We start from the raw sequence: 72,089 nt of genomic DNA on the forward strand, positions 1-72,089 counted from the left end.
CAGCTTTGAATGTATTCTTAAAGATTTAATGCTTTTTTCTTGTTGACAAAGACATGAAGTTAAACCTTTGCACAGCCATCCCTCAGTATTTGGGGGGATTGGTTCCAAGACCTGCTCAAACACCCAAATCCCTTACATAAAATGGTGTAGCATTTGCACAAAGCCTACATACTCTATCCTCCCGTATGCTTTAAATCATCTCTAGATTATTTAACACCTAATATAATGCAAATGCTATGTAAATAGTTATACTGTATTATTTAGGAAGTAATGAGAAGGAAAAAAAACAGTTTGAATATGTTCAGTACAGATGCAAACATCACAGGCCTAACTGCATAGTACATGTCAGCAACAACATAACATTTTTTTCAAATATATATATTTTTAATCCTCACCTGAGGATATTTTTTCTGTTGATGGTTTAGGGAGAGTGGATGGGAAGGAGGGAGTGGGAGAGAAAGACAGACCGAGAAAAAAACTTTGATGTGAGAGAGACACACTGATTGGTTGCCTTGAGCACCAACTGGGATCCGGGGATTGAATCTGCAACCAAGGTGGGGGCCCTTGATCGGGAATTGAAACCTCCCACGGGAATCAAACCCAAGACCCTTCAGTCTCTGGGCCAGTGCTCTAACCACTGAGTGAACTGGCCAGGGCTTAAATATTTTTGATTCCACAGTTTGTTGAATCTACAGAAGCAGAAGTCAAGGATAAGACAGCCAACTTTATTCAGAGTTAAGTCTTAGAAGGATCATTTTGACAAATGTAGGAAATCCATTGAGTGAGAGAGGAATGGGATAGAGGGGCTTTTAGGTGTTTGTAACAATTCAAGTAAGAGATACAGAACATCATAACGAGGGCGAGAGATGAATTTGAATGATATGGCAAAGAAGGAATCACAACCTTGTAGGGACTAGAGGTTGGAGGGAAGTAAAAGAAGCTGAAGGTAGTGTCGGGTGCCATTCATTAACTGAGGATGTGAAACAGGAGGTGGACTTGGAGGGAACGTGATGAAAGTGATCCTATCAGAAGAACACAGTACCAGTTTATGATTACACTTGAATCAAATCCTATTTCCAAATATAACTGTTTATGTGAGGTGTTCCAATCCAAACCACCATAAAGTAGTTTGTTTTACAACCATGTTAGCACCCTATTCAAAAATCTCTGTGATCTGTCCAATTTAAACACCTTACTGGAGCACTTCTCCCAGGTGGGTTATGGTCTACCATCCACCTTCAAGTGTATATTCTACAGCTAAGGCCGAACTGTTGGTTAGGTACAGCATACACCTTAGTTAAATTTGTTAGTTCTATTCAAAGGATTACATGTCAAAATCACACCTTTTTGTTCCTAAGTTACACATCCTTAAAGAATCACCTGGACACTACACTATCTTGAAGCCTTTTAAAGAGCTAATTGTGCATTCCATTCCTTCTTTTTATATCCACATGTGACCCTATTATTCTGTTTTGCATCAAATGTTTGTGTAATTATCTTATCCCTCTTATTCAATTACAAATTCTATGAATAGAGAGAAAATCTACACCCCCTTGATTTCTTGCTCATAACAGGTATTCAGTAAACTTAATTAAAACCAGGTATCTGCTAACTTTCATATGTGATACTAAAAAGAAAAGTTCAAGACGAAAATATAAATAGTTGAATTGTTCACTGATAACGACCATAAAAATTATACTTGGTTTGAGGGGAACAATCTGAGATGCTAGATTAGAACAATGTTTCTCAAACTTCAATGGGAGTAAAAGTCATCTAGGGATCTTATTAAGCACTAATTCCTGGTCCCAGCCTGAGATTTAATTCAGTGAGTCTAGGGCCATGAATTTGTGTTTTTAATAAATTCCCAGGTGATGCTGATACTGCAGGACAGTGGATGACATACTGAGTAGCACTAATGCAAAGGTTAAGTCTGACATCATAATGTCTAGACCTAAATTCTAGCATCAGAATTTGCTAGCTTTATGATATGGAGGTACCGAATCTCTAAGCCTCAGAGTCCTCACCTATAGAATGGTAATAAATAAGGGACTCCCTGCCCCCCGCCCCCCCACACACACACACTTGGTACTGACATGAGAAATTGTATATACCATGTGCTTCTGGCAGTACCTGACACATGGTATGTGCTCAAATATTAGATGTTGGTGTGCAATAACACAAGTCAACAGATTCCTAAAGAATAGGGTCATTCAAATATAGCCTATAGGCCAAATCTGACCCACCGGCCATATTGGTAATGCTAATGAACTAAGTTTTAATTTTTTTTAATATATATTTTATTGATTTTTGACAGAGAGGAAGAGAGAGGGATAGAGAGTTAGAAACATCGATGAGAGAAAACATCGATCAGCTGCCTCTTGCACACCCCCCACTGGGGACGTGCCCGCAACCAAGGTACATGTCCTTGACTAGAATCGAACCTGGGACCTCTCAGTCTGCAGGCTGACGCTCTGTCCACTGAGCCAAACCGGTTTCGGCAGTTTTAATTTTTTTAATGATTGAAAAATGTTAAAAGAATATTTTGCAACATGGAAATTATATGAAATTTAAATTTCAGTGTCCATACTGTTATTGGAATACAGACACATTTGTTTACATATTGCCTATGGAAGCTTTTGTGCTACAATAGCAGAGTTGAATAGTCATACAATACTATTCAGTGGCTATAGTTTTAATGTGATTGTGTCAAGGTAATAAAGGATTCTAAGGAACTGATAATAAAAATTGGGGGAAAAAGACAAATTTGAGGTATAAGTGGTAAAATGGAATAACTACCACCAAAATGCCTCAAACCAGAAAATGTTATTAGATGTCCCAACCCACTTCTGTTTTTTAAAGAAGCAATATTTATTGTCCTTTTTCTGATTAGAAAAGCAATACATGATTAGGGTATTTGGAAAATACAATAGTATACAGCATATAAACCAATCATATTCTCAATAGTAGAGATAACCACATTTAAACATTTGTTTGTACAAAATTGGAATGTTATTGTATAAATTGCCTATATATTTTTAATGTATCATTTCTCTAATATCCTCATATTCTAAGAACATTGTGCTTAATGGGTAATATTGTTCCATTACTTGGAAATACCATAATTCAATTATTGCTCTCAAAAGATTGTATTTATAATGTTATAACAAATTTCTGAAAATCTGTTTTCCTGCTATGATAAAGTACTGTTTAAAAAAAACCTAAATTTTTTAAATTTGGGCTGCTGTAAAGGAAAGTAGAAGAGTAGAGATGAGGAGTAGGCCAGTCTTTCTTCGTTTTCTAGATTGCTGCACCACACCAATTTTGGGGATTTCTACCTTATGTAAACTTAAATGACTTATTATCTTTACTCACTGTATTTGCCACCCCCCCCCCCAATATAATCCATTCTTAAATCCATACCATTACAATCAGGTAATGTTTTGTTTCAAATTCCCCTTCTCTTAAGAAAACACACAAACGTCTTATCAAAAATATTTTATTTACAAAAAGAATTATACTATACATCCTATACTGGAAATACATTGAATAATTGCTAAAATAAATACAGGCAATTAATTCAATCTTCTATAAGAATGAGAGAATTTGACATTTGAATGTTATCAAAGCTTAACTTAGAACATAAATAGTTAAAAAGGCAAACTCAAGTTTTAGTCTCATGTATTGGCACGGTGTTTGTTTCCCACAAGCTCTCCAATCAGTGAGAGATGGAGTGGAAGAATGTTATGTACCTTGTTGCATTCCAAAGGTAGAATGTGCATCTTTTTCTTAGGATAGATGGAACATAGAAGTCTGCTTGAAAAAAGCAGAAAGGCAGGAAGTACATGGCCCAACACTTCTCCACATGACTGTTTCATCACAATACTTTCTATGTAACTATTCATAGGTTCAATTGTGTTTTTAACACAGGTCTACACAGCACCAGCTACAAAGCAAGATGGGTAGTGTCAAAAGTCAAACTGGATAACCGAGGCTCTGGAGAAGTGAATTCGCTAGACTACAGGCATCTGGTTTGTTAATTTTTCATGTGCCAATTTCTGATACATTTATTAAACCTTGATATCATTTCTAATATGTAAACATATTTATGTTGGTCAACAGAAAAGATGAAATTATCTGTAGAATAATTCAGAATAAAAGCCCCATCAAAAAGTAAAAGAGGCTGATAATTGGAACTTAAACCTGCCATTTTGAATCTGTACACTTTACATTTATTTTAATTTATCCAACTAAATCCTGGAAACCTCTGGCTAACATACAAAGTGAACTGGCAAGCTGGAAAAGACAGGTAAAATAATATGTAATATATAGACAGGATCTGGTGAATTCAAGCCACAGAACAAAATTAACTGCATTGTATTTGTCCAAATTATACAGGTAATTTTTTTCCACTTTCCCTAATACTCAGCCTGGGAAACCATTGCCAGAATCTTCGATTATTCATCTGTGATATGCATGTTATGTCCAGTGCTGGCTTCCCAGTGTTTTCTTTTGAGTATTCCCTTTTTTTTTTAATCTTATGAAAAAAAAAATTGCACTTTTCTACCCTTTTGGCCTTGATTTTCATTTATTTACTTTTTCTTTCACACATAAGTATGTATTTTTACTCCCAAAGTGTGACAGGTATTATTGGCCTTTTCCAAATGAAGTTTTAAAAAGTTAAAATATTGGAAGTTTAAATTCTTTTTCACAGAAATAAACTATTCGATTTGAAAAGGTAGAGAGAGAAACATTTTATTCTTTCTATCATGAACAGCATCCGTCAACCAAGCTTCACATTTTGGGTAGGTTTTATAAGTTTGAATTTTTTTCAGAACCTATTTTATTTTATTTTTTTATAAAGGAAGAACAGGTGTATTTTGGCAGAGAAGGAAAAATATAGAATATGCAAAATTTGTTTTAAAAATGGGCATACAAAATTTTAAAACACAGTACAATTATATAAAAATACAGCACAGCCAACGGCCTCAAAAATTTCCTTTGGCATCTCATTTGGCAGTTAAAGTGAAAACCCTTTCTAAAGAACAATTAGCGATCAACACAGTCCATAAGTTAGGTTGTATATGTTGTAAGAACTTTTCCTTGAGTTTCCAAAATCCTTTCTTCCATGATAACCCACATAAAGCATGGCTAGTGAGGTATATAGGGCAAAACACTGTTAGGCAGATGTACAGTAAGGGAAAAGTGCATAAACAAAGAATTCTTCCCATTTTCATAGAAGTAACAGGTTACATCTGAGTTTCTTCTTGTTGACGTATCATTTTACTTTGGCAGAATCAAAATAAACCCATAGAAATGTCTTTGTTCAAGTCCCAGCAGCAGTGATATGTCTCCTGTGGTGGCATTCTCTGATGCCACAATACTGTACGGTCTTTGCAGGAACTAACGTTTTGTTTGTCCTCATGCGTGACTGCAAATGTCAATCAATGTAAGATCATACATCGAGCACCATGTCATACTGTTGTCCCTTCTTCCGCCTGCCACACTTATTGATGAGAACCACATACAGAGTCAAAAGCATAACCCAATAGCATACATAGAGCAACGTTCCAACAATGAGAACTGTCTGCTTGGAGTCTGAGAATGGCTTTTTAGATTCCTTATAAATGGTGAAAATCACACCACCCAGGAGGATTGTAAACCAAACCGAGACTGGAATGAGTCCTATGAAATTAACAACAATGGTTTTCCTTCCAGATGTGCCCCACCCAGCTTTGTTTATCGTTGCAATTGCAAACATCTTGGCGGGAAGTAAACTTGACATGTACAACACTGAGTAGAGGGACATGAAGACCATGACGATATTTCCTCTAAGGCAGCTGGCAAAGGATGATTTGATGAGACCTACTAACTGAACAGTTAACAAGAAGAGGAGGATGTTCCAAATTTTACCCCGGTAGAAGAGCTGGATTACCGTGGCAATGAGAAAGAAAGGGAAGAATCCAGTGATAACCGCTTCGTAGGTCATCCACAAGTGATGTTTATGAAACCACATGGCATTGTACAGCCACTCTCGGAAGTATGACTTGCTCCAACGGGTCTGCTGGTTTAACCATCGGAGGTACTCTACAGGTGTTTCCGTAAGGCACTTGGACCGAGCTGTGTATTTTGTTGCATAGCCCAGACTCAGCACTCTGTTCGTTAGATGCCGGTCATCACCAAAACTGCATTGGCTGCCCATAAATTCCTGATTGTACCAGTCTTCCACAAATTCATGCAGCAACGAGTTTCTGTACATCCCCAGGGGTCCACTAATGCACTGGACACACCCAAAATAAGACTGACAGGCCCTTTCTATGTTAAAAGCCATCCAGTATCTCACACTGCTGAGGAAGGAGATCCAGGAATCATACTTGTTTAAAATCTGCAAAAACGAGAAAATAGCAAAAGGTAAGCCTTAGTTAAAAATACCAACATACTTTCAACAAAAACGAATTTAAATAAATAAAAATATATGTATAATTGCTCTTAAAATTTTAAAAAACAAAAACAAAATCTGTACCATCCTGCCCTGGTCAATGGTTTGAGTGTTGACCTGCGCACCAAAGGGTTGAGGGTTAAGGGCATGTACCTGGGTTACAGGTTTGATCTCCCACCCTGGTTGGGGGAGGTAACAAACCAATGTGTCTCTCTCACATCCATGTTTCTCTCCCCCCACTTCTCTATTTCCCTCCTTCCCTTCCACTCTCTCTAAAAATCAATGGAAAAATATCCTCCGGAGAGGATTAACACAAAACAAAAAATCCATACCATCCTGAGGTTACTTAATAGAGTAAGGTTTATTTTGGCTTTTTTTCTCTATTTTTTTAAAAAAATATGATTTTTAAAATTCAGAGAGAGGAAGGGAGAGGGAGAGAGAGATAAAAAAGCATCAATGATGGGAGAGAATCATTGATCAACTGCCTCTTGCACGCCCCCTCCTGGGGAGGGAGCCTGCAAACCAGGCATGTGCCCTGACCAGGAATGGAACTAACTAACCTTGACCTCCTGGTTCATGGAGCAACACTCAACCATTGAGCCACAGTGGCCGGGTTCCTTCCTCTTTTTGACATAATTATATTTTAATGACTCTGATTCTATATTACTAGATTAATTTGTTAAGTTGTGTGCATGCGTTGGGACTTTCTGATGATAAATATTTTCTCTTCACTCTCTGACCTCTTTTTGCTATGCTTTTTGTTCTTGTTCTATTATAATAGTGAGATTTTTCTTTTCTTTTTTTTTCCTTTGGCTTTAGTTCTCAGTCCCTAAATTCTTCTTCCAGACACTTTCCTGCCATCTAGGATGTGAAAGTTTTTAAGTTCTATTGCCTCCTGTTCTGGTTAATTTCCAACTCATCTAATCCTTGGCTATAAATTTTCCTTCTCTTCCTTACTATTTTGCAATGCCAGTGATAAAAGGGTTTGCTTTGGCCTCCCTCCAAAACTTGAATCCTGAAATAATGCTCTATGTAAAGGCTATTCAAAATTATCAGCTTTTCTTGGCAATATTTCTAAATTCTCCCCTGTCTCAATTTTGTTCTGTGTTCATCTCGATTTCACATGCTTCCTTTTTACCACCAGGCTACTTTTTGTCCATTGTATTGCATTTTCTTTGCCTCCACTATCACCACGAATATATGACATGGATTATACAGCAACATAATACCTAAACTTTAAAGTAAAATTTTAATGTGCTTTTCACATTTTGCTAAAATCTAATCGCACATTTGCAAAGAACTCATTTTAACCTTCACATACTTTTGCATATTCATTTTCCTATTCCAATACCTGTTTCACTAATTATTTCTCCATTGATAGCAAATAATGTAAGATACAGAATAATTAGTAAAAAATAATTAATTGGAAAACCCATTTATTAATCAATTGCTCCTTTATCTTTCTCACTAGTATAAATTTGAGTTGCTGTTTCTCTTTCTTTGTTTTCCAATTTCGATTTTTTGATCAATCACAAGTTGGTCAGCTTTTAAAGACATGGGTATATGATAGAGAATCCATCTCCTGCCACATTTTAGTTTACTGTCAACTAAATGAACTCTAACAACAGATTTTACCAAAACATTAAATTATGGCTCAAGACCATAATTTATCGGCCACTAAAGACATGGATTATATGCTAGGACTAATCAAAGAAATCCTAAATTTTTTCAATTAGCCAAAAGAGGCAGTAAACTGGGTTCAAGACACTTCCAATGTGTAATACCTGGCCCAGAGTTTGGTGTGGTAAATGCATATTCAATGAATCAATGAATCAGAGTTCTACCAAAGTGACTGACTCAGGTAAAAGCGAAGCCATACTACACACCTGGACATCTCCCCCAACACCTCCAACCATGGGGTCTTCTTCTAAAACTTTTACCATCTCCACAGATGAGGCTGGGTCTAGCATGGTGTCTGAATCACAAACCTGCAAAAAAGAAGGAAAATGAGTTAAAGAAAATAAAGAATTATAAGAGTGATTCACACAGCCAAAATTTTGCATATACTGTATACTATGTCTTCAGCCTTCTGGTCACAAATATCACAGGGATGACAGTTGGTTATATCATGGCCAATACAAAGAGCTTGTTTTCCATCAAGTTCAGTATTTAAGTTATTAACATAGCTGGATAGAACAGCTAAAGCGATGTGCTAGGTATCCTATAGGGCCATGGTCGGCAAACTGCGGCTCGCGAGCCACATGCAGCTCTTTGGCCCCTTGAGTGTGGACGGCCTGGGCGAGTCTATTTTGAAGAAGTGGCGTTAGAAGTTTAAGTTTAAAAAATTTGGCTCTCAAAAGAAATTTCAATCCTTGTACTGTTGATATTTGGCTCTGTTGACAAATGAGTTTGTGACCACTGCTAGGGTAACCAGCTTGTCCCAATTTGCCATGGATGTTCCCAATTTTGGTCATGAAAAGTCCTTATCCCAAGGACTTGCAAAATATCTTGGGTTGATTGCTTTAGATGTCCTTTTTCTTTTTCAAATGCCTTAAGTAGGGCTTTGAGGCAACTTGTCACTCAGGTTTGAATAATGATAGGATTACTCCCATGACAGTATTAAAAGAGAGGCACACTTAACAATTATTCCCATTAATATGATGAATAAAAGACAGAAAATTCTCCTGCAGCCGCGTGTATATTTCTGAAGCAAGATGTCCATGACTTGGGCTTCGCAGATGACATTGCATTAGAAAGGGAACTAGCAAGATATTCAGACCACCTTTTATATTCTAAAGTACTCAAGTATTCATCTAGCCCTTTATGTATAAAAGCAGATGTGAATTATCTTAAACTATTCTAGAAATGTTCTTACAAACAATTTTATATGGATTTTTAAAAAAGGGAATTCTGAAACCAAACCACTATGACTTCACTTCAAGAAGATTATTTGGATTAATCTATGCCTGTAGACCCCTGACAGAAATTTCCATGGGAGGCTGCTTGTGAGCATAAGCAGACCAAGTGGACAGAGTCATAAACAGTACTTTTTCTGCACTCTGGTTTCTGAACCAATTGGAAAATAAAAAAAGAATAAGGGAGGTGAGAAACCAAAATAGCACCTGTATACCCACATAAAGCTGACATAGAGAATAGGCCTTATGTCTGTGGGAGAGCAGTCTTCATAGTGATGTTCCCCAGTATAAGACAGTATTACCTATATAGCCAATAGCATTGAAGGGTGCCAGCCTCCTCCTGCAGATACAGTGCATGCTCCTTTTAAAGGTATGACAGATGCCTGCTCTTTGGCAATAGCCCAGTTCCAGGAAAAAGGAAGGAGAAGTTGGGCTAACCCTTCCTCCTTCCATACTCTATCAGATTAAGTCACTTCTCTCTTAGAGAGGAAGGAGTGAGACAGCTGGGAAAGGCTACTACCTTTTCTCACAGATGAATCATATCTGTGGATGGAGCTTCTTCCACAAGAAAAAGTGCTGCCGCCTCTCAACTCCTGAATGATGCTAATAAATGCTGTATTCTTTTCTGGGGAATGCAGTAGGGTCTTAGTAGACAGCAAGTGATCAGAATGGACATGTAATGAAATGAACCAGTTTCATACCCCCAACCAAACAATAAATGACATGATTGGCAGAGATGGGGGTATTATCTGTAATTCCCATTATGTTGCCATCAAGTCTGACTATACTGAATGGATTTAATCAAGATTAATTTATTCATATCACCAGTATATATCTTTACAGTTCTCCAAACTACTTCATAAAAAAAGTAGGGATTTGGTTGTTCAAACAACAAAATGTAGAAATCTCAACATTCAAAAAAAAATGTGTCAATTTTACTAATAGCTATTTTTTTCTGAAAATAAAATAAGTATTAAGGAAGAATCTTGGTGAATACACCAATTTAAAAGCATTATTGGAAGTTATGGGTAAAGGGAGTATATGAGGTTATCCAGTTCTAAAAAGTGAACTGATCACCTCAGTGGACTTGGCTAAGTATAGCAATTTTAGGGTTAACGTCTGAATTTTAGGGTTAACGTCTGAATTTTTAAATTTTACTTAACATTTAAAAGAACCCATTTTCTAATAAAAAACATCCATTCGTTATTACATTCTACTTTGGTCCAGGATGGTCTCATTTACTTTAGGTGTAGGGTGGGGAGAGATTTAGGAAACAGTTAAGCATTAATTTTTCATTGCAGAAATAGGATTTTACTAATACGTGGATTTGCATTCATTCAGCCCAAGCCTCAGAAACCTAAACAAACTCCTCCAAGGCAATGCTTTGCCTCTGCCATGCCTTGTCTATCATTGGTTTGTATTGGCTAGGAGGCGGGCAGGGAGGGTAGAGAAAGCGAAGGCAGAAGTCCACTCTGCCTTTAGAATCCAGCATCCTGAGAGTTTAGGGCCACACCCACCTCTATTGACTCAAGCTGGGAAAGGTAAAACCAGAAAGCTAAAATAAGACTTAAAACAACAGGAAGGGGGCAATCTAGAATTAATGTTCAAGTAACTCCGCCTGCTTGTGAGCATAAGCAGACCAAGGCAACTGCCTCTTTGAAATGACTAAACATGAACCTAACTTCTGAGGTTCTGCGTGTTTCAATTGGCCCTGCCCCTCCCAGTTTCCAAGAGCAAAGTGCCAGGAGCTCTCAGAGAGAGACTGTTTGCTTGGTGAGTTTAACTGCGTTGGAAAGGAAAGCTCTCAGAAATCTCTTGGAAAGGAGTTTGTTATAGTAGGTTAAAGAGCCTTAAGAAGTTCAATTTCTGGATGTTATTTGGTGATTGCATGCCAATAGAAAGCCACCAGCTATGAAGTTGGTAAAAGCATGTATGTTTATGGACCTACTATTATTATTTTTAGTGTGTCCCCTCACTAATTAATAAAAAGTATGTAATGTCATGAATGTTGGTTGCCTATTTAACTCTAGGCCAGAATCTGTCGGGGAGGATATCCGCCAGTTCACAGAGTTTAACCTCACCTGGAGAAACACTACTGGACACGATATGTACACCGGAAACTGTGAGAGCACAAATCACTACATCTTTCTGTCCACACTGAATGTGTCACTGTGATTTGTTTCCACCACATGATCACTAGTCATAAGATTTCCCACTAGGAGACATGAAAGTGGAGCAAAGTCACCAAATTTTGACTAAAATGAGTGGAAAATGTCAAGACAAAAAAGACATTATTGAGAGATTCTAGCCACCTCATTTTTAACCACAAAACATCAACTAAAGTGCATGAGACCCATCTTTCTTCTTCCTTCACTATCCTAGCCAAGAGGTAAACCTTCCTCTTTCCTATCTGAAACAGTTGAAAATACTTTTAAAAAGGAATATCTTGTAACACAGGGAAACTCAAATTTCTATGTCCATAAATTGAGTTGTGTTGGAACCCAGGCACACTCATTCTCTTTTATATTATCTATGGCTGCTCTCACACTAAAACAGCAGAGCTGAATAGTTGCAACAAAGACCACATGCCCACAAAGCTTAATATTTACTATCAGGCCTTTACAAGCAAAATTTGCCTTGGGACGAAAATAATTGGTTGCAGCAGAAGGGTTCTTTTTCCCAAAATAAAAAATAATAATAATAAAAAGTTGAGATTAAATACGTTCTAAGTCCTAATTTTAATTCTAGTAGATTTTTTAAAGGTTGCCTCCAACTCCATGTTAAAAATAACGGTAACTGTGTAAAAAAAATGTAAAACATAATTAGATTTTTTTCATTCGCCAAGATTTGCTTATTTTAAGAACAAATGCTCTCACTCAGAATCAAGAATCCTTAACCTAAGTCTGTGTCTGACTATCTCTATCACCTTGAACAAGCCATTTACCATCACTGAGATACCAGGTGAGACAGCCTATAAAAGTATTTTGTAAATTACAAAGGACTGTAGAGAAGTATGCCATTAGCATTTAAGTAATAATCTTTACATGCTTATACCTCCTAAGTAAATGCATATCTAAAGAATCATGATGCTCCTTACCACAAACAGATGGACCTATAGGGAAAATCTCTAACAGGAACATGGGAATTAATTACATATCGAGAATCTTTTGTGTCTAGAACTATATATAATGATCATCTATAAGTTATTAGACTCTAAGTCCATTGCAACTTGTCTCAGTGATCTGAAACTTAAAATCTACCTCACTGTAACTTAAATAAAAATTTCCTCTAGAAATATCACTTAGTCTACCAAATGCTTTTTAAATTCTAAGACCCAAGTCTAAAATGCCTAGTCCCTATGTATCACTTTTTAAAAAATATATTCTTAATGGATTTTTAGAGAGAGGGAGGAGAGAGAGAGAGAAACATCAAAGTGAAAGCAAAACATTGGTCAGCTGCCTCCTGCACGCCCCCTAGCAGAGATGTAGCCTGCAACTGGGGCATGTGCCCTGACCATGCCCTGACGGGAAATCAAACCAGCAACCTTTTGGTGCACAGAATGAATGAAGCCCAATCAACTGAGCCACACCTGTCAGGGAAGTTTCACTCTTTTAAAAACTGAGGCCCATAGCAAGTAAGCAACAGAGATGAGTCCAGAATTCACATTTCCCCATTTCTAGTTCAGTGTGCTATTAATCTTATCCTCTAAAATGAAGGATACAAGGAGACATATAACTCTCTCAACATCAGCCCTCAGAATATTTTGGTTGCTTAGACTTCCTAGTCAGAATAGGAACCAATCATATTGCATACAGTGGATGCTCATTACTCATGGTAGTTACTGTTCTACAGTTTCTGTGAACAATGAATTAGCAAATACGGAAAAATTGCTTCTAGCAGGAATATAGGGTTAGCTTCCTCCAAGCCTCTTGTCACAGCATTTTTTCTACTGATCATTATCTAACCTTGTTTTATTTATGTTTAAATACACTATATGAGTCATTAACATTGACTTCAAGGCCAACAGCCCTATTAAGTCTAAACAAAGCTCTTCTAACAAACATATTTTCTCCATAAAGCAATTAAAGCCTCTTGCTCTTATGCACACTAGAGAGCCCTTCAGGACTACACTTGGGGCCATTTAAAACAGCTACATCACCAAAGGAAAAAAAGCACAAAAATGTGAAAACTAAAATATTACCTAGATTGTAAGGAAGTTACTTGTTTACAGTATAAAAGCTAGAACAAGAAGGCAAAGCATGGTCTTGTTAGAGTGAAATTTTTGCCACTCCACATGTCTGCAAACGATCACAAAAATACTTGCAAACATTGATGTGAGGTTACAAATATGTTTTAGTGAGTGGCATAATTTACAAATGAAGAACCCATGAATAACGAGGGTCAACTCTTATGAATGATTTAGTCTTTCTCCTGCTCAAAGGATCTTGGATACCTAGGGTGCTGCCAAATTAAATAAAGGCCAACAGTCCAAATAAAATTGCCTCTTATATTCTTTCCTTTAGAGAATGTCCATGCTTATTGTATATTCTCTACCTGCTAAATCCCTAATGCACACATTGGGGAATATTGTTTTTTCCTTTGTTGCACAGACTGGTGGCCACTTATGTTGGCACTTATTCATGTTTGGTGATAAGAGATAGGAATGAATAGAGCAATTATATAATCTAACTATTAAAGTCTTCTGATATTGAATATTAAAAAGAACAAAAAAGTAAATATAATATAATCCCAAAATTGTTTTTTAAAGTAAGGGAAAAACAGAAAGTTATACACCAAAAAGTACTTAAAATTTATAATCTATGGGTCATGTATTTGTTACCGGTGATTTTAATTTTGCTCATTGTGCTTTTCTATAGTTTTTATACATGTGTTTCTTTGGTAAATAAAAAGCTACTATAAATACTACTTTGCTGAATCTTAAACCATATCTAGATAGGTCAGAATCTGTCCTATTTTGAAAAAGTTTCCCCAGAAAAAATCCTGGATTCAAAAATGAAGACCTTCCTCATTCTCTTTCTCATTTCCTTCATCTTCTCTTCTTACTTTATTATTTGTCTTCTGTTTTTCTCCATCTCTGAAATCTGCCACTAGCATCTTAGATGAATTTGCTACCACACTGGCTTTCTCTTAGACTGAAGCTTTCCTCCATATTCCATGTCAGCATTAATTATTTGAGTGGCTTTAAGGCTGAGACAGTAGTCAAAAGAGGAATAGAGATAAACACTAAGAGGAATGGAGAGGTGGTAATCCTATATAATAAAGAGGTAATATGCAAATGGACCATCACGCCCTCACAAGATGGCTGCCTATGACCAGGCCAGCAGAGGGGTTAGTGAGGGATGACCAAAGGAATGAACAAGCAGGCTGCATGGGGCAACCAGGCCGGCAGGGGGGTTAGTGAGGGACGACCAAACAACTGAACAAGCAGGCTGCATGGGCCAACCAGGCCGGTGGGGGGTGGGGGGGGGGGGGGTGCGTGAGGGGTGACCAGGCTGGCAGGGAGAGCAGTTGGGGGTGACAAGGCCAGCAAGGGGGGGGGGCAGTTAGGGGCAACTAGGCTGGCAGGAGGGGCAGTGAGGGGTGACTAGGCTGGCATGGGGCAGTTGGGGGCGATTAGGCCAGCAGTGCGGGGGGCAGTTAGGGGCAACCAGGCCGGCAGGCGGGGCAGTTGGGGGCAACCAGGCCGGCGGTGGGGGGGGGGGGGGCAGTTAGGGGCAACCAGGCCGGCAGGCAGGTGAGCGATTAGGAGCCAGCAGTCCAGGATTGTGAGAGGGATCCTGGTTTGGAGAGGATGCAGGCTGGGCTGAGGGAACCCACCCTCCCCAGTGCACGAATTTCATGCACTAGGCCTCTAGTTGATATAAATAAATCCTTTTCTGGAGGAGACCAGAGGGAGCTGACCCGGAGAGCCCAGGAGTAGAAGGTTAACCTGGAGATAGGAGGTGAGGTTAGATACCCTTGAACCTGTAAGTAGGAGGCAAGGTCATCTGTTAGTAGTTAAGCAGGAAGGAGTTTGGGTGGGGAGCTGGGAGAGTGATGAAGGTATGCAATAATAGATCATGAGAGCAATAAGAAAGACATCTATCTATTCAATGTCAAGTGAAGAGTGCTGACCAGTGCCAAAGACCCAGCTGCAACTGGAAATTAACCATTTTGGTCATGTCTGCACAGTGAAGCAGTATTTTCCAGCCAGGTTAGCAAGGATAGTGAACAGAAGGTCAATTTTGTCCCCAGCCCTCATTTTCTCTTATGCATAAGCACTTGAACCTTGCTTGCTTCCTTCCTTCCCTAGTAAACCTGAACTCCAAGTTTGGGGGTTAGTCACTTGTAATGCTTAGTAGCCAACATCCTCCTCCCCCTTTCTCCTTTGTCTTTCTGTGGCTTCTCCTCTGCAACTCTCAGACCCTGGGTCAGTCAGAATGTTAGATTGATAGTATGTTAGTTTGAACTTTATGACATTCCCGTTGTTATAGGGCATACCTGGTTAAATATTGGGGATTTGATTGATGAGGGATGGCAGGATGGAACTACCTGGTTTCAGAATGCCACAAGGTGGTGTGTGTGTGTGTGTGTGTGTGTGTGTGTGTGTGTGTTTGTTTACACTTCTTTGAGCACTTGAAATGGACCAAGAATCCCAGGAGGATTCAGCTCCCAGTTACCAGCTGTTGCTGGGTCAATCTCTCCTGAGGCTTCAGCCTGAAGGAAGGAAAGGTCTCCAGGCTGATTAGGGCTCTAGCAGCAAGCCTACTCCAACATTTCATATTGTGTATTATTTTTTCCTGGACAGGCACAATGTCAGGTTGTCAAGGATACAAACAAAATTCAAAACAAAAATGATGGGAAAGGGGGTTTGGGAGGAGCAGGTTTGTAAGAAGGAAGAAAACCCACACAATCATGTCTTGATTAGAAATGACAAGTGATTGTTTTAACTACAATTAAAAGCAAAATATCAACAGATGTTTTCTTATTTTATGCCCAGAGCATCATTTTTCAGTCCTATGCAAGTTCCCCAGTCATTCCTTCCTTTAAATAGGTCACCTCATCCCTCATCTAGGCCTGAAGTTGCAGAAGTAGGTATAAAATGTCCTGAGTTAGCTGACTTTAATTGTGAAAGTTATAGAAATTAAGAGAAACTTGGGGTTGGAACTCTATCAACTCCTTAAAAGAGAGATCAATATGCAGATTGGTATCAACTGAAGAAATGCCCCCAAACTCTTCAGATATTAACCCAAATTAATAGTTGTAGCAATTGACATGTATTATAATTTTTAAGAATCACATGATTATCTATATATATAAAAGCCTAAGTGACCAGATGACCAGTCGACAGGTTGCTATGGCACACACTGACCACCAGGGGGCAGATGCTCAACACAGGAGCTGCCCCCTGGTGGTCAGTGCACTCCCACAGCCAACCTCCCAGGGCCAGCCAACCTCCCGGGGCGGCCAACCTCCCAGTCCCTCCCCGCCAGCTGGCCGGCCCGGGTCACTGGCCAGGCCGAGGGACCCCACCCGTGCACGAATTTGTGCACTGGGCCTCTAGTATAATAATAATAATAATAATAATAGTAATAATAATAGGAAACTTGTAATAATATTAACACCATCATTAACAACTTTTGCTACTTTTGTCATATTTTTTGAAATCATTACCTCAAAACCCTTCTATCCAGAAAACTGAGGCTCAGGGAAATGGCCCTGCTCAAGTCATCCAAGTAGAAATACGTGGATTCAAACCTCAGTCAACTGACTCTAAAGCCAGTGCCCTAAGCCCTGGCAGGGTAGCTCAGTTGGTTAGAGCATTGTTCCTATATGCCAAGATTGTGGATTCTATCCCCGGTCAGGGCACATACAAGAATCAACCAATAAGTGGAACAACAAATCTTTCTCTCAAAATCAATTTTAAATCTGGGGGGAAAAAAACAACAAAAACAAGAGGCTGCGATCAGAGAAATGTACTCAAAGTGCTCAGGCAAAACAGGAAAAGGGACAAGGAACAGATCACTCTCCGTAAAAATAAAAATTTAAAAATCACACATACTAATTTAAAGCCAGTGTCCTTTCCCATGCTGTTTTACAGAGAGACCCACTAGGCATGACTTTGTGGCAATAAAAGGCCACACGGTAAAAGGGGTCTTCTAAAACCTAGGATTGTACTCTTAAGAGAAAAGGAAGATTTCTTAAACCTGAGACATGTCTTCCTTCTCATCTCATCATGGCCAAAATCTATGAGCATCCTAAAGAAAAAAGCTTCAGTAAGAACTAGGAGAGGAGAAACCCTACAAGTGAGCAGTCAGGAAATTAACGAGACACAGCCCATCTAATTTTCATGTGAGCAAACACCATCACAAATGCTTTCAAAGGTCAAGTTGCAGTGAGTGAGGTAATGCTGTTTGGGGAGTGAAATAAACATTACTTTGGTTTTGCTCTGGGAAGGTTTTTCCTTTTTCTCCCTGTTTCATATTTCTTCTCTTTCTCTCTCTGTTTTGAATTCGTTACCCTTTTCAATCAAAATCGTTCTCATCACTCTCATTTTGCCAGGTCTCTGTGAACACCGTTTTATAGCCTTCCTTTGGGTCTGCAGATTTTTTTTTTTTCTCAAGACCCTCTGCTCAGCAGACACTATTTTCTTACAAGGCTGGGAATTTTAAGAGTGTGGAAAATGACGTTGGGTTTGACTTGGCAGAACCAAGGGGGGCAGAGAAGGGAAGGGGAGAGAAAGTAGGAAGGGTCTCCTGTTCAAAATAACCTTGACTTCCAACCAACAGCATTGCACAAGTTAAGCATTTTCATAGATAGTCTTAACAGTTTTACAAGGCTTTTCCCCGCCTCTTTCAAAATGTGCTTTCAACAGTCTTGCTGTTTTCAAATGCACTGAAAGGGGCACTGTGTTCAGAAGTGACAAGGATGGGCTATAAGCATATGACTGGAGAGATACAAAAGCTGCTTTATTTGGATGTATGTTTGCCCTGGCAGGAATTCGGAAACCTACCTGCACATAATCCACACTTCGTCCCAGTGCTCTGAAGGCCGTGTACATGACTTCTCTTTTTCCACCCCATTTTTGCATGATGCAAATACTTTTGTTGGACAAGACCAACTGGGTGACATGCTGGGAGCTTTCTTTATGGGACTCCTCCGTCTCACCGGGACCCTTCTCGTGAAAGTTGTTCTTCCAAATATAAGTGGCTGACCTGTCCCTGCCCATGACTTCACTGAAGATGTCCATCATGTAGAGGTCATCTTCTGAGTTCCCATCTATGACCATGACCACTTTAATCCCAGGGTAGGTGAGCCTTTTCACAGATTGCAAACATTTCCGTAAGTAGTCTGGATCTTCTTGATACGCAGCGATGCAAAGAGCAACAGTTTTGTTCAATTTGATGGGGGTTTCTAAGGATTTTTTCATTTTTCGGTGCTCCAAAAAGGCGAACAGGCTTTGGATGATGAGGTGTGATGCTAAAAAGGCACCATACAGTCCAAAAGAGAAGTAGTAATTATCTGTTTGGATAAACTGGTAGCCAACAATATAAGCAGCTGTGATTCCAAGGAGGAGAGAGACTCCAAAAAGTGTGGTTCCAATTATTCTCAGGATACATAGAAACCTCTCACAATGCATCTGTAATATAATCAAAGATACTCGTGGTTAACGACTCTTGTTCCACACCTTTTGTATACATGGTTACCATTAGACGAGGAGCATTCAGGAGTTCTAACCTCAAGTTTCTCACTAACTAGCTGACTTTCTGCATCTCAGTTTGCTCATCTGCAGAATGGGAATATAAGGATGTCCTTCTACAAATGACCCCTCAAAGGGCTGTTTCAAGAATCAGATGACATGATGGTGCATGGCATTATCGAAAACCACAATGTGTTAAACAAATACATGGAAGCGTTATTTTTAGTGCGTTAGATCATTTATCTAAGGTAACACTCTATGTATGTGGTCATAGCTAGGTGTGAAACCTAAATTTCCTAGTGAGCCAGTCATCTTTCTTCCTACACCATGTTTTCTCCTCATCCCCAGTACTGACCAGCAACAAATCCAGAAGAGATTTTACTAAATTGCTCATGGCATTCATCCTCTCTCCAGTGCAAATCCCTCAGCTCTCACCCTTTCCATGCACCCAGCTGAGGTTGGAGATCAAGTATCCTACCTGGACTCTAGTACTGGCTCTTTCATCAACTAGCTGTGTAGCCTTTGGAGGGTCACTTTACCTCTCTGGGCCTCAGGTTTTTTTTAATCTGTTAAATGAAGGAATTTAGACTCAATTATTTCCAAAGTCTCCATTGACATTAAAAATGCATCATGCCTAGGTGTCCTGCACAGACATCTATCAAAGCCCCTGTAATTCTGCATTGCATTCTTTTTTTCAGATGGCTGTCTCCTCCTCCCATCATCACTAACACCAGAAGGGGATCAGGAACCTTACTGGACCACAGTAAGCATACAATAAATGTTTGTAGAAATAAATCATCAATTAAAGAAATAGCATCATGCTTAATTTCAACAGGTAACTTTCAGATCCTCTTAAAAGCTATAACACATTAGACCTGAAACACATTTCAGCTCTTAATAGTCAATTTGTACTCCTCCCTACAGTTTGTGTATCTCCTGGTTAAGGCTGGAACAACTAGAATATAGGAGGACCATCTTTCTGTGTTTTCCAAAGCATCTTCAAGCTTGAGCATTGAAGAGGTGCCTGGTAGACCTTTTTATTTATTTTCTCTTGTTGGATTTCTGGTCCCAATTTCAGTGTGTGTGGGGGAGGAGGTTGCCCACATATCCAATAAGCAATACTCTGGTCACCTGCTGGGTGTCCTACAATTTAACTTAATTCTGACACTATCTGCCCTCCATCCCACAACCTTCTGATCCCAGTCCCAAGCTCAGGTTGTTACCTGTACTTCTTTTAAAAAATATATTATTGATTTTTTACAGAGAGCAAGGGAGAAGGATAGAGAGTTAGAAACATCGATGAGAGAGAAACATCGATCAGCTGCTTCCTGCACACTCCCCACTGGGTATGTGCCCTCAACCAAGATACATGCCCTTGACCGGAATCGAACCTGGGACCCTTGAGTCTGCAGGCCAACGCTCTATTCACTGAGCCAAACCGGTTAGGGCATACTTCTGATTATTTATCAGAGGTTCTTAAGACTCCCTCTCCTTGAATTTGATGAATTTGTTAGAGCGGCTCACAGAACTCAGGGGACCCATTTACTCACCACAGCACCAGTTTATAAGAGGATATAACTCAAGAACTCTTCCAAGAATGAACTGCAATGAGGAATTGATATAAAGGCAGTGTCCCCATCTTCAGTCATTCACACCAACTTCAGGGTTTTCATTATACTAGTATTTACATATAATTACCGTTTAATCTTTTTCTTTAATTCAACTAGTCTTTGAAAGCTGAGTTAATTTATTTTCAATGGAAACTTAGGCTCAGCAATTATCTCTGCAAAATTTAATGTTGGATATGCCATCTATAGTTCCCTATTCCACATTAAGGCTTAAAATTGCATGTCATAGCATTCAATTATCTTGTATTATTATCTTGGTTGTTACTAGTTGTGTGGCCACCACGTTGCTCTCAGCTCCAAGAGGCACCATTCCCATTCCAGTCCCTGTGGTCATACACTGAGGTGGATGTGCATTACACTGAGTGTGGCTGCTCACCAGGGTGCTTCCTCCTTTGGAGCACAGACTGCTTGATGTGGCCCATGTTCCAGCCTTTGGAAACTGGACATGGGTCGCTTCCACTTGGGACTTTTAAAAGAGAGAGTGGGCATCCTGCAGTCTCCTTTCCTCCCACCAGCTCATACCAACATGGTCCTAGGGCAGTGGTCGGCAAACTCATTAGTCAACAGAGCCAAATATCAACAGTACAACAATTGAAATTTCTTTTGAGAGCCAAATTTTTTAAACTTAAACGTCTTCTAACACCACTTCTTCAAAATAGAATTGCCCAGGCCGTGGTATTTTGTGGAAGAGCCACACTCAAGGGGCCAAAGAGCTGCACATGGCTGGTGAGCCGCAGTTTGCCGACCGTGGTCCTAGGGCATTGCACAGCCCAAAGATAGAGCGAGCTTGGTCCTTGAACTGCCAAATGGAAGGAGCCAGCCACCAGTCAGGAATAGCTGCCGTGGAGTCTTATGCTATCAAGAAATAATTTGAGCGTTTGTTTACCCGCTCCAAATTGTGGGTTTAGTCCACCCTCAGAATATAACCAAGGTTATGCAATGCAGCCTAGAGACCAAGATTTGAGACTGTGAACATTACTTTCCTTTGCTATATACAGATGTCAATAATGACCCTGCACCAGGCTGCTCCGGGGAGCAAAATCACAGTGTACAAGTGATTTTTAAAAATGCAATGCATTTTAAAGTATTCGGCTAACAAGGAAGCTAAAACAAACGAACAAATGTGTGTTCTACTTCTAGCACTTATGTAGGACACCAGAATATGTACAATGCTGCCTAATAAAGGTAATCACAGCACAACTGGAAAGTTCAGGCTGCTGGAGAGTTGGTGAAATCTTTTCAGTGAAAGGCAAGAGCACAGCATCCCTTGCTAATTCAAGCAGCTGTTGGGATGCTTACATCTCCCACCGGGTGCATGAGCCAATGCCGAAAGGTGCTGGGAGCACCAGACTTGGAACCTGTCCGTTTCCAAGACGTGAGTCATTCTCACAAGAGTGAAACATTTAAGGGGACGAAAGCCCTCTGCCAGGGAGAAGCTGAAGTGTGTGTTTCACTTGTGTTTAAAATCACCATAGCCAGCAAAAGAACTGCCTGCTATTCTTTTTCCATTATTCACATTTTCCTTGCTTTTATCAACACACGTGGACAGAGAGTGTTGGCAAAGCATCTGCGGGCCACAGCTGAAGTGGGAACACCATCTGACATCATAGGCGTCTACAGAATGTCCTTTGGAAGCCTGGGCGAAGTGGCTGGTAACTTGAAGCAATGTGGCTAGACCTGAACCTTTCTATTTCTGCGAGGTACTGCAGTGTTGCCCCGATGGACACACACAGCATCTCAGTCCAGGCCACAGGGCAAAAGGCACATGTCAGAGCCAGACTTACTGAGGGAATACGTTGATTTCAGGGAGTGACATACAGGATGTGTTTCTTTATAATTTCCCCTGAATGATTTCATAGATATGGGCACCATATGTGTGAGACTCTTTGAGACAATCCCCAATTCAAATACTCTGTTTCATAAGCAAACTTTCATTGGCAGACATATGGCTTTACTGTTAAATAGGAAAATCTGGTTAGTTTCACCCTAGATCATAAGCGCTTATTGCTAGATAAAAAGATGATTTAGAAATCTACCTTCCATAAATATTTAAAACATAAAAGTTGGATTTTTTTGCTCCGTATCAGACTTTAGCCTATTCATTAATTATTTTTAAATGTTTTTTTAAATTATTTTAGAGGAAGAGGAGAGAGAGAGAGAGAGAGAGAGAGAGAGAGAGAGAGAGAGAGAGAGAAAGAGAGAGAGAGAGAGACATCGATGTGAGAGAGAAACATTGATCTATATGCACCCCGTCCAGGGATTGACTCTTGCGACCTGGATATATACCCTGACCGGGAATCAAACCAGTGACCTTTGGGTGCGTGGGATGATGCTCAATCAACTGAGCCACATTGGTCAAGTGCCTATTCATTAATTTTTAAGTTGCTACTGGACTTAATAACAATTATTTACTAAATATTATTCTTTCAGAATTCTAAGCCAAACTAGGTGTTCAAGAATGGCATGATGCACCATAATTTAAGATCCACAAAGCCAACATTTTTTTATACTTGTTTTCACTAATGTACCCCAAGAACATAAACCTGGGTTATATCTTTTATAAATATTTACTAAATACCAACCTGGCTTATGATTGCTATTCAGTAAATACGTGCTAGATGAATGGGTGTAAATTCAATATCATATTGCCATCACTGTTGTGTCAGCTGACATTCATTCATCATTTATTAGATTCTAGGCAGTGAGGCAAGTTTTGTTTGGTTTGTTGAAAAGCATGATCCTATTTAATCTTAATAACTTTAAGTGGTCAATGTATAGTTAATCTCATGTTACAAATAACATATACATGTGATGAGGAAACTAAGACTCTGAATATTTAAGTAACCTGCTCAAACTTACAAAACCAGCAGTAGGATCCAGCCAGTGACATAATGCCAGGTGATTAGAATATTCTCAGAAAATATTTGCAGAATAGATGTGAACCCTCCTGGCAGCATCCTTTTTTTCTGGCTATTAAGACATGTTATATAAGGTTAGAAGAGAACGTTGAAAATGATTTTCCTGCTGTTATGGAAAATGAGAAATTGACATACACTCAGTCACAGACACAAAACTAGCCAATCCTCAGAAGATATCTGGGCTCGTATACTTTCCTATGTGGGTACAGCCAAAAGGGACATGGAATGAGGCTGGCATAAAGGAAGCTGGTGGTTCCATCCATGCAATAGCAGTGCTGCCAAAATCCTGCTTTACTATAAGAAACGCCTGTTTCTATTGGTCCTACCTGCAGAGCAGATATAAGCCTTGCTGTTAGCTCATATACCCCAAGTGGAACTCGATAGGCATTGGGTATCAGAACCTTTTCCTACCCCGTGACCTCCTGATATTAACCAGAGGGCTAATGTTGCATGAGAATAACAGCTGCTCTCCCTGCCCTAGTGAAGTGGTGAGAACTGAATTCCCATAGCTTTCATAAACTGGTCCTTTTGTTTTGGATCTGGGAGAAATTGAAGTGAATTCAAATTAATTGAATCAGCATCTGGGAAAGGCTGCAGACTTTAGTAGTCAAAAAAGATACCTCTTCTGAGAAGTCCTAGCTTACCACTCCCTTTTGAACTAACGTCTCCTACCTGCCCTCTCTCCACTCCCTGTCATTGTCTCTCCCCTAACCATGTACACTCTATGGCTATAAGGATGTGTGTGTCTCAATCAACTGTGCATTCCTGTACCAAAAAAAAAAAAAGGTTCTAGCACATAGTAGGTATTTAATACTACATTCTGAATAAATGAGTAAGCCCATTTGGACTCAAGCAGCCAATGCAGACTAACAGAGCAAAGGTCACTTCTCAATCTCTGGCTCAGTGAACATATGTTGAGCCACTAAATGTACCCCTCATGCAGCAATTTTTTTCTTACTATAAAGACAGTTCCATAACTTCTTGCTCAGCCATCTAAAGATAATGGTTATGTGTGTGAAGGGGGGAAGGGAGGTTGGGGGAAGGGTACCAAACCAGTTCTAGAATACCTTTGGAAAACAAAGTTACAAAAGGAAACAAAAAACTCGAAAAGACATATGTACCCTCACATTATTTACCACAGCCAAGATATAGAAACAACCTAACTGTCCATCCTTGGATAAAATGGAATATTATTTGGCCATTAAAAATAATAAAATCTTGCCATTTGTGACAGCATGGATGGACATTGGGGGCATTGTACTGAGTGAAATGGGTCAGACAGGGAAGGACAGATACTGTGTGATCTCTCTTATATGTGGAATCAAATAAATAAATAAGTAAATAAATAACCAAGCTCTTATATACAGAGAACAGACTGGTGGTTGACAGAAGTGGGAAGGTTGGGGGTAGGAGAAATGGGTGAACTGTTTATTTCATTTTGGTTTTTGCTTAAATAAATTGGATTTTTAAAAAAAATCATAATATTCTATTATGATGATAAATTATCTTTGCATCTATATTCTGAAACAATAATAATTAATATTTATTAAACACTCTGTATGTACCAGGCACCTTGCTAAGCACTTTAATACATTTCATTTAATCTTCACAGCAAACTTGGGAGGTACTGTCTACCCCAGGTTACAGATTAAGAAACTAAGGCTCAGCCCTAGCTGGTTTGGCTCAGTGGATAGAGCATCAGTCTGCAGACTGAAGGGGCCCAGGTTCAATTCCAGTCAAGGGCACATGCCTGAGTTGCGGGCTTGATCCCCATTAGGGAACATGCAGGAGGCAGCCAATCAATGCTTCTCTCTCATCATTGATGTTTCTATCTCTCTTTCCCTCTCCCTTACTCTCTGAAATCAATAAAGATATATTTTAAAAAAAGAAACAAGAAACTAAGGCTCAGAGAAAAATACACAATTGCTTATCGGTAGAGCTGATATTCACAACAAGGATGATTTGACCCAGAGACTGTGTTCTTGACCATTATACCTTATTATATCCTTTAATAAAAATATGCTTATAAATGTGAAAGATGATACCAGCATATTCTTACAGAAAGAATATGCCCTGGCTGATGTGGCTCAGTTGGTTGGGTGTCCTCCCCCCTGCATTGAAAGGTTGTTGTTCCATTTCTGGTCAGGGTTTCAGGCTCAATCCCAATAAGGGATGTGCAAGAGGCAGAAGAGGCAGCAGATCAATGTTTCACTCTCACATGGATGTTTCTCTCCCTCTTCCTTTTTCTCTCTCTAAAAACCAACAAAAAATATTTTAAAAACAATATATATATATAACCTCAGACATAAATTCCCAAATAGTTTTTCAAAACTGACATTTCTCATCCCTCATTCACTATCTTATCAGAACATTAGGACATTTGTCTTTTGCATTTTATCGTCTTTGGTAAGTTTTTGGTTGTGTTTTTTCCAGAGAGGAAGGGAAAGGGAGAAAGAGATAGAAACATCAATGATGAAAGAGAATCATCGATCAGCTGCCTCCTGCACACCCCGTACTGCGGATTGAGCCGCAACCCCGGCACGTGCCTTGACCAAAATTGAACCCCAGGACCCTTCAGTCCACATGCTGCTCTATCCACTGAGCCAAACTGGCTAGGGCTGGTAAGTTGTGTTTGTTTGTTTTTTAATATTTCAGCATGATCCTTCAAGATAACCTATTAAGCAATTGTCTTGCACATGTGCACTGTAGATATTTGCACTAAACTAATTTAAATAACTGGTCACAATTTTTTTTCTAATTGAAAAATAAGGTGTTAAGTAAAACCAGACATTTTTTTTTTTTATTCATTCATGCCCCATTTTAAGTTCTAGGTAACTCAGAACAAAAGTCTTACCTTACTTAGAAATCTGTATCTTTCAGTTGAATGTTAAGTTATCCATATCTATAAAGGTTGAATTTGGGTGTAAGAGGGAGGGATGATGAATGTAGTAGAAGTCAGTGACTATAGTCTAAGGTATATTTGATTACTTACTTAGATCAAGAAAACCAAGGATGTTATGCAGGCCTCCTTCCAAGTGTATTCCACCCAGATGAGAGTCAGTACAGGTTTAAAAGTCCAGAAATCAGAATGCCCAGTTAATGGAAAATGAAGCAGCTAAGCTTGACCTATGAGTGCACTCTGGTTCCCATGCTACGGGCTTTGAAGTCTGCCTCTTCCTCTCCAGCCCCACTGTGGTTATCCCAGCAGAGAACCTGGAGCTGAGCTTGCAGGGTTAGGCAATAGCCGTGCATAGGCCTTGTCCCCACAGCTGTGTCTGGATCCAGAGCTTTAAGTTTCAGGTTTCTTTTCATATGCACCATCAATACTGATCAATCACTCCTAGGATGCCAATACTCCCAACTACCCTATGGCAAAGGGGAAAATTACAAAGACTTGACATGGAATCTTAGGTCTATGCTTCTCCATTGGCTCCTGGCCACTGATTCCATAGAGCAAAACTCTATGTGGCCACATGTACCACAAATGCCAAGTCTCTTCATGAAATCTTTCCTGATCTCTCTCAATCACATATGATTTGTCCTCAACTTGAGCCCCTATAAAACTTGACTAACCCAGCTGTAGCATGTCCACTTCAAGGACATTATATTTACTATTTCTTGGATTACATTTCATCCACACCCTGACTGTGACTTTAAGTTGCTTAATCTTTCCGGTCAAGGCTCCTTTATTTATAAAATTTTCTTTGGGGGTGGGGGGTGCAGAGTAGGGGGTAGCTATAATGGATGTAAAGTGCCTAGCTCAGTGCCTGAGATGTATTAGACATGTAATCAACAGTAGCTATTATTTTATATTTCTTATGAGTCAGCTCATATTTTGCCTTATACTATAGTTAAAGGCTTTGTACACTGAATTCCATTAAAATGTGGACTGCATCTTATTCATTTCAATGTGCAGTAGAGATGTAGGCATTTAAGAGGCATTCGTTCATAAATATTCCTTGAATTTAAAGAAAATATTCAACGGTATGACCTCATTTTATTTATTTTGACTCATATCAGTAACATTCTTCTAGATTGTGGGCAAGGCAGTATATATGATATCCACATAGGTGACATTCAAAACAGACCTAATAACTTAAGGTATGTGCAATGGGATGATGCTTAGTCTATGCAGATTGCTGCGAGACAGTCCAGGGTTAAAATCATGTTGGGGTAATGGAAGGGATTTTTCTGCAGGGAGCTGTCCCCCCCATTCAGCTGTCATACCAGCTGCCACTGGCTCTGTCCTGGCAGCCTCTTGGGGAAGCACAGCCTGGGTGTGCATGGGTAAAAAAAGAGAACCCAGAAAGGGACAGTGAGGTTATGCTCTCTTCTCCAATTTCATTAACTCATTCCACCCACCCCCTTACATTATGCAAAAGCCAGGAAGCTAATAAGGCAACCACTACTTATTTTTAGATTTAAAATGTAACTGTAATATCACTTTGCCAAAGGGGGTCTGGACACTGACCCATAGATAAGGGCTTTCCCCACAGTGCCAATAACAAAAAATAAATGAAACAGTGAAAGGTATGTGTTTAAAATTTCAAGAAAAAAAAATTGTTTTGAAAGAAATCTTAGCTGGGAAGGAAACCATATGTGGAAAAGTATTCATGAAATTCAACATTGTGGGGCTATTCTATAGACTGACTTAACAAAAATAATTATACAATCTGATTTACTTTCTAGTAACAGTTTCTTATTCATTCAGAGCACAATTCCTGTTTTCCAGGAAGGTAACTGACTAAATATTTTTGCTTCCTTCCTGGAGAGTGACATTCAAATTTGATAGTAGTCATTGATTTAAGACCTTGGATTTCTATAACTTACATAACTCTCTGATAAAGTAAGGATTTAGTGCAGCCCTGGTTGGTGTGCCTCAGTTGGTTGAGTATGGTTCCCTGCACGGAGGGGTTGCTGGTTGATTCCCTGTCAGGGCACCTGCCAGGGTTAGGGGTGGGGTGTCGTAGCCTATCAATGATGTTTCTCTCCCTTCCTCTCTCTCTGAAATCAATAAACATATTTAAAAGGGGGAAAAGGTAAAAAGAAATAAAGTAAGGATTTAGTTCTAAGTGTAACACAAGCTACTCAGGTAATACCTGTTTATCAATAAATCTACAATACATCAATACATTTTTCTATTCACCCAACTCAGGTTACATATATATATTTTTCAATGAGTGATGATATCCTAATTGTAACCCTATAATCCAGAAATATCTACTTAGTATTCTAAAATTGTTTGTTCCCAAATTGCAAACGCATACACAACATGATGTACATACTAAAATAGGTACTTTAAAGAGTTAAACTTTTACTGAAAATGTAAAAGAATAGCCAAAATACCAGGAAAACTAATGGGTTTTGCCTTTTTAAAAATACAGTGAAAACTAATATAACGAATACGTCAAATTGCACACATTGGAATGGAAAAGTTTAGAATTTGGAGTTCTTTTCAACCCTATCCTATAAAATTTTTAAACTGAATCTACAAATAGTTTGATGGGCATATTATTTGTTCTAGCCAATTCTATATAAATACACATTTTAATTTTAAACATTTATTCTTTGGCATGTTTGAATGTGTTGACCTTTTAAATTTTTGTTAAAATGACTTTAAAAATTCATAATCCCGTTTAACATCTCTAAATGTGCATCATCATGTGCCTTCACTGCAATGAGAAATCTGCAGGAGGAAAAAAAAAATCCTGAAATCTACAATGAGCAGGGAAGTTGTTCTTCCTCTTATCGTCAGCAAAACATAACTACCAACGCTGAGCTGTGAGTCTATATATACTTAGGCCTGGAGTTCGGGGGAAGCCCTTCGTGACCAATCAGGACTTCCCTATTTATTGCGTCACACCTCCCCCCGGGGCGTGACGTCAAAGGCAATCCCAGGCCAGCCACGTGGGTTGGAGTAGTGTAGCGTTTCTGGGCAGCTATTTGGCAGACACCCGCAGCAGCGATCCCCAAGAGTGGAGGGCAGGGCAGGGCAGGGAGGGCCGACAGGGCTCCTACACGCACCTCCCGGGAGCGTAGCTCTAGCAGCTCGCTCGCCTGGGAGGCGCGCGGGGCTGGGGAGTCCAAGTGCGGAGCGCGGGCGTTTGGGGGATGGAGGGAGAGGCACGGGGGAAGCTGGCACCTAAGGCGGTGTAATAGGAGCCGGGTCTTGTAAAGCCTCCTCCCCAGGAACCGCCTCTCCGCTCCCAGCTCCTCTTTCCAGCCTTAATTATCCTTTCAGCGCCGTTTCCCCTCGGCTGCGTTTCCTTGGCTGGAGGAAAAAGCCTCCCTCGCCTCCCCATTCTCACCCTCACACAGACCCTCCTTTCAGATCCGCCCTCCTGTTCGCAGGGACCCATTTCGGAGCCCAGGCGCACGCTGGGCGGGAACCAGCATGACGAATTCCGCCCAAGGTGTTGATTATCCGTCCCAACCCAGCCTCTGGCTCGCCTCCCACCTTTCGCCATAGGCTCTCCCAGACCCCGGCCCGCACCCCCGTGTTGGGCGCTCGGGACTGCGCCCCCAAACCTCCCACCCGGCCGTGCCCCGCGCAGCAGCTGCGGAAAGAGGCTCCCCAGCGAGCTCGGTGCCACGTCGGAATTGGCTCCCGGGACGTTGCAGCTGCCCGCGCGCCGCGCGCGGTCCCCAAGCGCGCCCAGCCCCGCGCAGGCGGCCCCCAGAGGAAAGCAGGGATGCGCGCCTTCCTCCCGCTAGGATCTGGGACAGCCACCGCTTGCGTCAGGGACCCCGTGCCTGATTGAGGCTTCCAGAGCCGGGCTCAGTCCGGACAGACCCAGCCTGACACTTTAATGGGGTGCAGGGAGTGCATAGGAGGGGAGGCTGGAGAAAGAGGGGGGAGTGGCCGAATGAGGTCGGTAGCGGCGAGGAGGTGGGGAAGTACCCTCCCTTCTTGGGGTCCCAGCTAGGAGCCCCGATCGTTTTTAACCCTTTACATCACAAGTAAGAAGCGGGCTTCCCACTTGGAAGTAAAACGCGCTGGGCAGTTCCAGGGTTTTCCTCCCCACATCGAGCGTGTGGGAAAAAGAAGAAAAAGGGGAAGAGAAGGAGAAGAAGGCGGCCGTCTGAAATGCATTTTCCTTGCAACGGTGGAAATTCTTGTTTCCGAACTCGGGAGCCCCTCTGCGGCTCCGGAAGATGCGGAATGGAAAAGTACATCCCGGGACGCGCAGCCTTTACCCGGCAGAGACGTTACCTGTGCTCCCAGCCAGGCAGCGGATTTCTGCAGAGCGCCGCAGGGATGGGAAAAAGATAAGGTTGCTAAGCCTGACCGTGATCTGCAATATCCACTGCTTTTCAGTCTGTTGGAAATTTTCAGACCTCAAACTTTTCTGTCGAAAACTGACTACAAAGATTTTTTTTAAAAAACACCTATGTGGATCATTTCTTCCCTCTCCCTGGCCTATTCGAGCACCCTCGTCCTTCACCAGATCGCGCCAGTGTAACGTACCTTGTTCAGCTCTTGGTCATAAAGTTGTCCTCAGCCTGTCTGTGTGGTCCCGGAGGGCCGGTGGCGGGCAGTTTCCAAAATTGAGGTAATAAGAGATCAGATGAATTTGAGACGACCGGCCAAAAAAAATAAAAAGTTTAAAAACAACATTTAAAGAAAGATGCGGGAGCCTTGAAGATTTGATTCTTCCCCCACTTTCAAAGGAAATTTCACCAATATTCTCGGATATTTCCGCTGCACTTAACTCTCCTGATTCTTTTTTTTTTTTAAGCACTTTAAAAATAAATTAATTTTAAAAAATTACTCTTTTTGCTCCAGTCCTTCTCCCCTGATATCGGGAAATCTCTTCTCTTTTTCGTATAGAAGGAAAAAAAAAAAGTCCGGTGAAGACTCAGCAGAACCCAGGAAGCGCAGAATCAGGAGAAAGTCTTTGGCTGGGACTGGTTCAAGTCCCTGGTTCAATGGGCTGCTGGAAGCCAGGATTGGGTAATTCTTTCCAGACGTCTTGACTTCTCCTTCCTCGCTGCTGTTGCCTTTCTGCCTCCTCCAACTTAAGGGGGTCTTAACTAGTGAGCTGGTGGGTGTTTTAATAGGGCGGAGGAGGGAGTGGGGGGTGAGGGGAGTGGAGAAGGGAGGTGCGGACTGGGGAGCCCGGAGGGGCGGGCGGGCCGGCGGGAGGCGGGGAGAGCGAGAGAAAAATTGGCCATTCAAAGCCCTTTCTGAGCTGGAGGCCGGTTTTAAACTCCAATGAATTCAATTAACTTGATTGCTAACGTGTGCAGAGAGATGCAGGGCACTCCTGCTGGCCACCACCTGGGTCCCTCCTTTCTCCAGGGGTGGAGCGGGGAGGCCAAGCTTTGCAGACATCCCTGATTCCTGTCCTGGTTACAGGGATCCCCTCTTTGCGATCAACTCTCCGTAGTGTTTAAGTAGTTTGCTGTAAGGCCAAGTGGTACCCTTAGGCTAAGGAACCGCTCTGGGGAGAGCGAGCTGGAGGTGTGTGTGTGTGTGTGTGTGTGTGTGTGTGTGTGTGTTTACATGCGTGTGTACATGCCCGGGAGTCTCTAAAAAGTCGGCGACTGGTCCATTCACTACTTGTTAACCCCTTCTTCCCTTCCAACTCGGAAGTTTCTGAGCTGATGTATCCAAATCCCCCTTCCACAGTCGTTTCCGCCTTGGGTGGGCGCGAAAAGCGGAAACATAATTGGTGTGTGTGTGTGTGTGTGTGTGTGTGTGTGTGTGTGTGTGTGTTTCTTAACCTGCTCCCCTAACGTAAAAAATATGCTAACAGCATGCATTATAAATAAAATTTAATAAAAATAAAACAGCCCTCCGGAGGACTCGAAAAATAGCGCCCTTAAAAAAGCATTTCTAAGGTAATGACTTAAGTGGCTTTTGCTTCTTGTGAGCCTTTTAAGAAGACGAGTCAAAATACTTAATTTATTTGCATCGAGGTGGTCTTTTCTCATCTCTCTCCCATTGTCCCGAGGCTGAAAAGGGTTCGTTTTCTCGGTTCCTTTTTCACCCCCTTTATTTCTTTTTGGTCCTCGCCAACCCTCCTGATGACTTACAATGGACAGTAGGTGGCACTGTTTGGGAAAAAATGAATGAGTTTACAAATAACTAACGTGGCCTCTGGAGATTCTGTGGCCTCTGCAGATTTTTTTTTTTTTTTCCTTTTCTTTCCAAGGTTCCTCTGAGGTATGGACTTCTTTCGAACTCGATCAAGCCTTGAAAACTAGATTATTGCTCCTTATCACATATCTTGGACAATAATGACGAAGTCAAAACAAAAAAAGTCGAGCCCACTGGAAGGGATGCTTTGTAACACGTCACACAGGGTGTGGTGTTGGGGGGATGTGATTAGAGGGCAAATATTTTATTGCAATACCAGGTAGTCAGCCAACTCAGTACCCAAGGGCCGACTGCAAAGTACTACCCATTTCGAACCCCCCCCCCCTACCCCCTGCCACCTCCCCTACCCCCCACCCCTGCCACCAGGCCACCCCGGACAGGGTTGTTACACCTCTGGCAAGCATTACCTTGGCCTGGTGACTTCACACTGCTCTGGGGAGACCCACTTACCAATTTTCCCCTACAAACCTTCAAGGCTTCTTTCACCCTTTGAACCCTGCCTTGGTGGTTCAACTCTCAAGGAACTGGCTTGAATTTCAGGACACAATTTCATCCCACTTAATTAGATTCTCACTTTCATATTTTTTATAGTAGTTTTAAGTGCTAAATTATGATTTAAAATGTATTACGTAACTTATATACTCTTACATATCATGTGGATCACACTGATTTAGGGGTAGGGTGGAAGTTGTGGATGTCGAGAGTCTAGTTTTTGGGACCCCACAAGAACTTAATTAACCTCGGCTCTACCCTTCCGTGAATATTATATGTAATGCAGGATTGCAGGGCTTGGTTGCATTTAACTGTTCCTGTGGAAATAGTTAAGCAATGAGAATGTTTAGTAAAACGGGGTTTCTTTATTAAGCAAAATCACATTTGTTGTTTACCTCCTTGTACTTGTAATTCAAGGCCCATAAAGTAAAATGTTTGTGGGTGAATTTAAAAGCTAATTACACATCCATGCATTTCTATCAGTTTCAGCCCCAGCACCCAACCCCCACCCCACCTCTGCCCTCCCCCCCCCCCCCCCCAAAAAAAAGAGAGAATAGGGAAGAGACTAGCACAATTTAAAGCTGGAGGTGAAATATTACATCTAACACATTTTCTTAGGGAGGCCTGAAATTCAAATCCCACCTTTGATGTGGGATTGTGTGATGTGGGCTGTTTGTGTGATCCTGGGAGTGTATTTCACCTCTCTAGACCTTTATTTCCTCGTTGATAAATGAAAAAAATACCTGCTTCACAGAGCTGTTACGTTAATAGATCAGCATAGTGCCTAAACTCTACACTTAGGAAATCTTCCTAATATAACCATTGTGGCTATTCAAAAAAACTTTAGCAACTTTCTCCTGGCTTCCTATGCCTTAAAAATTATTTTTGATATGCATTAACTGAGGTTTCGTCCTACAAGCTCTAATTTGACCTACTTAACCTTTCCACAGTCTCCTCACTGATTCTCATAGATTTATATAGATGTAATTATTCTATGTACCCATGGGTGCACCCAAACCTTCACATTTAACCAAGATTCCTTTCTGAGTCCCAGGCCTGAATTATGGCTTCTAGCCATGTAGCAGCAAATTAGGAGACGTGAGATTCAGTTTCACAAACAAACTATGGCACCAACAAACTGAATAACATTTGATAAGCAATTAAAAGTGTCATTTCTGTTTTAAACATTAGCTGTTTGGATCAGACAGTGATATATGTTTTTGGTTTTGACATCTTAAGACATACCTAATCCAACCAATACCTATTGTTTCAACTATACTAGACGCCATAGCAAAGAACTTCAGAGGTAGGAGTGCTACTTTGAGTCAGTGTGAGGTCACAGTATGTTGTTGCTAATCTCCTCCTGACACAACACAAAACAAGTGTTCTTATGTCTAATAAACAAAGGATTTAGTACCTTCATGCTTCTCTGCATAAGTGGTTCTCAAGTTTTTTTGATGTAAAGGACCTTTATACACCATTAAAAATTATTGATAACTTAAAAAAAACTTGCTTATAGGAGATATATCAATACTTACCATATTAAAATATGAAAGCTGACTGAAAAAAATGTTAAGTACTTATTAATTCCATTTGAAACAATAATAAATGCAATGACTTGTCACCTCAATAACATTTTTTGTGAAATGTGACATTTTTCATTTTTTCCAAATCTCTACTATCTGACTTAATAGATGTCAGCTTACTTTCATGTCCGCTGCCTTTTTTGTTGTTTTGATATATATCAAATCATTTGGCCTCAAATATTATGTAATTGGGAAATGAAGTATTTTAATACTCTTTTATATATTCTTTTTAGATACCACATAAAAATTGACAAATAGTAATTCTTAATGATAAGTTGCAATGTTGAATCTAAAACAATAGAAATGAAACTTGTGTACTCTTGCATTAAAATCTGTTGGTCTATCTTACACATTAAATACATCTTTTACAATCATTCATGAATTTATAATAGATGTTGATTATTTAGAAAATATCAATGAGTTATGCAGATTTTTCAAATGTTGATATATTTCCTTACTTCATATTAAAAAAATCACAATCATTAAATTCACCACCAATCTCACCCAAAAAAGTCTTCACATATTGGAAAGCTGTTATAGTTTTAGCAGCAAATAAAGTTTTCAAAATTTATAATTTTCTCTTGAAAGCTTAGATAGGCGGTCGGGTGGTTCAGTTGGTTAGAGCATCCTCCCTATACACCAAGATTGTGGGTTCGATCCCCAGTCAGGGCACATAAAAGAATCAACCAATGAATGCATAAATAAGTGGAACAACAAATCTCTTTCTTTCTCTCTCTCACAAATCAGTCAATAATAAAAATTTTAAATACAATTAAGAAAGCTCAGATAGTATCACTAGCAACAAATACTGCCTGTTGTTTCTACTGTAGTGACAAGTTCATGTAGTGACAAGTCCACTTCATACATTTTTCAAGAAAATCAAATGTCTTCCAAATATCTAAATCCGAATAACAATAGTTTGTCCATTAGTTGTTCTTTCAAGTAAAAATGATATTTCATGATAAAAGTGGCCAGCTCAGTCACATCAAAGACTGCTATGATGGTCGAGTTTGGTGCCACTGTCCTATTTCAAGCTAAAGTACTTGCAGCTTATTCGCCATTATTTTTGCACTATTGATACTGTTGTAATCAACCCAGTTATTCATTACCTGGAAAGAAATGAAGGGAAGGCCGAATATTATAGGCATGCCCAGTAAAGTCTAAATGACCCAAAGAAGGTGCTTGCCTGTCAGTCATACTTGGGAACAAGGCATGGGCCAGAGTAGGTATGTAGGCGAGGCCACTGGGAGCAAGGGAAGAGTTGATATTTAAGCTCCTAAACAAAGGGGTTCTCTCTCTTGCTTGCTCTGCTGCTGCTGAGGCCTTACTCCTGACTCCTGGCTTGCGGGCTCTCATGCTCTGCTCACTCACATGGCCCATAGCTATGAGGGCCCCACACACAATGGAATAATGGACTTTAACTTGATGTTATACCGGACTCAGTTCCACCATGGGATGGACACTTAGGACACAGGCTTTGCTTTCAGCTCTGCTGAGTCCCCAGCTGAAGTTTTTCCCGGACTGGTTTAAGGGAAATGGGACTTTCAACTCCACACAAATAAAAATCACTCTTTCTCCTGTGCGAGTCTTAGGAAATTCTTTTTTTCAAGAATCATAAGAACCCCCAGCACCAAGTGGGGAAAGGGATCCCCCACCTCCACTGGTAGACACCCCACTTCCACGGATAACTCTATAAGTGTAAATGTCAATAAAGTATAAGATGAAAATAATTTTTATATTATTATACAAATAGTGTTGATCTGTGGATACCCTGAGTCCCCAAGGGTTTACACACCACAATTTGGGTAATATTAAACATAGAGGCCCAGTGCACGGATTCATGCACGGGGGTGGGGAGGGGGGGTCCCTTGGCCTGGCCTGCAGGGATCAGGCTGAAACCGGCTTTCTGACAACCCCCAAAGGGTCCTGGATTGCAAGAAGGCACAGGCCAAGCTGAGGGACCCCACTGGTGCACAATCAGGGCCAGGAAGGAACACAGGAGGTCGGCCAGCCTGGGAGGGACCGCGGGAAGGCTCTAGGTCGTATCTGCCCCGTCTTGCCCAGTCCCAATTGGCCAGACCCCAGCAGCAAACTAACCTACCAGTTGGAGCATCTGCCCCCTGGTGGTCAGTGGACGTCATAGCGACTGGTCGAATGGTCGGACACTTAGCATATTAGGCTTTTATTATATAGGATATCAAATGTAGCAGTGCACAAACCTGGATGTTTTCCTTTAAGAAAAACATAGACAAAGTGTTTCATATTGAGATCTAACAGTGAGAAGAGGGATATTAGTAGTAAACCTGTCATATGAAGCATGACTATATGGAATGACACATAGGACGGAGAACCTGACAGACATTGGAAAACTTTTATAGGGCTTGTATATACATGTGAGATTTCACATGTTTTCTATGACCCTAAGACTATACACTAGGGGTGGGGGATTAAAACACAACATATTCCAGCTTCAAGAAAAGTAGAATTTTGTAAAAGGCTGAGTTGTGCAAAAATGGAAAGAAATTGACCTTGAATTTAGTTCTCTAGCTCCTGGTTTGGATGATGCAAAGGGCTTCCCAGTGCCACATAGAGATTGGATTACTTGACTTTTAGTGTTAATTCCAAGGCTGAACTCTTGAGGCTCTAGGGTTAATTCAGACAAAATTTTGAAGAGTGCATGGCTATGTTTATTACTAAATTTGAAGATGTGGGTAGAGTATATATTGAAACATCAGATACCCAGAAATTAGAATGAACAGATTGGAAGAGATCAAATTACTTGTTGTTTCATTGATTCAGGTAGAGAGCATAATTTTATTTCTCATCATAGGTTTTGAAGATCTTACTATATCATAGGTAGCATAGTAATTTATCCAATTGTTGATCATTTCAAAGTAGACTCTGAATATTTAATTAAAGTTATGTTTAAGGATTACCCAAAATGAAAGGAAAGAGAGAAAAATCTAAAACATTATCAGATATTCTCTCTTTGTCTCTCAACATATCTTTCCATGGATGAGAAAACCAACTTTAAAATATTACGACTTAGTTTAAACCCTAAAAGATGGCTACTCAAAAGTACCTGAGATTAATAATTGTGATTTGATTAACAACAAAATCCCAAAATACGGCCACCTGAATAATTTATTTAAAAAAAAGAAAATCTTATATTTAGGAAATTCACCTTAAATTATTGAATAAACATGTGAGAGCTTTATATTCATATTATTATACTATTTAAATTTTAAGAATCATCTCCAAATCTATCTGTGTTATTAATGGAGGGGGAAGGGGAATTTATTTTACATAGCCTAAATGGTAGGTTTATCTTTTGCATTTTTCTGACCCATGTTACAGAAAAACACAAAACTATTATCCTTTATTTAAATGCTTTATTTTGTCAACCAGGGTTTATACTTTACATGACAAATCAATAAAAGCAGAAAGTGCTACTCAGGGTGCAAGTCTGTAATCCAACTTCCCTTGCTATTTTAAGTCTCCATTGCAATAACTAAGGAGATTTTGAAATGTATTTCGTTGTCCACAAGCAATGCTAATAGTCTTGACTGTGGAAATAGATCAAGTAATTACGGAGTTTACAGTAAATAAACTTCCTTGGAGGTTATGTGGCATTTCATGTGCTTCCTGCAAAGCTTAACTAACTTTCCAGCTTCTCAAAACCTTAAAAAATATATTCTTAATTTCTGAAAACTAGTTTATTTCTTATTAGAGGGGGGTGGTTGTTAAAGTTTTATAAGTAGAAGAATCATATATATATATATATATATATATATATATGACCTTGTTACCAGAAAAGTTAATATATACTAAAATATTTCCATTCAATTTCAGAGGGTTCACAGATTGTTTTCCCCAAAACCCATTCCTGGACAGATTAAACATTCCCTTCCCAGGAGAAGCATTGCATTGTGCATTCTTGGAAAATACTATGAAACCCTAAATCTTCCTAATTAATTAGAAGTCACATCATATACTTAAAGGTTTAAAAAGAAGGCAAAGGGAGAAAAAACTAAGCAAACCTATTTTTTTCTGGATTCACACTGAATTTTTATAATACATTAATTAGGGGGGAATCTCAGATGAAGGGAAATTTAGGCATTTTGGAGAAAGCTTCCAAGAGAAATAGGAATGTGGGAATATAAGATTATTTCCCCCTCTTTCCTTGGGCATAGATTTTATACTTTTAGGAGGACAAGAAAATCCACACAACTCCAAGATTCCAGGTTAAGAAGCCTGCCTTTGAATACATAAAAGTGGATGAAATCCTAGGGAGGAAAAATCTGAAGCAATTTAGAAAAGTGAGACTTCCTACCTTCATCCAAGAGAGCCTTTATTTCCAAGACCGAATTAGCAGTATTACCATTTCAATGGCACCTGAGGGCTGGTACTGCCACTCTCAGTCCTAAAAATGCCATTCAAAAGTGTGACTCCTTTCTTGCATTTAGTCACATCCTGCCTACCATGGATAGGGTAACTTAAGGATCAAAGCAAGCAATTGTGATGCTATTAGAATGAATTACATTTTTCTGAATTATGGGAATGCTCTCTCCTTTAGTACTTTAAAATTGAGTACTTTTATATTTCAGAGTTCAATACAGATTGGAGTGGGTCTGAGAACATTGTGTATAATGGTTCCATTTCTATATTATGCTTAAACTAGGAACAATATTTTGATTTTGTTCCTGACTCACCTCTTGCAGATAGCACCTGTTATTTGTTCACACCAAGTTTGCTGGACTTCTAATTAAGCAATTTGGTTAGTAGTCTCATTGTTTGTTTTGAAAAGTCAGGTGATTCCAAATATCAGAGGTGAAAAGAAATTTAAAGTTGTATTTCTCAAAGTGTGGATTAAGGGCAGCCTATAGCTCAATCATCTGACTGCTTTTAAAAATATATTCCCTGTCCAAACCCCAGATCTCTTTTATCAGAATTTGTAATGGTAAGTCGTGGGGCAATACCTATTTTGACAGCTTCCTCAGATAATTCTTATGCACTATGAAGCTTTACTTTTGCTTTAGAAATGCCCTAGATGAAGAAATTACTTTCCTGGGCTTTTTACCCACAGTTCTTTAAAGTTAGACTTTTGTACTTAAATCAGCTTTGATAATGAAAGGGTAACAACACCTTTTGTTGTTGTTGTTTTTGCCAAATACAATTGTGAATTTTAAAGAATTTCTCTATTTAATGACAGTATATTGTAAACATAAAGTTTATACAATCAATAAATTATCTGCTGGCCTATTAATCCCGTGATTTCTAGAACAGAGGATGCAACATCAAGTATAAAACTGAAGGTTCTAGACTCAAACTACTTGTTTGGAGTATCACCACATGAAACATCTGTGGTCTTGGGTAAATTGCTTAATCTCGCTAAATTTCAGTTGCTCTCTATTTAAAGTGGGAATGTTACAGGACAGAGAGAGTTTGTCCACCTGGACACTAAACAACCAGAATAGCAATGGAGAAATGCTGGCTATTTTATTATGAACTAGAGGCCTAGTGCACAGATTCGTGCACCAGTAGAGTCCCTCAGCCTGGCCTGCACCCTCTCACAATCCAGGACCCCTCAGGGGGATGTCAGACTGCCAGTTTTGGCCCAATCCCTGCAGACCAGGCTGAGGGACCCCACCGGTGCACGAATCCATGCACCGGGCCTCTAGTATGCATATAAAATCTTTGGTTAATCTCTTCCTGCCCTTCCCTTTCCCCCCTTCCCTCTGAGATTCATCAGTCTGTTCCATGTTTCCATGCCTGTGCATTGAGCGTTCTCCCCCTGGTGGTCAGTATGCATCATAGCTACTGTTCAAACAGTCAAGCGGTCAAACAGTCGACTGGTTGCTTAGGGTTTTATACACTGAGTGGCCAGATTATTATGACCTCTGAACTCATAATAATCTGGCCACTCAGTGTGTGTGTGTGTGTGTGTGTGTGTGTATGTGTGTGTGTGTGTGTGTGTATTAGAGGCCCGGTGCATGAATTCGTGCATGGGTGGGGTCCGGCCAGCCTGGCCAGGGGGAGGGGACATGGGTGGTTGGCCGGCCGGCCTGTTGGTCGAACTCCTGGTCTAGGGGAAAATTTGCATATTAGCCTTTTATTATGTAGGATATACACTGAGTGGCCAGATTATTATGCGTTCAGAGATCATAATAATCTGGCCACTCAGTGTATATATACTAGTAGATGGTGCCACCCAAGAGAATGGGAAGCTAAAGCTCAAAAGCCCAAACTCTCAGATCCAGGGTTTGGGGTGGATTTTTTAAGAGTATAAGGGAGACAGGTATGCGAAAGCACTAGAAAGGCAAATTTTAATTGGAGGACCGTGGAGCTTAGCCATCTATGGTAAAGGGTATCAACACAGGATCTTCCTGGACAACGAACCCTTTGCTCCAGAAAAGGTCGTGGTATTCAAGGTCTCTGTCCTTTGGTTCCATGGAGTGGGGAAGGAGCAAGACTTTGGTTCTGGGTGTAGCTGGAAGTCAAAGTTCTCTCCTCTGCGCGTGCTTTGGTTGCATGAATTGCAGTTTTTGTCTGTTGTCTCTGAAAAGCAGCTCTGTAAAACAGGACAGGACCATTTTTTAAAATATATTTTTATTGATTTCAGAGAGGAAGGGAGAGAAACATCAGTGATGAGAGATAATCATTGAATGGCTGCCTCCTACACGCCCCACACTGGGATCAAGCCTGCAACCTGGGCATTTGCCCTGACCAGGAATCTAACCATGACCTCCTGGTTCATAGGTCGAAGCTCAACCACTGAGCCATGCTGGCTGGGCTAGGACAGGACCATTTTGAGCTGGTTCTATGGTTACAGGAATGGTGATAAAATCTTCACTTAGAAGATCATGGTCGGGCAAATAAAATTATTCATCTACAACTTTGATAAATGTACAATAAATGTCAATCATCATTATTGGTGGTGTCGAAACACTTAGGTTGAAAAACAAGTTCCCAAGAACTCACTTCTTGGTTGCAATGGAGCTGTTCAGTTTCCCCTGTTGTGGTAGGCCTCCTAGACTTCTAGATTATGCTCATGAGGAAGAGAGTAAAGAAATAAGATGGAGTCACTATAGTCATGCTGCTAAATTACTAAAATCAAGTAACTTAAGGTGTAAGGAAACAATGTTATTCTTGTTTTAACTAGCCTGAGAAGTCAAACTTTTTAACTTCCCAGTCCTGTATCAATTCCTGAATATACATTAAACTTTGAGATAATCCTCTAATTACCCACTGAAGGTCTGAGGAAAGAATGTTCATGTGTCCAGACCATCTGACATAGATTATCCAGACCACCTGTCTTCCAGAGGATTACCATATTGGACCAATCCAGAGGCTGAGAAGGCAGGACCGAATCTTCTCAATAATGCACTTTTTACTCTAAGAACTCTTAGCTTTTCTTTCTTTTTCAGAACACTATGGGTGTTGTCTAGTTGTATTTCCACTTTTCAAACACTAAGGCTCTTGAATAATTTTTTTTTTATGTTTTCATTAATTTTAGAAAGAGAGAGAGGGAGAGGAAGATAGAGATAGAAACATCGATAAGAGAGAACCATCCATCGGCTATCTCCTGCATGCCTCCCATTGGGGATTGAGCCCCCAAACCTGGCATGTGTGCTGGCTGAGAATTGAACCAGTGACCTCCTGGTGCATGGGTCAATGGTCAACCACTGAGCCACACTGGCCAGATGAAATCTGTATCTTCATTTCTAGCAAAGTCTCCAGACTCTTTTTGAGTTGGTTGACACACAAAAATTGAAAAAAACAAAAACAAAAACAAAAAACAACTTTCAAGTCTTCTTGAAGACTGAAAAGTCAGAGTTTTTTTTTTAATTCCTAAAGAAAATCCTTTTAATGTAATGACTAAGCACTAGCAGTAAATATGTACTTCAGAAGGAATTTTCTAATGTATGAGTATTAACCAAATCTACCTAAATTATAGAAAGTCCTATGTTTAAGAAAAATTAAAAATCAATTTAAAAATACTTCTTTCAAACAGTTGAATGTTCTTTTTCTACCATAATGTATTTACCCAGGAAAACTAACTTAGGTGGGGCATCTGGTTTTCAGCACACTCTTGCTTTACACCCTTGTTTCTAACTAAATGTTCTGAGGTGCTGAGAGGACAAGTGACTGGCCCCTGGTCACACACAATGAGTCAGTGATTCAGGCCAGATTAAATCAAGAAATTCTATGCCAGGACTTCTGGTAAGTTCTTTTGGTAGGAATGTCCAAAAATAAATGGTTAACTAAATATAAATCTTCACACCTCTGCTTTTAAAACAAAGAGAAGTATACATTTGCTATTTTTCATATCTTTATTTAAATTTCTAAATAAACTAACTTGCACATGGCTTCCCAACTCTCTTCCAAATAACTGAATTTATGCTGTTCGACTTGCTATATTGAACTGAAAGTATAGCAGAAAAGGTTTTCTCTGGGAAATTCTGGCCAATTTGATTTCCTCTCTGACATTTGTCCTCATATTGAGTCATTGTGTTCATTGTTGCCAAGTATTTATTCACCAAAATCTTCTTGAGCACCTACTATGGGTCATAGTCTTGCCATTAACATTGACAGTACTCAGTGCAAGAGTACTAATAAAGGCTCACACGTCATACGTCTTGTTAAAGAAAAAAACACCACAGACCCAAAATGGCATCACTTGGGTTGAAAGCCCATGATACCACACCTAGCTTTAATTCATGACCTAATTGCAGTTTCAACCTCTCCCAGAAATGTAACTTTAACCAACCAGTCTGAAATTTTCTGGCCAAACACCAGTAAGGTAATCTGTCCTGGGAGCCCTCTCCATTTCCCATAGAAAGAAGAGGCAAACTGCATGACAAAAATCCTTGTTCTTTTCCCCTAAAGAAACATGTCCTGGCCCCCAAATAAGCCTTTGTTTTCATTTTTAACAGCTCCCTTACCTTGCATTTTGTAAAACATTTCAGAGTGCCCTTCTAGTTGCTTAATTGGAATGCTGCTTGATTCATGAATCAACTAATGAAATCCATTAGATCTTCATATTTACTTGGTTGTCTTTTGTTTATTAGCAGTCTAAATGCCTAATATTCATAAATCAACTTACCAAAGTAATGAATAAAATTGTTTTTTTCTACTTTGACAAATATCCTATATAATAAAAGAGTAATATGTAAATTAGCTGTCACTCCACGACAAAATGGCGGCGCCCATAGCAGACACTGGAGGCATCGCCCTGGCAACAGGAGCCCAGTATCTGCTTCTTGGCCGTGGAGGGGTCTCTGGCCAGAGGACTGGGAGTGGGATGCTGAGCTCGCGTCGCCGCTCAGCGTCCACGCCACAGCTGTGCTGTGGCAGAGAAGGGGCCTCTGGGGCAGCGAGCCCATGTCCCCGCCCCGGCCGGCCTTTCGGCGGGAGGGAAGGGGCCTGTGGGGCCTGGAGCTCAGCATCCGCGTGGCAGGGGAGGGACCAGAAAAATGGATCTTTCCAGTTCCTGATGCTGACAGAGCCCTATGGTTGCCGGGGTCCTCCACCTGCAGCCCCCAGTCGCAGCCCATCAGCCCCAGTCGCAGACTGGAAGCCCCCTGCCAGCAGTCCAGATGGGACCAGTGTTGCGCCACGGTGGTGGGTGTCAGTGGGCACGTTACAGACATCAATTCACTGCCACCGAGGCTGCCTCCCCACACACACTCGCAAGTAGTATGGTCCAAGGGGGTGACTCCTAAGGCAAGGCTCCCATGGCAGCTGATGCTCACCATGCCAGGTGAGGAAGCCAGACCTCAAAGCCCAAGCCCCCAAGTACCCGAGCTGCAGGGCGTTGTGGGCCGGGGCCCTGAGGAGGCCCCAGGATAAGCATCTTCCCAGAGGCTGTGCAGAAGGAGGGGAGGAACCTCTGGCTAGAGGCCGGGGTGAGGTATGCTGGTGTCTTTGCAGGCCAAGAGAGGGCTGAGGGACACCCCCCCCCCGCACCCCCGTGCATGAATTTCGTGCACCGGGCCCCTAGTACCTTCATAAAAATGTATAAATCAGGTTTCAAATTGAGAATTATCTAACACCTCAATGTGTCTAGTGCAAGAACATACTACCAGCCACCAGTACCCCATTTTACCCACTTGTGTAAAAGGCTTTGGGCCCCCAGTGAGGGTTCAAGCCTAAGGACCTTGGCCCTTCTGTCAAGACTTAATTAACTGGCACAAATGCTGCCCTAAGATATTGCTAGTAAGGTTTCTCAATAAAATCTCTGCCTTCTGACTTTTATTTTTATTTTTTATTATTATTTTTTAAATATATTTTTATTGATTTTTTACAGAGAGGAAGGAAGAGGGATAGAGAGCCAGAAACATTGATGAGAGAGAAACATCAATCAGCTGCCTCCTGCACACTTCCCACTGGGGATGTGCCCGCAACCAAGGTACATGCCCTTGACCGGAATCGAACCTGGGACCCTTGAGTCTGCAGGCCGATGCTCTATCCACTGAGCCAAACCGGTCAGGGCTGCCTTCTGACTTTTAAAAAATTTCTGAATTGGGGTAAACAGGGCAGACCTGTTTGGGGGATGACAGGTATTTACTTAGGCCCACTCAGCTTTTGGTAGTTAAAACCTTTGTTTTAATACCATCAATGTCCGTTTTATTTATCCCATTTAAAAAATAATATTAAATAATAATAATTCCTAACCTATTGGACAAATCCTGTGACCCTTCTTTCTGCTTCCTCTTGCTTCACCCCTATCAATGTTTTAAAATATGTATCTCATTATGCTTCCTGATGTTCCAAGATTTCTTCTTTTATTATTTATTTCTGGTTAGAGAACATTGTTTGGCCATTTTGGGGGGGTAAATCTGCCAGGGACAAATTAGTTTTCCTTTATTTGAGGCCATCTTAATTTCTCCTTCATTCTTTTTTTGAAATATATGTGTGTTTTTTATTATGGATTTGAGAGAGAGAGAGAGAGGAAGGGAGAGGGAGAGAGAGATAGAAACATCAATGATGAGAGAGAACCATTGATTGGCTGCCTCCTGCACGCCCCACACTGGGGATGGAGACAGCAACCCAGGCATGTGCCCTGACTGGGAATTGAACCATGACCTCCTGGTTCATAGGTCAATGCTCAACCACTGAGCAACACCAGCCTGGCTGAAGTGGAGCAATTTTTTAAATCCAAAATTATCCATCTTACTAGGCTGCCCTTTTCTACTTCTTTGGCTAAAGAGAGGGGACTTCAGTGGAGGTTTTTGTTTGTTTGTTTGTTGAGTTTGTGGACTTTTAAATGGCCAGCTTCTTCAGCTCTATGTCTGAGATATGTGACATTAAAAGAGACCGCCAGAAACTTATCAAGTCCTCTAGCCAGTCTGCCTTCTTCTTTCACCTTTCAATGTTTTCATTTGTTTCTCTTATGTATCATTTTCAAGGTTTTTAGTTGTGTTTAGTAGGAGGAATAGGGAAAAGTATATCTACTCTATAGTCTTAGAAATTAAAGCTTACTCCATTTTTGATAACTATTATTGTGATTACTTACTTTATTAAATTAACAAATCATAATGTGTGTAGGGGGAAATAAATGGAGACATAAAAGCTAACATTGTTTGAAATAATTGCTATCAAGTTAGGTGTGAATGTATAGATGAGAAACTATTAAAAATATTGAAGGTTTCTGCATTGAGATTATGATCCAAGCTTTCTAAAGTTCTCCCTCTAAGGAAACCCAAACTAGAAATTATAGACGTTGTATTACTGATAAGCCTTATGAAAGATAGATTATACAAAGTAGTCGATTTATGCCTCCTTCCTCCCCAAAATGCCATAACTGTACATCAAAAGACTGACAATGTGTTTATAGCTATTATTTTTAATACTCTAACTTTCAAAATCTTAATTAGGAAGGATAGGAGAGAGAGCATCCTCTGTATACTGTTTGAATTTGATTTCTTATATTCCTTTCAATGAACTGAACTGGAAAAGTTAAGTTGTCTCTTAGAAATTTTAGATTTTTTTTTAATGACTTATGTCATTATTGACTGAATGCTAAATGGCTTTGGTAGGTAACTGACAAAATTTTACCTGAAGAACCATTTTAACTTACTATCAATAAATTTGTAACTTACATTTTGTGAGACCTGGTCCTTATTTTGCATGCGCGCGCACACACTCACACATGAGAATATGCTTTATAAAACAAAGCTAGCTATAATCTTGCACCTGCAACTTCTGGGTGGCAATACTTGAATTACTTTGAAACCCATGTGATGAAGATGGTAATTTCTCTACTCTCTTTGGACAGTGAAACAGATGCTGTCTTAAACTTCAAAGGGATGTGACTACTTTTAGAGTTTCATTAATGAACAACAACTTTTCACAGCCTGCTTTAAAAAAATCTAACAAAACATACAAAGGAAAAAGACCAATGAGGAATCCATCAGTCTTTTCCTTCTGAAATGTTTTTTAGGGATAGAGAGGAAGTCAAACTCAAAACATTTGATCGTTCCCAGGAAACTGGACTGAACTGTATTTATTGCTTTTCTAATTCGACAGGTCATTCTGTGGACTCACATCATGATGAGGGATCCAATTGTATCAAGGGAAGATGATCTGTGGGAGATAACTTGTTAAAGAGTTTGATGGAGAAAAAGATGAAAACAGTTGGTGATGAATATTTCCATCTTTGTCTTTTTTACTTGCTTATCTAATTCTGGCTATTGAGTTTAGCTCAGGTAATAACTACTGTTTGAAAAGAGTACACAAAGAAAATAATAAAAACTAAATACTTTTGAGTATTTTGACAGAATAGCTAGGTTCTGAAGAGAAGAAAGTTGGTGATTAATGTTCTAACTCAAACATTTTTTAAAAATTCAATTCTGTTAGACACTTTTACATTTCTGTAACATGGATATATCAGAGAAGATTTTTTTAAACCAAAATTCTTCATTTGTTAATATCCTACCCACAATTGTATATATCTTCAAGAGAAGCAGATAAATACTTTGTCAGGCATGGATTAGAATACCAGCTGAATATTTAGTAGCTGGTCTTCTTGAGCAAATAATATTTCCAACCTTTGGTTTTATTTTGTTTTTTAAATGAATCTATAATAATAAAAGCATAATATGCAAATCAACTGAACAACCAAATAGCAGAATGACCGTCCAGATGAGCATGCTGTGACACACACTGGAGCCAGGCCAGCCAAGGCGGGTGCAATGCTATTGGTCAGGGGGCCCTGACATCACCCCACAATAGCTCCACAGAGGGAGGCCCAGGCTACACAGCCAGTGGCGCTGCGGCGGGTTGGTGGGGCCTCCCTCTGCAAGGTGATCAATCTGGGGGCCCTGCAATCAATCGCCCCACAGAGGGAGGCCCAGGCCAGCCAAGCGATCACATCCCATGCCTGTCGCCCACAGAGGGAGGCAACCGGTGGCAGCAGCACCACACAGATGGCAAGCAGTGGCAGCAGCGGGGGCGGGGCCAGCTGCGGGCAGCCAGGGGAAGGAAAGTCCCAATAGGCCCTGATTGCTGGCCAGGCCTAGGGACCCTACCCAATGGGTCCCTGATTGCAAGAAGGTGCAGGCTGGGCTGAGGGACACACACCCACCCCACATGCATGAATTTCATGCACCGGACCTCTAATATTATAATAAAGGCTTATAATTCCTTAATCAAAACTCAGGCTCAATTGTGTTTTGGAATTTAGAAGAAAAATACTTTTTATGTGTAAACTTTTATTGAGGAAGTGTTTCAGTAGAATCGGATATTCATCAGATCCCTACTTAAGAGGTTTTTTTTTTTTTAATGCACCATGAGTAATACATAATTGAATAAAACTATCTTTGCTGTCTATGGGCCTACTATTCTATAAAACAGATGCAGATTACTAGAGTACAATATTAAGTTTCATTATAAAGTCTTAAAATTCTACGGAAGCTCAGAGGGAGAAAATAAATTCTGATGGAATGGGGTTACTAAAAAATTTATAAGAGAAAGTATTTGGACATTTTTCAATTTCATTAATTTTTCATGAACTCCCTTTCTACTCTTTTAAATCCTTTTTTTTGTGTGTGTGTGTGGTTTCCTTTCTCTTTTGTGGAAAATGTTACAGTACTTCCTAATATGTCATTATGGATTCAAACCCTGTATGGATAGCACTTTTGTCAACCAAGTTCAGCCTCAGTCAAAAACACCAACCACCACAGTCAATGGTAATGTTAAACTTAAAAGGTTACAGGTGCTTCTTTATTAATTTTATTTTTCCTAATAATTATATATATTTTAGTGGCCTGTTGAAGATAGCTTTATTAAGGAAGGTATACTCTATATATTATAACATTGATCTGTTTTAGGTGTATAATTCAATGATTTCGAATAAATTTTCAGAGTTGTACAACTGTCACCACAATCCAGTTATAAAACATTTCCATTATTTTAGAAGGGTAGAATTTAGAAGTTTTGATTGGTAAAAGGCAACACAGTACAAATAATGTTAATATGTTATATTAACATTCTCAGGAGATATGGGATGGTACTCTCTTAAATTTGTCTAGTGAATCATATAAATGTTTCACTAAATGGAATAAGGCCTATAAATAACCTATGTCATTTCAAGTCCTATTTTTGCCTCCAAAAGGGTTCAAGTCAAGTCATCCAATGAATTATGAAACACTTTCAGTGTTCTCAGCTTCTTTGATTTTGAAATTGCAGGTAAGGTATCATAGACCTCTAACACTCAACTTACAGGGTCATTGTGAGGATTAATAAGAAAAGGCAATACAGTGGTTAGCACAACACAGAATACACAATAGACTCTATCTGCCAGTATATGTATATGTTGATAACTAATTAAACTACTATGTTAGAGAGAATGCGGTATATTAAAAAGTATTGTTTGTGTGGGTAGGAGACTTGGTTCCAGAATCCTCTGGTGTGAGATACTGGGTAAGCATGAGAGCTCACATTAAGTACTTTTTATGAATCAGGTCTTTGCACTTTACATATGTTAATTAGTTGAAAGTTTATATTAACCTTATCACATATATCTTATTATCATCCCCATTTTATAGATAATAAAGAAGCAGAAAGTTCAAACAACTTGTCACAGGACAAGCAAGCAGTGGGAACAAGATTCAAACCCAGGCATTCTGTCTTCAAAGCTCATGCTCTGAAACACACTAATAACTTGTTTCCTAAATACCATTAACATCGCTTAAACTCCCTAAGCTCTAGTTTTCTAATTTTTGAAATAAAGGAAGCATAACTTGCACAGTTTAATTCACTCAATGTTACAAACACATAGAATTTGGAGCCAAAAGGATCTTACGTGGGTACATAGTCCAAATTTTAGTATTGTGAACCTAAAGAAACTAAGTTCTAGAAATTAAGCATCATACTCAGGGTCACACAATCAAAGACAGGCCTTGGGGGGACGAGGACAAATATGTGATACCTTAATTAATAAAGAAATTAAAAATAAAATAAAATTAAATTAAAAAAAAAAACAAAGACAGGCCTAAAATCTAGTCATATGGTACCTAAAGAGACAATCCTTGTTCAATGCCAAAAAAACATTTCTAATAAGGATACACATCTCAATATGGTCAGGCATGATAGCCCAATTTTTATATTTAGAGAATAAATAATGAAAACAGTCTATTTTATATTAGGTACTATAATAGAGAGATTTGATAGAGTGCACTAGAAACACCAAAGACAATATATTTAATATTGGGCAAATAGAAAAACAAAGAGAAGGTTACTTTTGGACTGGTTTTTGAGGGATCAATAAGAATTATTTTGACAACAAAGAAGAAAGGTAATTTGAGGCTGACGAAACTGTTTATTCAAATTACTGGCCCAGGATAGCACACTAAAAAAAAACAAGATGTCTACCTTCCTTGTTGATAAACTTCAGGCCACCTGAGCTCCAAACTAGAAGTTACGTGACTAGGGTAGGACTGAAAACTTATTTTGACAATGAGGGAGTTCAAAGCCCACCTCCCTCAGATGTGCTATTTTGACATGAGGATTATTTTGAGCTGAACACAATTGACATCCTGCTTGCAAGAATTTAAATTAAGGCCCTTGCCCATAATAAAGCTGTCTCATGTAAATTTAATTATTAGACCAGCCAAAAGAACTTAAGGAGAGTAGAGAAAAATTTCTTCCTCCCCCACAGCTATTAGAATCTCTAGTCTTTGAAGCATCCAAATCAATAGAATGTTTTTGTCAGCTGGAGTTTTAGCAACTTTAAGACACTTATTTGCTTCTGGTGCCCACATTAACTGTCTATCAGTAGTTAGAAAACAGTCTTAATTCTCTTAGTTCCTTTGGTCCCTTGTAAATGAAGTGGGAGTAAAAACAGGACCCTCTTCTTATGTTTATGTCATTATGGCCTGGTAGCATGCCTGAAACAGAGTAGAAGCTTATTATCTATTTTTAATAATAAAAAGAAATGTTTATGGTGCATTCATAAGTGTCAGGCACTATGCTAAGCATGTTATGTGCTTTTTCTATTTTAATCCTCACATCAGCCCTCTGAGAGAAATACCACAATTCGCCCAGTGATTTGGAATCTTAGAGAGACTAAGAGTATTTCTATCCAAAGACCCACAGAGATGAAAGGGGCACAGACTCATGCTCTCCACCTGCCTTCAAAATCTGTGGCATTTTCAAGATGTGATGAATTCATTTACAACTATTTGCATAATTTTAAAGGGGTTCATAATTGTCCCAATGTAAAATGTCTTTTATGAAACTTGGTATATAATTTTAAAATGCTAGTTTGTATGCAATGAATAAGAGTGTTTATTTGCTTTAAAGACAATCAAAAATCAGGAAGAGGTCAATAGGTTTTTCAGGAAGAAAAGTTAAAATATGATACCTATGTGCACTGAGATATTTTTAATGTACAAGTACTTTTTAGAAATAATAGGAGAGTCTTTTTCAATGTGTTTTTTAATCATTAAGCATTTTCTTTTTAAATATTGCTTTTACAAAAAAAGGATTATTAATATTAAAAGCTCTTTATAAAAGCCCTTTAAATGGACTTTTAACCACATGTGAACAATGCAGCCTTCTTTTCATTCTGCTTGCTTCCAAAACCAAACCTATGGATAGGGCTATGCTCTCCCAGAAGACACTTTCAGGATTAAAAATATCCAGAGAGTTGGAGAGTTCATACATATTCCAGTCAGCTTGTTGATTAAACCAACTCTGACTCCTTTTAAAAGAAAAGGGGAGGAAGAAACTATAAATCGCTAAAAATAAGGTAGCGTGGGTTCTTGGTACTGATTTGCATGTCTCTTCAATACTGCTTTTAAATCCTTTATAAAACTTTTAAGGCAGCCCCATGCTACTCAATTCTGTGTTTTGTGTGTTTTTTTTTAATTGCGCATCTGAAGAAACTAAACTGACCATGCATTTCCAGTGAATCACCAAATTACAAGGAAGTGAGAGTAAACAGAAGCAAGTGATTTCACAAATGGCTGTCAGTTCCAACTAAGTCAATCCAATGTGATCCCCCCAAATGGGAAAGAGGCCCACCATGTTCCCTCCATTGGGAGACTAAAAAAATGAAGATGGACTCTACTGACCAGAAGTTCATAATTGAATAGAGGTAAGCCATAGGAGCCAACCAGGCAATTGTAGGCAGTGCTGTGAGGAAGGTGGTGAACAGGTTGCCATGGAATAACAGAGGCTGGGGAGGCTAGTAACCTGTTGTATTTGGAAGGAGTGGGGATGGAGGGCTGTGGAAGGTAGATGGTGGGGGAATCCAAGAAGATGTCATGGGGTCCTTGCATTCAGTTTGAATCTTGAATGAAACGATAGCATTTTTAAAGGCTGGAAAGGAAGTGGCATTCAAAACGGAATGAAACGGTATTGTAATCACAGCACGAAGGACGCATTGGGGGAGACAAAGAAGGGTGTGGTCTGATTGGGGTGTCCTTTTAGAAGAGTCAGAGGGTCCTGAGGCAGTTGCTCATTCAGCTCTTGACCTCCAGGTTAAATAATATGAAATTACTTCTGCATTTTTGTCAATTATCTTATGTCCGTGTGATAGTTATTTTGTTATAATCATCAATACTATAAATGTGTAAACTGCACATTACATAAATGTGTAAAATGTAATTTACATTTTACCCTTAACACAGCACTGAGGAGAATGTTACTGTTATCTCCCGTTTCCACGTGAAGAAATAGAGCTGTTAGGTAACTTGCTTGGAATCCAAAGGCAAGAACACTTTAGATTCTAGAGCCACAGGCCTGACTCCTAAGGCATACTGAGGGCCTGTTATATGCCAGGCTCTTTGCTCAGTGCTGGAGTTACATACATAACCAAGAGTTACCAAGTCTATCCTCTCTGATACCTCTTCCTTTTTTATTGTTTTATTTATCAATAAGAGAGTGAGAGAGACATACTAATTTGTTGTCCTACTTATTTATGCATTCATTGGTTGCTTCTTGTATGACCGGGGATGGAACCTACAACCTTGGTGTATCAGGATGTTGCTCTAGCCAACTGAGTTACCTGGCCAGGGCTTATCAGGGACCGCTTCTTAGTTCTCAAAAGTTCTCAGCAGCTTAGTTTAGATGGGAGAATAAAGCCAGTAATAAAAAGCCAATTATACTCTTTGCTATGCCTACATGCAATTAAGTGGTTAAAATGAAGGGGAGGAGGGTTAGGGAGAACTATCTGAGAAGGAAGCAGAGGAAAGAGGTCAAAATGTTTGTTTGTCACAAGTAGCATGAGATGAGCTAATCAGACTGGCAGGATTATAATGTTACTAATGGGACATCCTGGGGAATGAAAAATAAACATATGTATTAAATACCTGATATATTGAAAGCTTCACGTTTTTACATGCATTGGTTCATGTAATTCTCACAACAAACTTGTGAAATAGGTATAAAGATCCCATTTTATAAAGGAGAAAAAATATAAGGTTTGACTAGTAATTGGAGACCATATTATAGGAAGCCTTGAAGTCTGACATGATCAAGCCTCTTCCCTCCTTTTAACTGGTAACCTCAGTTTAATCATTCTGCTGAAGCCCTGGCCCTGGTTGGGCCTTGTTCTGTGCACTGAAAGGTCACCAGTTCAATTCCCAGTCAGGCCACATGCCCAGGTTGTGGGATCAATCCCTGGGAAGGGGTGTTAAGGAGGCAGCTGGTGGATGTTTTGCTCTCACATTGATGTTTCTCCCTCTCTCCCTCTCCCTTTCTCTGTCTCTATAATCTTAAAAACAAACAAACTAACAAAAACCCCAAACACTATAAAACATGCTGCTGCGGATTGGAAATGAGTATTTGAAACTATGGCAACCCCAGAAACATTCCAAACACAACAAATGTATGTGGGATGAAAGTGTGCCCAAGAACACACTTGGTTTGAGGGGCACTTCCTTGAAAGACTGGAGAGCTTAAGTGGAGGCTTGAATGTGAGCTCCCACGTGGAAAAGCTAGGATTCTTTAGAAACAGAAAAGAAGTTTCTCTGAGAGAGTTGGCAATGAGTCACTAGACTATCTGCAGAGATATGACTCAAGGAGCTGCTCTCTCAACTTCAATTTGCAATTTGTCTTCCTTAGGTTTAATAGTGACAATGCTAATCATAATTATTATTTATTGAGCACAAACAATGCCAAACACCATGTTGGATCCTTTCCATATATTATCTGCAATTCTTCTGTCAACCCTGCAAGGTGAGAGTTATATCTGTTTTATAGACAAAAAAGCTGTGGCCCAGAGAGTTTAAGTATCTTGTCCAGTTTACTCAAGATTAATAGAGCCAGGATTCCACTCATACTCTTTCCATTAAACCAGCTAGCTATTATTTCATTTTACTACGAGAAACCAGTGGACCACACTGGGGTCATGCAATCCAGTGAAAAGCAAATACATTGTTTCAGTTAACATGCAGCCTTGACCTAGCTGGTTTGGCTCAGTGGATAGAGTGTTGACCTGTGGACTAAAGGGTCTCAGGTTTGATTCCGGTCAATGGCACATGCCTGGGTTACAGGCTCAATCCCCAGCGGGAGGTGTGCAGGAGGTAGCCAATCAATGATTCTCTCTCATCATTGATGTTTCTATCTCTTTCTCCCTCTTTATTCTTTTCTGAAATTAATAAAAAAATTTTAAAAACTAAAACTAAAAAACATGCATCCTTATTTCTGCTAAAGGTGGCAATAAGCATCTGAGTTTACTGAGATGCTGAGAGAGGCGTTACATCCTTGTGCTGCTGCTACTCCATTGTGAAGGCATCCTTGCGCTGGGAGTAAGTTTCAAACCTCTGACTTTACCTCTCCATGTATTGGTTTCATCATCTCTAACACAAGTGTTGAGTTAGAAATCTAAGGTCTGTCACAGCTCTGTGACGCTTTGCCTCTTAGCTTCCATATTCCATTTCCCACAAGACTGACATCTCAACCAACAAGGGTGGTGTGGATTTTAGGTTCAGAACCTGTGATTTCTGGAGAATAAATACAGGAGCATTTCCCTGTTTGCAAGGGTAGTTTTTCTTCTTCCTTTCTTAAGTTGCTGTGCTAAAGTGCTCCTCAGGCTGAAGAGATGAATGAAAAGCTCCTGGTTATCTTTAGGCTACCCAACTTCATGAACCTATCACTTTGCCCGACTTGATAGCCTACTGCCCTAAACAGTAGTCTAAAGCCATGGACTTCATGGCTTTATAGCTTCCTCACAAATCATCACATGTGAAAACCGGAAATGTGACAGAGAAAAGTATCTCCTTTCCCTAAGATTAAAAAAAAAAAGTTCTAAGAAGCTTGTCTGTTGAAGAGCACTTAAGAACACATTTTAAGGATCGTCGGAAATCCGCATTCTAACATGTCTCTCCCTATCTACCAGGCAGATTTGAAGGGGGTGCAGTCTGCATTCTCTCCTCTACACTCAACTGATAATGTAGACATGTCAGATTTTAAGCAACTGGCGGCATGCCTATATCAGGCTGTCTCAGAACTGGGAAGTGGGAAGAGGCAATTCAGGGGGTCAAGATATAATCTAGGTTCAAGCTGCACCAGGTCTCCAGCCAGATCCCAGCTCAGCCAGTGTCTAGACATGGCAGCCAAGTTTCCATCAGCTTTGCCATAATTAACATGTGCATAGACAGTCATTTCTTAGTAACAGAATACGAAGCCAAACAGGAAGGTAACTAACTAGCTGTTAGAGCTTGGGTTTCGTTTCTGGGTAAATCAGTAGTCATCCCACAGAGACATTCTTTCTGTGTATAATCTCAAAGCAGCTAAAAAGAAATGGGCTGAAATAAGAGAAGGTGTGTTAGCAGCTGCTCTTAAATTTCCCCATCTTGTTGGGATTTGTCTTAGTTTGGGTTTTAGAATCTTTAAAGTAGCAGTTGCCATGTTCAACTTTCAGTAACCCCATAAATCCGGAAATAGCTAATGTGATTCATCTGGGAATCAGTTATGGTAATGATCTGTGTCCAAATGTTGGTTTTATGTCATACCTATTCCGAGAGCTGTGTTCTGTGAAAGGTGACAAGTCACAATCTCTGCATCCCCTGAGTCATTGCTGCTTACCTATGTAACACCTGTGATCTAGGACTGATTTTGAAGTTGGTCTGTCTTTTAGGCTGTGGGCCAAGTTTAAACCTCCGGGGCAGGAGTGAGGGTGAGAGTGTGGGAAGGGGGTGGTCTGCTCACTCAGATGAGTAAAAAGTGAATCAACCATGAGTAAGAAGCCCTTTAAAGGGTGAGCAGATTATAAAAATTCCAAAGGATTATTTATACAAACTGCCTTTGTGATAGAAAGCCTGAAGTTTTTGTGAAGATGAAAGAGAGTGAAAGTTCTAGCTAAGCTAACACATTTTCCCTCTTCCTCTTCAAAAACTTTATCACCTTTATCTCAATTCACCAAACATCTACTGAGGGTCTGCTATGTAAAAATGTCCTCCTAATCAGGAGTTACCAATATGAAAGGGACAGTTTGCCTGCTCACTCAAGGCTCACTGTCCAGTGGAAACAGACACATACATATGTGTTTCTTAATCAGGACAACCTGGTATGGGAGCAGAAATCATTTCCTCTTGGAATCTTTCTCTGACCTTTCAAACATGGGGTGATGACCCCTCATCTGGACACCTATAACTCACTGTATTCGTGACAAAAAAATGCCTAATACCCACCAATATCCAGTCTCCCCTCCCTTCTTTTTAGTAACAGAACCCCAATTTTATTTGGGATAATACTGTACATATACTAGAATAATATATTTCCCATCACTCTTTGCAACTAGATGTGGCCATGTGACTAATTTGTGGCCAATAGAATGTGAGTGTAAGTACCACGTGAAACTTCCAGAAAGCTGCTTAAAGAAAGCTGACTGGGTTGGGAATTCTTGTTTTATTTTTTTGCATTCCTCCTTGAGATAGCCTGGAACATGGATGTGCTGGCTATGTATCCAAAAGCTGTCTTGGATTCTAAGTTGATCCTGAGGATGGAAGCTACATACTAAGGATAGCAGAGTAGAAAAACAGAAGAAGCCTGGATCCCTGAGAACTTTGTGGAGCTACCATGTCAGACCTGGTCTATTCTATTGCCAGGATTATTTGTTTTTTACATGAGAGAGAAATAAATATATAGCTTTAAAAAGCTATACTGTTTTTTTTCCCTTAAATGCAAGCAAAATTAATGATAACTAATATTTCTAATGTAAAACTTAACACACTGCATAATTGCTTATTTGGTTTTCTGATTCTCCACATATAAAGATTTTAATATTTTTAATAAAATAGATCATGTTTATTTAATCCTCTTTGTATAGATTTATACATTAAGTTGAAAGACTGAATGAAGTAAAAGAATTATTCAATTGGATTGAATACATTCATAAGCAAAGATTTATTGAAAATTGGAAATGGGATGTGAGAGTATGACAGAACTCAAATAACTTTAAGGAATTTAGTTTGAGCAACTAAGAAGAAAATTCAGGGCAGGTTTGTTGGAGAAGAGTGGGAGTTTGGTCATGAATATACTGTTTCAGCTGTTACTGACTTCCTGGCTGTCAGGGGTCTTGTCAAGCTGGATCTTGGAGAGGTGCTGCCTCATTCCTTAACTCGAGAGGATATCTCTCTAATGATTCTCCTAGACACCTGCAGCAAGTGGTTAGGAGAATACGACAAGACTTCTCCCCAGTCTTTACCATACATTTTGCTAAAATAGGAACCTTCCTGTCACTCCTGGAATATTTTGTGAAGTAATTCATGGAATAACTGTGGAGTCTTCCATGTTAAAACTTACCCATGCTATCCATGACCGATTAATCAGCAAGCATGCAGTACATCAGCACTTCAGTGATAGATTTGTCAACCCTACTTGCATATTAAAAAAGCAACAGGCATGCCCTTATTTCCCATAACTTTCTTCTTAAACAAAAGTCCTCAGATGTGATTTTCTGAAGAACAGAGCTTTCTCAGGACTTGCAATTAGAGAGGTAGGTAGAAGGCAGTCAGGAATTATTTTGGTTTATTGTGACTAACAGGAGAGGTAGTGATTATAACAATACTCACATCCACTTTCTTACAAAAGAAATTATCTTCTTATAGTATCTTTATCTGGAAACTGACTCATTCAATCTAGAAATGATCTAAGTAGGGCCAGTTCTAGTCACTTCCCTTTTAGGTCTTTTTCCTTCTCATCCATATGCCACTAGACAAAAAATAATTTTCTTTCATATATTCTTTTTATTGATTTTTAGAGGGAGAGGGACACACAGAGAGAAACATCGATGTGAGAGAAAAACTTTGATCAGCTGCCTCCTGCATGCCCAGATTCAGCCTGCAACCTGGGTATGTGCCCTGACCGGAATCCAACCAGCAACCTTTTGGTGCATGGGATGACACCCAACCAACTGAGCCACACCAGCCAAGGCAATTATTATCTTTAAACAGTCCTCTCTGCAACTTGCTAGGAAACATAACAAAAAGATTGCTAAGACAATGATGGCAAATACATTGACTAAAGGGAAAGTCTGAGATTCTTGTGAAAATCTACACATTTCATTTCTGCCCTAACTGTGATTTTTCCTGGCATAATTGCTCTGTGTAGGATAATGAGCCATATACTCTGAAGCTGCCTCAAACGTAATTGTCTTTTCGATAATGTTTATTTAACAAACATTTCTTGAGGACTTACTTTTAAGAGTTGATGGATGAATGAATAAATATTTGCCTTCCTTTTCCAAGTGCACTTGCTTAATGGAAGTGCCAACAACTGCTCCCATGAATGACTATAATAACTACTCAACTTCCTTCTCCAAACCCATTGGCATTCTTATTGTTTGACTGGCACATCTTTCAAAAAATTTTTGGAGTCCGGCGGGTGTAGCTCAGTGGTTGAGTGTTGACCCATGAACAAGGAGGTCACAGTTCGATTCCTGGTCTGGGCACATGCCTGGGTTGCAGGCTCAGTCCCCAGTGGGGGATGTACAGGAGGCAGCTGATTGATGATTCTCTCTCATCATTGATATTTCCATCTCTCTCACCATCTCTCTTCCTTTCTGAAATCAATTAAAATATTAAAAAATGTTTAAGATCTAAACATTGTTTCAATACCTTGGCTATTGTGAATAATGTTGTAGTGAATGAAGGTGGAGATATTTCTTTGAGATACTGATTTCAATTCCTTTGGATATATACCTAAGAGTGAGATTGCTGGATTATAGAGTAGTTGTATTTTTAATTTTTTGAAGAACCTTCATAGTGTTTCCCCTCATGGCTGTGCGTTTTACATTCCCACCAACAATGTACAAAGGTTCACATTTATCCATATCCTCACCATTTGTTACCTCTTGTCTTTTTGATAATAGACATCCTAACAGATGTGAGGTGATATTTCATTGTGGTTTTGATTTGCATTCCTGATGATTAGTGATGTTGGGCATCTTTTCATATACCTATCTGTCATTTGGAAAAATGAAGGTCCTTTGCCTATTTTTAATCGTATTATATACTTTTTTTGCTATTAAATATATGTGTTCCTTACATATTTTGGATATTAACCCCTTATTAAAGAACTAGAGGCCCGGTGCACGAAATTCGTGCACGGGGGTCCCTCAGCCCAACCTGCACCCTCTACAATCCAGGAGCTCTCAGAGGATATCCTACTGATGGCTTAGGCCCACTCCCCATGGTTCTCTGCTCTCTGCGGGGCCTGGAGGTTTCCCTGAAGCCATGGAGATGAAGCCCCCATGCCCTGCTGTCGCTCTCTGCCTGCTGCCGCCATGTGCCATGTGAAGGAAGCTCCAATGCCCTGCAGTGTGCTCTGTCTGCTGGGCCTAGGGGCTTCCCAGACATGGACACACTAAGGAAGCCCCCAAGCCCTGCTGTCTGGGCTCTGTCTGCCATGTCTGGGGACTTCCCTGCCACTGCACCACTAAGGAAGCCGCCATGCCCAGCATGCAGGGCCTGGCAGCTTCCCGGCTGCAGAGATCAGGAAGCCGCAATGCCCTGCTCTGCTGGCACTGGAGTCTTCCCTATCAGCCACCGGCTCCGTGTGCGCAGGGCCTGGCGTCCTCCTGATCGCCGTGGCGACCATCGGGAAGACCCCAGGCCCCGCTCCTCCGCCGGCTCCGTGTGTGCAGGGCCTGGCATCCTCCCGATCGCCGCGGTGACCAATAGGAAGACCCCAGGCCCTGCTCCTCCGCTGGCTCCGTGTGCACAGGGCCTGGCGTCCTCCCGATCGCAGCGGCGACCATGGGGAAGACCCCAGGCCCTGCTCCTCCGCTGGCTCCGTGCGCGCAGGGCCTGGCGGCTTCCCGCTGCTGCAGCACTAAGGAAGCCGTCATGCCCTGCTCTCAGTGCTCTGTTTGCTGGTGGGACAGGCCAGACACTCCAGCAGCGGGGCTGAGGGGACTGGGCGCCGCCATCTTGTGGGTATGGGGGCTGTCATTTTGTCGCGGAGTGACACCTAATTTGCATATTACTCTATTATTAGATAGGATGATTTTCTCCTAAAAGCTGTACTGTATACAACATTTTAAAATTTATCTCCTCAAAGTGAAAATTAGGTCACTGAAAATTATATAGGACATCAGCAGAAAAGGGAATCATTGCTCCTCAGTTGTTAGAATGATAAAAAACAATGTTCAGGGGGAAAAACACATTTTACTCTTTCCTCTTGACATTCAATAATTGAGTTCGCACACACACACACACAGTACTTAAACTTAATTTATAATGAGCTATTTTGTAGTACATAGTAATCCTCTCCAATCCTTTAAAATGTAACCACTAAATTAAACAGATACTAAAAGCATCTTGACTCTTTCCTGGCACTTTTACAGTAAGCACATTTTGCACAAAAATATAAGGTATATTTTATTTTAGCAAATTTGGGCTGAACAACAGGAGAAAAGACATAATGTTAGGGTTGCCAAAGGAGGGACGCACGAGGCCAAAAGAGGTAAAGAATTATGAAATTATTAAGTCATTAGAAAAATCAGGTGGGCTGAGCCCCAAAATGGCACCAGCACCCAGGGATGGTCCGGAGGGGGAGGATAATGGTCTTAGCAAGTGGAATGTGGTCTGTGCAAGTGAAATGTGGTCAGTTCCCCAGGTGAGGGGGTGGGGGGTGGGGAGGTGTTTGATTTAATTATTGGATCAGACCTAACACATACAAAGAGAAGAAAGACGTGAATTGTAAAAGTGATCATTTTCTGAATGAAAAAGGAAGTGGGATATTTGTAAAAATAGTGTATTTATATACACATATATATCTTATTTGGTGTTATATCCTATTCTGTTAAAACTCTTCTTTGACAATATTTAGGAAATCATTTAAGTACTTTTTTTTTTTCTGTAGGAATGGAAGGTGCCAGGAATTTCACCTTTGCATATGATGTCAGAGTGCTGTATATTTCTTAATACATCCAGAGAGGAAAGAAATTGGTCAAGCTAAGCAACAATGAAATCAGTCATGCTATATGCCATATTTTATCAATTATAATACAGGTATGCATAACCATTCTAAATTTTTTACTAAAATAGAGCTACATGTGGATATCTACATGTAAACTTTACAATAAAGTTGTGCTGTTTGACCAGAATATCATCTGGACAGATGTCTATGTCATAAGAATAGATAAATTCTAAAAAGTGGGTCAGGGATTATCCAGGTTGAATAGTTGTGATTAGGAAAATCTGCTTGGGAAAGAGTAGACCTGTGTAACACATGTAAAAAAATAAGCAAGAGGCATTATTTTTTTAAGAGACAGTAATCATGATAAAAATCCATTCATACTCTCATTAATGAGATACGTACTCATTTACTAACTGTACTAATTTATATCCTTCTAAATGCAATGCCCTGTGCTAACTCTATGTGAGCATGTTAGAAGATATGGTGAAGTGATGCCTTTAAACATGTTCTAGGTCATCTGACTTTAAAGCTATGGAGTAAGAATGTGATCTATCTACAGTAAACCCTTGATTTTGCGGACCTTGATTTAACAGACTTTGGATTTAAGGAATAGAACTTCCAGTCCATATGTCATATGTGAAAATTAACACCCTGTTAATTTTAAAATGCTTTTAACCAAGATTTGCTTTTAACAGGTTATTTTTTGGTTATTAATTCACTGTTATTTTAAACAAATTTTTGGTCATATGTTGGTAAAAACACTGCAATAATTTCACCGAGATAAATAAATATTATATATCTACAACTGTTGATTACATATTTAAATCCAAGATTTACTGCTGGTAAACAATGTTTGGCAAATGATTATCACATGATCATACCTCATCACCAGCAGTGATTAGTTCTGTTGTCTCATTCTAAGTCCTTCCAGCCGATGTTCCCATATGTTCTAAGCCATGTCCAGCCACGTGCATCTGTTTACTCATGGTGAGTGGTGAATGCACACATTTACTATAACTATTCAGTATAAATTTAAAACGACAGTAATACATATAGAAAACTTTTCTGTGAAATTAAACTTTTCATACATACTTAATTTTAATTATAGAAACGTGTCTGCATAAGTAAAAATAGGTAAACTTGTTAATTTTTAAAATTATTTTGTATTTTTTTAATCTTTATTGTTGAGATTATTATAGATATTCCTCTTTTTCCCCCTCATAATTCCCCTTCAACAGATTCCCACCCCACCCAGGCCCTTGACACCCTATTGTCTGTGTCCATAGGTAATGCATACATGCATATAAGGTCTTTGTCTAATCTCTTCCCACCTCCCCACCCCCTTCCCTCTGAGAATCATCAGTCTGTTCCATTTCCATGCCCCTTATTCTATTCCACTCACCAGTTTATTCTGTTCATCAGATTTTTTATTTGTTTGATTTTTAGATCCAATTGTTGATAGATATGTATTCATTGCCACTTAGCTGTTCTATTTTTTATCTTTATCTTTTTCTTCTTCTTCCTCTTCTTAAAGAATACCCTTCATCATTTCATATAACACTGGTGGTGATGAACTCCTTTAGCTTTTTCTTGTCCATGAAACTCTTTATCTGACCTTCAATTCTAAATGATAGCTTTGCTTCGTAGAATAATCTTGGTTGTAGGTCTTTGCTATTCATCACTTTGAATATTTCTGGCCATTCCCATGTGGCCTGCATAGTGTCTGTTGAGAAATCAGCTGACAGTCATATGGGCACTCCCTTGTAGGTAACTGCTTTTCTCTTGCTGCTTTTAAGATTCTCTTTTTGTCTTTAGCCCTTGGCATTTTAATTATGATGTGTCTTGGTGTGGTCCTCTTTGGCTTCCTCTTGTTTGGGGTTCTCTGTGCTTCTTGGAGTTGTTAAGTCTATTTCTTTCACCAGGTAAGGGAATTTTTCTTTCATTATTTCTTCAAATAGGTTTTCAGTATCTTGTTCTCTCTCTTCTTTTGGAACCCCCATAATTTGGATGTTGGTACAACTGAAGTTGTCCCAGAGGCTCCTTACACTAACTTCATATTTTTGGATTCTTTTTCTTTTTGCTATTCAGGTTGGGTGTTTTTTGCTTCCTCATATTTCAAATCATTGATTTGATTCTCAGGATTCTCTAGTCTACTGTTGCATCCCTGTATATTATTCTTTATTTCAGTCAGTGTATGCTTAATTTCTCACTGGTCCTTTTTTATTTATTTATTTATTTATTTATTTATTTATTTATTTATTTATTTTTGGCATTCTCACTAAGATTCTTAAAAATCTCACTAAATCCCATGGAGGTTTCTAAAAGATTCTTGAGTAACCTTATAACTATGGTTTTAAACTCTATGTCTAGTATTTTGCTTGCTTCAATTCTTTCATTTGTGACATATTTCTTTGTCTATGCATTTTGGCTGCTTCCCTGTGTTTGTTTCTATGTATTGGGTAGAGCTGCTAAGTATCCTTGAGTTGACAGAGTGGCCTTGTGTAGTAGGCGTCCTATAGGACCTAGTGGCTCAGACTCCCCAATCATCTGAGGTAGACACTCTAGGTGCACCCCTGTGTGGGCTGTGTGCACAGTCTTGTTGTAGTTGAGCCTTGATTGCTGTTGGTGTCACTGGGAGGAATTGACCTCCAGTCCAATTGGCTGTGGGGATCAGCTGCGACTATTGTGGGAGAACTGGTGTGCAGGAGACATCCTTATGGAGCAGGACTTGCTTCAGTGGGGCTTTGGTGCTCACTGAATTTGCCCCTTGAGTGTGTTGCTTATGGATGTGTAGAACTGTAATCTGATATGGTCTGTCATGACCACTGGTACACTGGGTCTCCAGGGAGGTGCAAAGTTAGCCACTGCCTGGGACCACCCAGCAGGAGCGACAGAGGGCTCTGCAGATTCCTCCTCTTTGTATCAGGTTTAGAAGTGCCCAGATGAGGCCCAGCTGTGAAGCAAGCCAGGCTGGTGCTGGTGCTGGCTTGGGCCTTTTATTGATAGGTCTGGGGCTTCCTGACCCAGCTGCAGCTTGTTTGGCAGGTTGTAGCCTAAGCAAGGACAGGCCATTTTATATGCAAAAGCCGTTGCCCACAGCTTGGGTGGGGTTATAAATTGGATGGGGCGGGATCTCAGGGAATCATTAGGGCAGAGTAAACAGAAATGGCTGCCAGTCAGCCCTGCGACCCACCAGCAAAGTCCCAGCACAGAAACAGTGACCGCTGCAAGCACCTTTGTCTGGAAGAAAGCCACCCAGAGTTCCTGCTGGTAAGTTCAGTTCATGGTGCCGGCCTTTTAAGAGGAGCAGCTGGGTCTCCAGCAGCCTCTGTGTCACTGAGCCCCAATCCCCACTGGTTTTTACAGCCTGTATTTCTTACTGCCCAAAGGGATTTCCCTTCCCAGCTTTGGGACCCTGGGGTGGGCATCTGGTGTGGGGCTGGGACCCCTTGCTCCTCAGGCAGCCTCTGCAGAGAGGCTCTCCCTCCCGATTAAAAAAGAGGCCCACGTGGGTGCCGGACAAGCCAGTTCCTCGCCTCCACAGCTCCTACCTGTCTCAGTGTGCTTTCTTCTTTATTTCTCTAGTTGTAATATTTCCCTTCAGCCAGCTTTCCGGCGGTTTTAGATGATGGTTGTTCTGTATTTTAATTGTAATTTTGATGTGGTTGTGGGAGGCAGCGAGTACAGGCGTTTGCCTACACTGCCATCTTGGTTCCTTCTAATTTGTAAATTTTTTAACATACACATTCGGAAAAGCCACTTTGGCCAGAAGTAGTCTGTTTTTGAGGTTTTACTGTTCTATGATATAGAAAAAATTCAGCAAAATGTGTTTGAATCTTCTTGTTCTAGAACAGCATTCTTATTCATTTTCCAAAGCTTATCATGTCTTCAGAGCATGAATCTAACTCAAGTGATTAGGTTGCTGCTCCCCTCTCCCCCATTTCATTTCATGTTCAAAAACATATTCTGGCTATTTTGACTTAATTCTGAGGTGTTATTAGGAAAACATTTACGTAATATAACTTAGGGTGCTGGCTGCTGTTATCTCCTGCTGATTGAACCTTAACAGTCTGCACACTCTACTGAAGCACCTACACATCTGGAGAAAATAGCAGGCAGAAGAAAGCTCTACGTGATCGTGTAGTTTAAGGCACAGGTGAAAAGTATCTACTTGATTTAGAGCAGAGACTCCCTGCAGGACCCCTCCCTTCCTGCACCATTGCCAGTGTTTTCTGTGAGCAATGGCTTCTCACTCTAGACCTGGAGATAAGAAGAGGTGGCATAGTTATGGGCTAGTTATGTTACTGAGAATAAATCAAAGTCACAGAGTAGGGAAGGGGCTTTGTTACTAGGGCAATTCTATAACCTTCTGAGAGATGTGGTAACTGGGCAAAGAGAACTTTGTTTTTATTAGTAGGTTTCTGTATTAGGCAACCCTCTTTGAATGCAGAAGATAAAATCCAATTCAAAGTTGTTTTAAAAAGGCGTCGGTATTGGCAAAGTTCAGCGAGGATTTTCTTCAGGTGTGGCTAGATTAAGACACTCAAGCCATGTGGCATGTTAAAAATGTTAAGAGTTTGTTTGAGTAACATTGACCCCCAACCTCTACAGCAGCAGTTCTCAACCTGTGGGTCATGACCCACAGGTTGAGAACAGCTAGCAGGGTTGCCTAAGACCATCGGAAAACACAGATATTTACATTACGATTCATTAACAGTAGCAAAATTACAGTTATGAAGTAGCAATGAAAATAATTTTATGATTGGGGGTCACCACAACATGAGGAACTGTATTAAAGGGTCGCGGCATTAGAAAGGTTGAGAACCACTGCTCTATGTGATCGTGTAGTTTAAGGCACAGATGAAAAGTATCTACTTGATTTAGAGCAGAGACTCCCTGCAGGACCCCTCCCTTCCTGCACCATTGCCAGTGTTTTCTGTGAGCAATGGCTTCTCACTCTAGACCTGGAGATAAGAAGAGGTGGCATAGTTATGGGCTAGTTATGTTACTGAGAATAAATCAAAGTCACAGAGTAGGGAAGGGGCTTTGTTACTAGGGCAATCCTGTAACCTTCTGAGAGATGTGGTAACTGGGCAAAGAGAACTTTGTTTTTATTAGTAGGTTTCTGTATTAGGCAACCCTCTTTGAATGCAGAAGATAAAATCCAATTCAAAGTTGTTTTAAAAAGGCGTCGGTATTGGCAAAGTTCAGCGAGGATTTTCTTCAGGTGTGGCTAGATTAAGACACTCAAGCCATGTGGCATGTTAAAAATGTTAAGAGTTTGTTTGAGTAAAATTCAATTTCAATCAGGCAGGGCCCAACCAGAAGTGGGTAGGAGCACTCCCCTGACAGGAGCCAAGGGAAAGACTTACATAGAAAAAATATAGAAGCAAAGAGAGGAAATTGTTTGGTTGGCTATAGCTTAAAGCCTAGTTGGCTGTTTGTGATTGGTTGTCCCTAACATTTTTTTAAAGTATATTTTTATTGATTTCAGAGAGGAAGGGAGAGGGAGATAGAAACATCAATGATGAGAGAGAATCATTGATCAGCTGCCTCCTGCACGCCCCCTACTGGGAATCAAGCCTGCAACCCAGGCATGTACCCTGACAGGGAATTGAACCGTAACCTCCTGGTCAACACTCAATCACTGAGCCACATAGGCCAGGCTGTCCCTAACATTTTGATTCTCTAACCTTGAGGCATTTACAGGCTTGAATTTGGATTTGCTTCTGCAGGTCACTACAGCATTACAACCACCTTAGTCTAATGGCCTGCTTGCTTAATCAACTTAACACATCATCAGGATTCTGTCTCCCCCTGCCTTTTCCTGGCTGGACAATTGTCTTAATTATCTGCTTTTAAAGTAGCTGCCATTCTTCTCCCCAGCTCCTTCCACCATAACCAATGTGGCAAAAAGATGACAAGCATTTCTCTATCACATTTGGAAAATGGCTGCCTCTAATTACAAAAGTTAATGCATGCCTTGAAAACTTTTTTTTTTAATTAAAAAAAAATTTTTTTTAGGGAGGAAGGGAGAGAGAGAAGAAACATTGATGTGAGAGCAAGACATCTATCTGATGCCTCCTGCACACCCTCTACTTGGGATCAAGTCTGAAATCCAGGCCTATGCCCTGGCCGGGAATAGAACCAGCAACTTTTTGGTGCACGGTGACACCCACTGAACAACAACGGCCAGGGCTTGAAAGCTTCTTATCTGTAAAACAATCCCTTATCAGGATGATAGTGGGAAAACCCCAGGAAGTAAGGGAGAGAGATTGGTCAAACTGAACCTTTAAAAGTAGAATCTGGTAAAATAAATAAATAATAACTAAATAACTAATGTAAGATCAGTCAGAGGCTGAAAACCAGGACTACAGGCTTTATTAGAGGAGAAGGACCTGTCAGGCTGTCTCGCAAGGGGAGAACAGCAACACGTGCAGAGGTGAACACGCCTTTGAGGGGAGGAATGGGAAAGAATGGGGGCTTAGTGTACTCGGCACGCGCTGATTGGTGGCTTAATGTATGGTCCATATAAGGTACATAGTTAGTCACTCAGGTACTTAGGGACAAGGGCTTAGGGTATTTGGCAGGGGCTGATTGGTGGTGCAATGTATAGTCCATATAAGGTGCCTGGTTAGGTACTCAGGTATGTCCAGCCCACAGGTGCAGGTTATGTCATACTCCGCCCACCAGTTGGGGGAAGGGAGGACCTATCAACTAAATAAATCAATATTAGTCTGGTGGTGAATACATGTTGAATGGAATGTGGGTGTGCAGGGCATGAGTATTTCTTTGGGTTATTACTGATAATTCTAAGAAGGAGCCCTAAAATGATTTTATTATTTTACTTTATCTTAACTATCACAATGTAGGCAAGAAACTTTATTGAGATCCTGGCCCCACCTACTCTATGGCTTTTCCTTTTCCCACTGTACCATTCATTCCTGATTTTTAATATATGATGCTGATATTAAAGAGGCTAGAAAGCAGCCAGGATCACTCTTTCATTCCCCTTGTTACTTTCTTTCAGATGTTGGCCACTCTGATGCTTGATGAATCTTCTCTCCATATCATCTTACTCTTTAATTTTCCTGATATAATTTTTATTGTTATTTCACCAACATATGGTCATATTAAGTACAAGATTTCCTTATATTCACAAAGTTCAAGCTTGAGTGCTCCTAGATTATTGACCAAGGTGATCAAGTGATTAAGGACAATATTCATTGGTTACCTGCTGCAAACCGAACACCATCCTAAGCTCTTTGTATGTATTGTTTCATTGAACCCACATTGTCTCTCTTTACAAATGAGGAAAGTGAGGCAGAGAGCAGTTAAATAACTTGCGTGAAGTGGTACTCTTAATAAGCAGAGGACTGGGATTTGAATGCAGGCAGCCTGGCATGAGAGCAAATGTTGGATAACATTGCTTCTCAGTAAGACGTAAAGGCCACAGTGAAGGACTAGGCTGCAAAAACTGAGGGCCGTGGGCCAGAGATGTATTTATAGATGGAGACAAGAATCTGCCCTCAACTGATAGGGTGGTCTCAGAAGAAGGGACAGAAAGATAGAGATCCTTCTGGACATGAGATAAAAACCCATCTGGAGAGCCAGAGGAAATAAAGCAGCAGAAAACAAAGTGTTTCTAGTATTGGGCAAGTATTAAGTAAGCCCTTCAGATAAACATAGTAAGTCAGACTGGAAGGTCAGGAGGACTAGCTGGAGAGGAGAGACAACAGCTTGTTGCTATAGTTTCACGTGGCCAGCATGATATATCTGTCTTGCGTCAGTGGGAGGGGAACTTGAGGTGTTTAATGACAGATGTTTAGGTTCAATCTGAGTGATATATCTCATGCCAGCATTGGCGTTTACAAACCTAAACTTCATTCAGCATGAAAAAAAACAAACACAAACACACACACACACAAAACAAGCCTGCCTTTGTTTGGTACACTTATCCTCATGCTATCTTCTTCCTTGGAGCCGTATGTTTCGTAAACTGCAGCTGCCATTGAACAGCTCACACTAGGATTTGATGCTTTTTGCATGAATGACTTTATTTCAGAGGTGTCTCCTTGCATCTATTGGATACAGGAGGACTGGCAGAATCTCAATCAACAAACAACAAAACTGCAGTCAATAATCAGAGGATACAATGCTACACGTCTTCCCAAACATCAAACTCCTAAAAGCTGTACTTGTACAGGATAAAAAATTTCACCTTCTAAAAGAAGATAATGTGGGTGACTGAAAAGGAGATAATTGCTACACAGTCACTGGAAGGATTTAAAACAATTTATTTGAGGGAAAACATACATTTTAATTCTTCTCCTTGATATTTAATAATTGAGTGCATAAACACACACACACACACACACACACACTGCTTAAACTTAGTTTACAATGACCCATTTTCCAATATATATGTCAGTATCAAAGTCCTTCCAAAACTCAGCTTAATTGGAAGGTATATTCATGAATTTCCAGAGCGTTGATTTAAATAATATTATCAGTGTCATCAATATTACTTGAGATTCTGTGGAACATAACTCAAGGTATACAATGAACTCTGCATTGAGATTCAAAGTGGCACAAGCATTGCCTGTGAATATCATCTCTCAATTTGTAAATCACCAGGGCATGGTGACAATTTGGCCCGACGATAGCTGTGTCTGAAAGAAGTACTTTTCCTTTTGTGTAATAAGGAATCTGCTAGTATGAGAACTCCTTTTCCTCCTTTTAGTTTATTTTTAAAAATCATTTATTAATTTTCCCTCTGGTAAAAGTAATTCCAGAGTTTGCCTTTTCTTTTTCTCTCTTGAGGAGGAAGGGATAACTTTTTAACTTTGCAGGCAGTTTCCTTAGTCATTCTAGGCAGCCAGCCAATGAAATATAGACTAAACAACACAGAGGATATTAATTTTACCTCACTATACATGCACACAGCTAGTGATGCATAAAGTCTTCATTCCAGAACTGACAATAAAGGGGTTGTGCAATTGTCTAGAGCCCAACGTCACTTGCTTTTTTTCTGAGGGAGTTGGAAGGAGATAAGAGAACAGACCTTGGGGAATAATTGTAAAATGGCTAAATAGTGATGGCAGAGCCAAATTCATACCTACATCAGTGGGCTGCAGAGAATTAATCTCTAAGTATCTTTGATGCTGAATTTGAAAAAAGAAACTTTAAAATGAACCTGAAAGAAAAAACTATCTATACTTCACAGATATATGTGGTGTTTCCTGGCAGTAGAAGAAGCTGTGTAAAAAGAGGATATAAAAAATAAAACTTTTTATGGAAGTGTAATATGCATAAAGAACAATTCACAAATCATAGGTCTAGAGCTTGATAAATGCTTAAATATGAACACATCATGAAAGCAACTCTCAGGTCAAGAAACAGGACATCACCCACCTCCCAGAAGACATGCCCATACCCCCAGGCAGTCACTAACCTTGCTCAGGTGAACCATATTCTGACCTCTATCATTAGGTTAGTTTTGTTCATGAACATTGAATAAGTGGACAATACAATGTACAATCTTTGGTGGTTGCCTTTTTCTTAAGTCGCTATTTTATTTGTTATTTATATGTGGGTGTAGTACATTCATTCTCACAGCTGAAAAACATTCCCAACTATTTGTTTTGGGGATATTAACAAACTCATTCTACAGTTTACATGGAAAGGCAAAAGACCCAGGATTGCAACACAATATTAAAGGAGAAGAGAGTCAGAGGACTACCTAACCTCAAGATTTGGAATAAAGCTATGGTAATCAAGATAGTATTGAGTATTGCTATTGGAGAAAAAATAGATAAATAGATCCAAGGAACAGAATAGAGAACCCAGAAATAGACTCAGATAAATACAATCAACTGATCTTTGACAAAGGAGCAATATGATGGAGCAAAAACATCCTTTTCAACAAATTGTATTGGAACAACTGGACCACATTAAAAAAAAAAAAAATGAACCTGAACACAGATCTTGCACTCTTCATGAAAAGTGACTCAAAATGAATTATAGACCTAATGTAAAATGCAAAATTAGAAAACTCCCAGAAGATCATGTAAAAATCTAGATGACCTTTGGTATAGTGATGAATTTTTAGAATCAACTTCAAAGGTACAATTAATGACAGAAAAAATTGATAAGCTGGACTTTGTTAAAATTAAAAACTTCTGTCCAGTCTGTGAAGGACAATGTCAATAGAATTAGAAGACAAGCCTCGGACTGGGAGAAAATATTTGCAAAGGACAAATTTAATAAAAGTCTGTTACTCAAAATGTACAAAGAACTCAACAATAAGAAAAAATTTTAAAAAATACCTATTTAAAAAACGGGCCAAAGAATTTAGTAGACAATTCATAAAATACAGATGGCAAGTAAGCATATGAAGAGATGTTTCACATCATAGGTCATCAGGGAAATTTAAAT

The 72,089-nt window shown here is 40.0% G+C and overlaps 1 protein-coding gene across 1 annotated transcript; it reads right to left on the minus strand.

Moving 5' to 3' along the window:
* Positions 1 to 3,537: 3,537 nt before the first annotated feature.
* On the minus strand, positions 3,538 to 31,608 carry HAS2 (hyaluronan synthase 2). The gene is made up of 4 exons (XM_008143356.3): positions 31,066 to 31,608; positions 18,365 to 18,991; positions 8,323 to 8,424; positions 3,538 to 6,382 (listed from the first exon to the last, which is right to left on the minus strand). The coding sequence occupies exons 2-4, from the start codon at positions 18,989 to 18,991 to the stop codon at positions 5,453 to 5,455; spliced, it is 1,659 nt and encodes a 552-aa protein (XP_008141578.1). The 5' UTR covers positions 31,066 to 31,608; the 3' UTR covers positions 3,538 to 5,452.
* Positions 31,609 to 72,089: the final 40,481 nt, after the last annotated feature.

This window comes from Eptesicus fuscus, chromosome 19 (genome assembly GCF_027574615.1).
Source record: "Eptesicus fuscus isolate TK198812 chromosome 19, DD_ASM_mEF_20220401, whole genome shotgun sequence".
Taxonomy (NCBI): Eukaryota; Metazoa; Chordata; class Mammalia; order Chiroptera; family Vespertilionidae; genus Eptesicus; species Eptesicus fuscus.

Coding starts and splice junctions, on each gene's coding strand:
- HAS2 (XM_008143356.3), bottom strand. CDS start 18,991: ATGCATTGTGAGAGGTTTCTATGTATCCTGAGAATAATTGGAACCACA. Junction 8,425..18,364: donor GAAGTGTGGATTATGTGCAG/GTAGGTTTCCGA, acceptor TCTTTTTTGCAG/GTTTGTGATTCAGACACCAT. Junction 6,383..8,322: donor GTGTTGGGGGAGATGTCCAG/GTGTGTAGTATG, acceptor TCGTTTTTGCAG/ATTTTAAACAAGTATGATTC.